Genomic DNA, 72,089 nt, shown 5'->3' with positions numbered 1-72,089 from the left:
AAGATACTTTCAAAAGCTGGGAGGAGGGAGAGAAACAAAGGGTCTGTGTCTGTCGGTATGCTGCTTTTGCCGGGGATAGAACAGGAATGGAGTCTTAGAACTTTTAGTAAGTAATCTAGCTAGGTATGTGTTAGATTATGATTTCTTTAAATGGCTGAGAAAAGAACTGTGCTGAATAGAATGACTATTCCTGTCTGTGTGTCTTTTTTGTAACTTAAGGTTTTGCCTAGAGGGATTCTCTATATTTTGAATCTAATTACCCTGTAAAGTATCTACCATCCTGATTTTACAGAGGTGATTCCTTTACTTCTATTTACTTCTATTTCTATTAAAAGTCTTCTTGTAAGAAAACTGAATGCTTTTTCATTGTTCTCAGATCCAAGGGTTTGGGTCTGTGGTCACCTATGCAAACTGGTGAGGATTTTTACCAAACCTTTCCCAGGAAGTGGGGTGCAAGGGTTGGGAGGATTTGGGGGGGAAAGACGTGTCCAAACTACGTTTCCCAGTAAACCCAGTTAGAGTTTGGTGGTGGCAGTGGATATTCCAAGGGCAAAGGATAAAATTAATTTGTACCATGGGGAAGTTTTAACCTAAGCTGGTAAAAGTAAGCTTAGGAGGTTTTCATGCAGGTCCCCACATCTGTACCCTAGAGTTCAGAGTGGGGGAGGAACCTTGACACATATAAAAACAGCAACATGTGAATTTCTGTATTGGTTGAGACCCAAAGTCCATCTAATTCAGTATTCTGTCTTCAGTGCTGGCCAGCACTGGATGCTTTGAATGATAATGTAAGAACTCCACAGGAGACAGATATAGGTCTTATCCTAATCTTCAGTCATTTGAGATTGGCAGAAACCCTGCAATAAGATAGTTAATATATGCTCCATTTTTATCATTAATGATATTCTTGTTAGCCATATAAATGTTTAATCCCTTTTTGAATCTTGCTAAACTCTTAGTGTCAACAGCTTCCTGTGGTAATGAATTCCACAGTCAAAGTATGTGTGGTATGAAAAAGTATTTCCTTGTATAGGTTTTGAATTTGCTATTTTTTAATTTCATTGAATGTCCTTTTGTTCTTATATTCAGAGACATGGAGAACAGATACTCCTGATCTATCTTCTCTACCATTCACTATTTTTATATAATTATATCCCTCTTATTAGCCTTCTTTCTAAAATAAACAATTCCTCTCAATCTCTCTTCACATTAGAGTTTTTTCCATGCCCTTGAGCATTCTCATCATCCTTTTCTGAACACTCTCTAATTCTGAAATAATTTTTTTGATATGGGGTAACCTGTATGTCACTCAATATACCAGATGAGGGCGCAATATTGATTTATATGAAGAGGTTATAATATTTAGTATATTATTCTCAATCTCATTTCTTATGCCTCTTGTTTTGCTTTTTTGACCACAGCTGCACATTTAGCAGAGATCTTCATTAAGCTGTCCATGATGGCACCCAAGTCCCTTTCCTGAGTTGATACAGTTCATTTAGAACCCTGCGTATATAGCAGGAGTTGAAATGTTTTGCTCTCATGTGCATTATTTGCATTTATCAAAACAGAACTTCATTTGCCATCAGGTTGACCATTCACCTAGCTTGGTTAGGTCTCTCTGATGTTCCTCATGTGCCTCTCTCTCTTATTAAATCTTGTAACTAGTAGATAAAGTCTCAGAAAAGATAAAAACTGTACTTGCATAGGACAGTAAATAATCTTAAGAATATAATCACATTAAATACAATCAGAAGTCTTAAAGATGTCAGAATCATTGACTTCCTTCTTTCTGTCCTCTACAAAGAGATTCAAATGGCACTCATGGGATGAAAGATCACCACAGGAGAAAGACGGGGAGGAAAGACAGGTTCCCAGAACAGTAAGATAGTCTTTAACATGCTATCTGCCACACACAAACAGCAAATATGAACAAGAGAATCATTGCCATTCTTTACCATGAAAGTAAGAGTTCAGTAGCCACTACAAAATGAAGATAGGTTATAAAACAAGACTTAAAGCAACTATGATATTTTAAAGGATTAAATTCACTAAAGAGAGTGAACAGAATTACCCGACTCTTAAGAGAAACATACAGTAAAGCATTTATCAGCAGGTAAACATTTTCAAATCATCCTGTTTCCTATGTCATTAAGTGCTCAGATTCCAGGTCAGCAGAGGTGGATTTACAGTAAATACAGGGTGCCCTGTCATGGGGCCCCCAATGTCAGGGAGCCCCAGGGCTGGGCAGCTGTGGGGGCAGAAGCTTTGTCCTGCCAGCTCCTGGGGCTCCTACTGCAGGCTCCGCAGCACTGGCAGCCAAGCTCCCCCCTTGCCCTCCTCCCCCAGACACCATGTTCCTACCTCCCCCTCTCCCTCCCAGCACTTTCCCCGCCACCAAACAGCTGTTTATCAGCACTCAGGTCGCTCCAGGAGGGAGGGGGAGGAGCGGGGCCACAGCGCACTCGCGGGGAGGAGGTGGAGAAGAGGCAAGTGCGGGGCCTTGGGGAAAGGGGTGGAATTGGGGCAGGGCAGAGCAAAGGCGGGGCCCCGGCATTCCCCACACACATACACCCCCCAGCCACCTGCCATGAGCCACTAAGGTCAGGGGGCTAGGGTGAGACAGGGAGCACCCCCCACAACCCCAGCCCACACCCTCAGCCCTGACTCCTGCACCCCTCTCACACACACCCAGACCCCTGCCCTCCCTGACTCCTGCACCCCCCCACATCCCCACCTCCACCCTGAGCACCAAACGGGAGCTCCTTCACCACCCACCACCCACATTCCCACCTGCACCCCCTCACCAAATGGGAGCTGCCCCAGGTAAACGCTCCAAACCTGACCTCCTGCCCCAACCCCCAGCCCGCTCCTTCACCCTAACTCCCTCCCAGACCCTGCACCCCCAGCCCTGATTCCTGCACCCCCTCACACACTCCCACCTCTGACTCCTGCACCCCTCTCACACACCCCCAACCCCCTGACTCCTGCACCCCCCCACATTCCCACCTGCACCCCTTGCACCAAATAGCAGCTGCCACAGGTAAGCGCTCCACACCCCAACCCCTTGCCCCTGCCCCAGCCCTGAACCCCCTTCCGCACCCTAACTCATAGCCAGACCCTGCACCCCAACCCCCAAGCCTGCTCCTGCACCTTAACTTCCTCCCATACCCTGCACCCCAAGCCCTGAGCCCCCTCCCGCACCCTAAAGCCTGGCCAGACCCCTCACCCCAATGTCTTTTTACATTTTTTTTTATAAAGCATTCTTATCCAAAGCGCTTTACAATAGTTAGCTAATGGTACAAACAATATTTGGAAAGACCATTAAGTGGTCCGCCGAGACCCTCAGCGATTTTCAAGTGCTCTGGGGAAAAATAAGTTAGACTACAAAAACACTCACTTTATTTTCCTTTACTTCCTATTACTGAGAGGAGGATGAAGAAAAAAAGAATGATAAATGAGGGCAAGGGGGGGAGATAAGAGAGAATGTTCTTTTTCGTGGCTAGGTCCCAAAGAGGGCCCCCAAAAATGAAGCTGAGCACAGGGCCCCACTAATTCTGAATCCGCCACTGCAGGTCTGGATCTATACAGGGTGGATTAAAATCTCTTCTGCACGTTAAAAATTTCAACCTAAATGTCTCTTTGAAAAACTAAAAGCTGGCTTTAATTTTGCAGGAAGTAGCATAGGAAATTTAATTCTTAAGTGACAGTTATTTGAATCTAGAAGTGATTTATCCCATTTCCTTAGGGGAACTGGTTATTTAAATACATTTCAATTCTAGAGCTCAGAAGCATAAAACTCACGGCTCCATATGTCTGTTTTAGAGTCTGTTTTCTAAAGTTCAGGGACTCTCCAATAATTAGAATGCTTAATAAAATTGGGGTCCATTCTTTCTCCCCATCCATCAGAAATCTCTTCAGATTTCCATTTTCAGCATCAGCATGTGCAAATTCCCAATTCTCATTTAGTTATCAATTTCATTCACTTTACTTGGAAGTTATTTGTTTTGTTTTAATTAAGGTGGCAAACATGCCCTCAAAACTTAGACAGAAATTCTTCAAGATCATTTGTTTTCTTTCTTTATTTATTCTTTACTGTTTATTCTAGCACAGCTAACAAACAGCAAAGACAACAAAGAGAAGAAAGGTATCTAACCTGGAGTAGAAAGTCAATATCAGATTTTACAGCAAAGTAGGTAAGACAAAACTTCTTAATTATCAATTGCTTCATTAAAATAATAATCTAACAAAGGATATTTGACTAGTTAAAAATATTTGCCTTTACAATTATATAATAATGGTCATTTTGTTATTTGGCACCAGTTTAGGGTTCTTTGTAAAGTAAGATAATAAACTAATTCCCGGAATTATTCCCTTTCAGATAAAGATATAAGCAGAACATAAAATGCAAAGTTGACAGTAAAAAGAAGACCAGAGAACAGCCTGACAGGTAAGTAAAGAGAATAGGAGAGGAATGATAAGAGAAAGAGGACAGGGAGAAAAGGAGGGGATGGGTTGAGGAGGGAGGGATGGGATGGGATGGGCTGAGGAGATTAGAGGGGTCTAGGGTTTTGTGGGAGTATTGAACAAAAGGCTTCCTGATGGGGAATTTAACCAATTTGATGCTTCCAAAAACAGGGACCATATATCTAGAGCCAAATTTATATCTGTGGATGCATATATATATAGGCCGGGAGAGTGCAAGATTAAGGATATCATCATCAGCGATCCCTCAAGGTTGAGGATGATCTCTTTCACAGGTTTTATTTTTCATGGGTCCTTTGGTGACTGAGGTGTCCGGTTCTTGAGCCACAGGCTCATTCGCAGACATTGTAGATGGTGTTAGAAGACAGGGTTGGGCCGTGATTGCTCCGTGACAGTTGTCTTTCCTGGCATTTTTCTGCAATCAGGGCAAGGAGATTTTCCTCAAAAGTGTACATTCCCTCTCTGACAAGTCTTCGCCAGTTATCCCTGTCCTGGGCTATCGTCTCCCAGTGTGTGGTGTTGATGCCACAACTCTTGATGTTTATCTTGAGAGTGTCTTTAAAGCATTTCTTTTGGCCTCCCCATTTCCTTTCTCCTTTGGTGAGTTGGGCATACAGCAGTTGTTTTGGTAAGCGTACATCAGGCATGCGCACACAGTGCCCGTTCCACCTCAGCTGGTGCTGGATAATCAGGGCCCGAACACTGAAGATGTTGGCCTCTATGAGGACACTGACATTAGTGCAATAATCCTCCCACTTTGTGTTGAGGATCTTCCGAAGAAAGTGCTGTTGCTGGTGTTCCAGGTTTTTCAGCTGTTTTCTGTAGGTCACCCAAGTCTCACAGCCGTAGAGGAGAGCTGGGATTACCACCGCTTTATAAACTAAAAGTCTAGTATGTGTTCTGATGTTGTGATTGTTGAATACCTGGCGAGACAGTCTGCCAAAGTGAAGTCTGTGCTGAAACTCGACGTTTATGTCTGCCCTCTGTGAGAGATGGCTGCCAAGATAGGCAAAGTATTCTACATTTTACAGTTCTTCTTTGTCTATGTAGATCTTCCTTGCTGGGTCTGATGATTGAGCGGGGACTCGCTGTTGGAGAACTTTTGTTTTGCTGTGTTCCGAGTTGGCCTTAAGCTTTTGTAAGCTTCAGAGAAGCAATTAAGGGCTGTTTGAAGATCCTCCTTTGAGTGTGCAACTACATCACAATCATATGTGTACTGGAGTTCAGTTATTGTTGCCGATATTACTTTAGTTCTGGCATGGAGACAAGAAAGGTTGAAGAGGTTGCCATCAATCCGATATTGGATGCCAATGCCCTGTGGTAGATGGTCTTTGTTTACTGTTTTCATGCCTGCTAAGACAATGGAGAAAAGGGTTGGTGCCAGTACACAACCTTGTTTTACGCCAGTTCGGATGAGAAAGGGCTCAGAGGTACAGCCACTGTACAGGATGGAGGCAGTCATCTGGTCATGGAGGAGTCTTACATTGATAAATTTGCTTGGGCAACCAAACTTTGACATGATTTTCCACAGAACCTCAAGGTTGACAGAGTCAAAGGCTTTGGTCAGATCAATAAAGGCCATATACAGCTCCTGGTGTTGTTCTTGACATTTTTCCTGGATCTCCCTCGCTGATAATATCATGTTGGTTGTGCCTCATGATGGTCTGAAGCCACACTACGACTCTGGAAGCACTTCCTCTGCAAGAGGGAGCAGTTGATTCAGTAAGACTCTACCAAGAATCTTCCCAGTGATTGAGAGGAGAACAATGCCTTAATAGTTATCTCAGTCGGCCCTGTCTCCCTTTTTGAAAATGGTCATGATGTTAGTATTACGTAAGTCAGCAGAGATTTCTTTGGTGTCCCAGATTTTGAGAAGTAGCAAGTGAAGCTTATTAGTCAGTATTTCCCCCCCCAACTTTCAGTACTTCAGCTGGTATGCCATCAGGACCTGGTGCTTTATTGTTCTTCATTTGTTTAATTGCTTTGAAAACCTCCTCAGGTGTCGGTGGGTTGGCAAAAGTTTCCCAGATTGGGTGCTAAGGGATGGAGTCGATGGTGTCATCAGTCACAGTCGATTCTCAATTTAGAAGCTTTTGGTAGTGTTTCTTCCAGTTCTCTTTGATGGATTTGTTATCTTTAAGAAGGGTACTACCATCTTCAGATCTCAGAGGTATGAGGCCACATGAGTTTGGTCCGTACAGGGTCTTTGTCTCACAAAAAATCTCTGCATATCATGTCTATCAGCGAATGTTTGGATTTATTTTGCTTTGTCCTCCCATCTTTTGTTTTTGATTTCTCGGATCCCCCTTTGAACTTCAGCTTTGAGCTGATGGAAAGAGCTCTGCTTCGGACTGGATAGTGGTTGGTTTTGGCAGTCGCAGAAAGCTTTTCTCTTATGGTCCAAAAGGGCTGTAATCTCAATGTTGTTGTTATCAAATTAGTCCTGATGGTGGCGGGTAGCAAGGCCAATAAATTCCTTGCAAACCTCATGGATGGTCTGTTTTAGGGCTTACCAGTCTTCTTTGACACTTGTGTTGTCATTTCCAGGTGTGCATATGTCCAGTTTTTCACTGACAAGTGTTTGCAAGTTCTCTTGGTGCACTGAGGATTGAAGTCTTTGGAAGTTGTATTGCCATCTATGTGATCTGGATTGTTTTCTATGTTTTGGTACAATCTTGAGGGACATGACTGACCTCACCAGGTGGTGGTCAGTCCAGCAATCATTGACTCCTCTCATAACACATCTGATTTGGACATCTCTTAGATCCTGTGTTCTTACAATGACATAGTCCAGGAGGTGCCACTGTTCTGAGCACGGGTGTTACCAAGTTATTTTGTCCTTGTTGCTTTGTTTGAAGATTGTGTTTGTCATCACAAGGTCATGCGCTGCACATTTTCTGAGTAGAAGGATGCCATAGGAATTAGTTTTGCCACTACTTCCTTCCCAATGGTGCTACTCCATATGTTAGAACCTCAGCCAACTTGCGTTAAAGTCCCCTAAGGAGATTATCTTATCTGCTTTTGGAATGGATGACAAAATTTTATCAAGGTCAGTGTAGAAGGATTCTTTCTATCCTTCTTCAGCATAAAGAGTTGGTGCATATGCACTGATGATAGTGGCAAATGACTTATTGACCAATTGGATGTGGAGAGTCATAAGGCGCTCGTTGACATCAATGGGGAGCTCAGTCAGGTAGCTGACTAGAAGCCAACACCCTGTATTCACCTGTAACTTGCTGGTTTTCCTTTCCAGAAGAAAGTGTAACCGCCACCCTCTTCCCTCAAGTGGCCTTCATCTACACGTCTTGTTTTGCTGAGAGCAGTGATGTCGATGTTGTACCTCAAGAGTTCTCGGACAACAATTGCTGTTCTGTGTTTGGGTCTTTCATTTTTTGATTTGTCTAGTAGGGTATGGACATTCCAAGTTGCAAGAAACATTTTTGTTTTTCAACTGCATTGGGAGTGATACCTCTGGACATGGTTATCCAATCAGGTATGGTGGGATAGCCTATGTTTGGGGCACCTTTTCTATCCCCTTCCCTGTATAGGAAGGGTACCTAAAAAGACTTGCTTAGTCATGACTGATGATGATGAAAATCCCCCCCATCCCAGTCCAGGAGCACATGATGACCATCTTGCGGTCACCACCTGCATGTGGGTCTGTGACTAGGGACTCCTGGTGATCACTTTACCTATCCCTGCTGCCACTCACCCATTGCCGCAGGACTTTTATGGGTAGGGGTGGGGAAAATGTTCTTCCTGTGAAAGAAGCCTGCGCATGAGTAGCTTAATGTGGGGGAGCTGATGCGCACCAGCAGCCACACAAATCTTGGCAGAAGAGGCACCTATGTTCAGAGGCAAGGAGGTCCAAGACGACTGGGGGTTTCTCCTCCATTGCAGCCTTTATCTGCCTTCACAGCCATTGAGAGGCGATCCTGCTTCATCCACCTGCTCTGCTGTTGAGGGCTTATACTGGGTTGTGTTGTGCTGGATTGCACTTTGTCTGGTACTTGGCCTTCGACCTTACCGCCATGGGTGACCCTACCAGGAGTACAGGACTCCAGATGGCATCGCTCTTAGGGTCTTAACTATATGCAAGCTTCTCCACCATGTCAAGGTCACAGCCCAAGGACATAGGCACTGACTTTCCCCTTTCCCGTGGGTGTTCGAGCCCCCTCTGTCCCCCAGCCCCACCCCCACTCCACCCCTTCCATGATGCCCTGCTCCACCTCTTCCCACCCCTGCTCCAGCCCCATTCCAACCCCTTCCCCAAAGTCCCCACCCCAAATCCGCCCCCTCCCTGCCACTATTCCAACTCCTTCCCCAAATCCCCGCCCCAGCTCCACCTCCTCCCCTGAGCGTGCCATGTTCCAGTTCTTCCCCTCCCTCAACAGCTGTTTGGCGGCAGCCAGGTGGGAAGCGGTGGGAGGTAGATGGAGGAGCGGGGACATGGTGCGTTCATGGTGGGAGGAGGAGGAGGTGGGGCGGGGGGAGGGCAGCTTGGCTGCCAGTGGGTACAGAGCACCCACTAATTTTTCCCTGTGGGTGCTCCAGCATTCAAGAGTTTGTAATATGTTGGGGATGGTCTGCAGTGGTATAGTGATGAATAAAAGTATATTATCTGCATATAAGCATATTTGTGTCTCTTGGGATCCTATTTTTATATCCTGGATCTCTTGGTGCACTCTAATTTGTATTGCCAGTGATTTTAAGGCCAAATCAAATAGGACAGGGCCTAGACCTTCCTAGTAGTATAGTGCAAATTGTAAGGAGGGAGTTGTAGTTATTGGGTACAATACGGGAGCTAGAATTGGAGTACAAAAGTCTAATCCAGAAAATAAAGAGGAACCAAATACAAATTTTGTAGGATGCTGAACAAATACTTCCTATTAAACCTGTCAAAAGATTTTTGTGCATCCAATGACAAAATGTCATCTGGTTTGAGGTGGTTTGATAGTAGGACAATACATTGATAAGTCGACAAGTGTTGTCTGACTCATGTCTCTTGTTTAAAATCCACCTGGTCCAGGTGCACTGTGTTACTTATTACTTTTTCTAATTGCCCAGCTAGGATTTTAATATCAGAATTGATTAACACTATTGGTCCATCACTAGCAACTTCCTGGACATCTTTGTCAGGCTTCAGCTTGACTGAGTTAGGACTTCATTTATTGAAGAGGGCAGAGTGCCTCTATCAAAAGCCTCAGTGTATACTTCAGCTAGTTTGGGTGCCAGGGTGTCTTTGAATGGGCCTAAAATTAAGCTGGAAAGCTGTATAGTCCTGGGTCCCTACCCAATTTCATGTCACTTAGGGCAGCCATAATTTCAGAGGTACGTTATGGGGAATCAAGCCAAATTTGTTGCTTTTCTATTAGCCGGAGGAGTTACAGATTTGGGGTGTATTCCTCAAGTAATTGATCATTGGGGAGGGAGTTCTCTAATTGCAAGCATTGGGAGAATTTAGAGAATTGTTTATTAATACTTTTTTGATAGTATTATCAAAATAGCTGGCTCAGACCAGAGGGAATTGTGGGATATTAGCTTTTAGTGAATTCACTAAACTAGGCAGTAGTAGTTTCCCAGCTTTATTGCCAGATTTCCAGTACTTCTGCTTTAGTATTCAATGAAAATTCAGCCTGCAATGATGTTATTTTATTAATTTCATGTCTGAGATTGGTCACCCCTCGGAATTTATCCAAAGAGGGGGGGATCAACACAGCTGAGATTTGCCTCCTTGAGCCTTTCCATTAAGTTCACTGAGGGAGGTGGTGGAATCTCCTTCCTTAGAAGTTTTTAAGGTCAGGCTTGACAAAGCCCTGGCTGGGATGATTTAGTTGGGGATTGGTCCTGCTTTGAGCAGGGGGTTGGACTAGATGACCTCCTGAGGTCCCTTCCAACCCTGATATTCTATGATTCACTAGCTCAGTTTGCCTGTCTCTATTTTTATGGGAAGAATAGGATATTATCCTGCACCATAAGTATGCCATCAAAGTGTCCCAGAAGGTCACTCTGGATATGGAGGGGTTGTCACTAGTCTCAAAGAAAATTTGTATTTCATTCTCCAAACTTTTTAAACTGTGTGTCGAGATGGAAAGAGGAGTTTAACCTCCATCTTCTTGTAGCCCCTAGTTTTTCAAGAGATGAGAGCTGCAACACCAGATGTGCGTGATCAGAGATCATAATCACTTATATTTTTTTTAATTAAGAACAGAACTCACCAAGCTACCCAATGCCAAAAAATAATTGATTCATGAGTATGTGGAATGTGAGGATGAGGAAAAGGTATAGACTCTGCTGTAGCCTCCATGTATTTTACACCCAGTTCCTCCATCTGGACAATAATGGTCTGCCTAGAGAACTGAGAATGCTGGAGTCTGCTCCGTCTGTCCAAAAGCAGGTCTACCAAAGTCCCCCCTCCCCCATAAGCAAATTTTCTAGGGAGAGGTCAATTAATTTTGAAAATAATTGATTGAAAAACCAGGGATCATCTTTCTTGAGGGTGTAGAGGTTAACAAGAATGCATTAACATTGGAGATATGAACTTAATTAAGAGTCTTTATCAGTTGATAGGATTGGTGTGTTCAGCTTTTTATTGAACAGGATTGACAGCCACCTAGATTAGCCAAGTAATTACAAAAAATGCCATCACCTATCCAAATTTAAGCTTTTGAGTCTCAGACTCAATGAGGTTGGTTTCCTGGAGGAATATTATATCAGCTTTCACCTTTCTTAAGGGAGACATTTTTCCTTTTCATAGGGCTACTAATTCCTTTCATGTTCTAAGAAACACATGGAAGTAGGTTAGTTCACAGGGGGAAGCATCCCAATATGAATCTTATGCTGTGCCCATTGAGACCCAGGGACACAGGTAGGGTGAGGAGTCCAGAGTGAATGGTTTCTCGAGGCATTCAAAAGAGAGGAGGAATAAAAGACGATAGAGTGGCAACAGGTTAAGTGCTAAGTGGGTAGAAAGAGCTGAGAGGAGGTAGGATAGGGGAGAAAACAAAGGTGTGAGAGAGCAATATCCTTGAGTCACAGTGGGAGGAAAAAAAACTAGGAGATGAGACGGCAGCCTGAATGAACATATCCATTTAACTTGAGACACATTAAATGGATTAAATATATAAAATTAACGTGACACATATTAACCTGTCTGGATGGGACATCAAGCAGGTGACACCGTCAAGTATTTGGGCACCATCACAGACAGTGCTGAAGGATGCTCGAAAGATGTGGACACTCATATAGCAGCAGCCACTGCCATTTTTCAGCACTTCAGCAGCCTCTGTGGGTACATCATGTCATCAGCGTTGCTACAAAGCTGCGGATATATAAAACCAGTTCCACGAACCCTGCATGAGAGTGAAACGTGGGCACCGAAGAAGGCTTAAGAACACCGGATTGACATTTTCGTTGTCTCAGTCAACTGCTCCATATCAAGTGACAGGATAAAATCAGAAACTAGGCTATTTGGAGCCAAAGCCAGCAGCGGCCTCCATCAGCACTGGTACAGCTTCAACAGCTTTCATGGTATGTGTGACAGGTTTCAATTGGTCCACCGAGCCCCTAGGGGGCAATGGAGAGCTATGGTCCCATAGGCAGGCCTTAGTCACACCTTTCGGGCGCTGGGGAATTAGCAGAAAAGGTGCGCCGGCCCGAGTCTGCAGCGCACCCCTCCGGCGGGGGGGGGGGGGGACGCGCCGGCCCGAGTCTGCAGCGCACCCCTCCGGCGGGGGGGGGGGGGGCGGCCCGAGTCTGCAGCGCGTGATTCTGCTACCCAAGGCGGGTTGGCCAGAGTAGGGGAACGCAGGCCCATCCAACTCCACTGCGTTCCAGGCCCAGGGCCCTGACAGTAGCGGGAGGCGAAGGTCCCACCACTCGGTCAGCGGGGGGCCATCCACACCCCGCTGACCAAATACACCCACCGCACGGTGCAGTTCTGCCCCTGGGCTACTTCCTACCCGGTCTCACAAGCAGGCCTCTCTGGTCCCTCCAGCTCGTCCGGGTATTCAGCTGCTGGCAGCTCCAGCTCCTGCTCTGTGTCAGGCTTACGCTGGCCTGGGTTACAGCCGGACCCCTCCAGGTCCCCCGGGTACTCAGCGGCTGGCAGTCCTGGTCGCCACAGGCCTTCCTCCCGGTCAGGTTCCTCCTGGCCCAGGGCCTCCCCTAGGTCGGCAGCAGGGTCTGGAGGGAGTAGCCAGCAGCCTGTGTCTGTCTCCCTCCCTGGTGCTTCTCTCACTGGGCAAAGGGCCCCGCCCTTTGTACTTCCTGTCCCACCCCTCCCCTTCCAGGGATTGACGTAAGGTTGGTCTGGCCCCACCCACTCAGGCTGAGAGGGTGGCTCTTTACACTCTGGTTCGGAGGGAAGCCACCCTGGCTCCCTACAGTATGGATATATTTTTATAAGAATAGAAAACCAATGAATTCCAAAGCATGTATAACAAGGAATGCCACTACGTGGATAGCACTCACATAGGCCCCCAAAAGCTTTAGTGGCCTGACACAATTGCCAGTGATGGACATAAACTGAATATACAGTCAGACTACTTTAAGCACTTTAAGATTTGTAAGGATGCCACATCCCTTTGGGATTTCCCATGATGATGATGACCACAAGATTGAGGGTGCCTCTATGCTAGAGATTTATATCATTGCAGCTCACAACAGTGTGATTGCTCTGAGTGGTGTGTGTGTAATTTAGGGTACTGGGTGGAGCTGAGAACAGCTGGGCCCCTGCATGCAGCAGACTGGGATGAGTGACAAAGCCAGTGCTCTGAGCTTTCAAAGCTGTCACTGAAAGGAATTCTGGGATAGTTCTGCAGGGACGGGAAGCATTGATGCAGCTTCTATACCAGCACTTGTAGTTTATTCTAGCAGTGCACCATGAGAGACCAACATGGTGGTGGACAACATGGTGGTTAGCCTTGCTCAAGGCAGTGGCAATCCAAATGATAGAATTGAAGTTTGGAAACTTTTTTTTTTTTTACATGGAATTGTAGAGCATTTCAAGTGATCAAAGGGGTCTAAACGGTGGGTAGCACAGCAAATTTCTCTGCTATATATAAGGCCAGTATCCCACACACGGTAGGAAAAATTACCTAAGGAGAAGCAGCAGACACAGAGATGCAGTCAGGCTGGATCTTGAACAAGGAGCTGTTTTTCTGAAATTCTGAAAGTGCCTATATAACATATCTGTCAGTTTTTACTGAAAGATGTGGTTTGCTTTTGCCATCTAATGGCTTTGTTCATAGTATACGTATGTGTTCATAAATTAGAATAGGAATATACTATCCTTTGTTTATGTCCTACTTATTTATTCTCAATGGGGAAACAATCCACTTTGGGGCCAGGTCCTCAGATTGCATGAATCAACCATTGTTCCATAGAAATCAACAGAACCAATTTACAACAATTGAAGATCTGCCTATGAGACTCTAAAACTTTCTCCTTGGAAACCATGACATATTCGTTTCCTGAGCAGGGAGTGGTCATAGAATCATAGAATATCAGGGTTGGAAGGGACCTCAGGAGGTCATCTAGTCCAACCCCCTGCTCAAAGCAGGACCAATCCCCAATTAAATCATCCCAGCCAGGGCTTTGTCAAGCCTGACCTTAAAAACTTCTAAGGAAGGAGATTCTACCACCTCCCTAGGTAACGCATTCCAGTGTTTCACCACCCTCCTAGTGAAAAAGTTTTTCCTAATATCCAACCTAAACCTCCCCCACTGCAACTTGAGACCATTACTCCTTGTCCTGTCCTCTTCTACCACTGAGAATAGTCTAGAACCATCCTCTCTGGAACCACCTCTCAGGTAGTTGAAAGCAGCTATCAAATCCCCCCTCATTCTTCTCTTCTGCAGACTAAACAATCCCAGTTCCCTCAGCCTCTCCTCATAAGTCATGTGTTCCAGACCCCTAATCATTTTTGTTGCCCTTCGCTGGACTCTCTCCAATTTATCCACATCCTTCTTGTAGTGTGGGGCCCAAAACTGGACACAGTACTCCAGATGAGGCCTCACCAATGTCGAATAGAGGGGAACGATCACGTCCCTCGATCTGCTCGCTATGCCCCTACTTATACATCCCCAAATGCCATTGGCCTTCTTGGCAACAAGGGCACACTGCTGACTCATATCCAGCTTCTCGTCCACTGTCACCCCTAGGTCCTTTTCCGCAGAACTGCTGCCTAGCCATTCGGTCCCTAGTCTATAGCTGTGCATTGGGTTCTTCCGTCCTAAGTGCAGGACCCTGCACTTATCCTTATGGAACCTCATCAGATTTCTTTTGGACCAATCCTCCAATTTGTCTAGGTCCCTCTGTATCCTATCCCTGCCCTCCAGCGTATCTACCACTCCTCCCAGTTTAGTATCATCCGCAAATTTGGTCAATGAAGAGGTCTTCAAAATATAATTGAAACTTAGTTGCCTCTAACTAGTTCATGCTTTGAACAACATTTGACTACAAATTCTAAGAGTTAAAAAATAAAAATATCCATAACAATAATATTTATAGCATATATTAAAAACAAAAGCTGGGAGTCAACATATTGTCAGGGTGTGTAAAGTGGGCTGTCTCACCTACTGGTTGGAACCAGGAGTAGCATGAGGGTCATAGTCACTGACTTTGACCCTTGGTGGGGACCTTGCAAGTGTCAAAACTGGGGTCAGGGTGAGGAAGCAGGAACCAGGCATGGTAACAGAAGCAGGGACAAGGAATAGGAGCAAGGCAAGTAAGCAAGGACTTGATCTCAGAAGTCTGGACAGCAACAGGCCCAGACAAGGGATGGGACAGGAACAGGAATCTTTATACTTGATGGTGTCCAATCAGCAGTCTGCGATTGTCATTTGACCCTGCTGAGTCAGCAGATGTAGCTTCTGGTGTGGGGGGAGGAGGGTATTAGCAATAGTTTCTTCATCAGCACTTGCAGCTTAGTGATGTAGAGGATAAGGCTCCTGCTTAGCAATCCAATAGACCTGGGTTTGAGACTTGCGGACCTGACACCACCCTCTGCTGTCTAGAGTGATTCCTGGATGTTACAGGGCAAGGCCTCTCAGGATGATTCCTGTGGAAGGCCTGTACTTTTTCAGGGGCGTGCACATGATGAGCTGGCTCCCAAGATTGTTCTTTGGTCCCATAGCCCTCCCAGTCAATCAGATAGTAGAGTCCCACTGCACATTTGGGAATGCAGGATCTTGTGGATGAGGTACCCCTCATGGTCTTGAACTTGAACCAAGGGTGGAGGAGGCTCATGCCATCCAGGCAATGGATTGTCAAGGAAAGTCTTCACAAGAGAGACACGGAATACTAGGTGGATCTTCCAGGATCAAGGAACCTGTAATTCAAATGCCAATGGCTTGATCTGCTGAATAATTGTGAAAGTTCCTGTATAATGATGATCTAATTTGTGTGCAGGTTAGCCAGTCTGTAGGTGTTTTATGCACAGCCACAGTTTCTGGCCTACCTTTAAAGGTGGGGCTTCTTGGCCGTGTTGCCAAAGGTGGCATTTGTAGTATGTCTTTGATACTTCCAGGTGCTCCTTTCGGTTGCCATGATCTGTACTAGATTGGATGCAGTGGGAACCATTGGGAATGAGTAAACAGAAGGGTGGAAGCAAGGATGCAAACCATAGTTGGAGTAGATGGGGCTGGATTGGGTAGAGGCCTGTTTCAATGTGGAAATTCAGCAAGTGGGAGTAATGCAGCCCACTTGTTTTGACAGTGGTTTAGGAAGCAGTGTAGATATTGTTTGGGTACCTGATTGATCCACCCCGATTGACTGTCTGTCTGAGGGTAGCATGCAGTGCATGTATGGGGCTGGACATCATCTTCCTACCTGCATACAAACTAGGAGCACAGTCTGTGTTAAGATGGTCGGGGAGGCCATGGAGGTGGAAGATATGTATAACCAGAAGACACACAGTAGTTTCCACAGTAAGGAGACATGAGTATGGTACAAAATAGGCCCTTTTGGTAAGCTGGCTCATGATAGTTAGTATGGTGTTGTGGCTTTCAGCTTTGGATAGTTCCACTATAGAAATCAAGGTTATGCATGATCAGGGCTGGGAGGTGTTTTTGGATGGCATCAGTAGGCTGAAAGGCCCACTCAGGGGTAGTTTTATTTGAGCACAGGTGTCACAGGATCAGATGTAGGACCAAACATCAGCCTGCATTTGTGGCCACCAGAATGAGTGGGCTACAATGCAAAGTCTATGATAGCCCAAAGTGACCTGCCCAAGGAGCATCATGATCTGTGTGCAGCACTTTCAACCTTGGGAAACTACCAGGGACACATAGGCAGCCATTGATATAGACAAGATTGCTGACCCAGGAATAATAGTGGCAAAGTGGTATTGGAGAGAGCCTCCTTAGATGATATTATGAGTTTAAAGAAAGGATCATTAAGAAGGGTTGCTCAAAGCATTGTAAGGATTCAGCGTCTTGGCAGAATATAGGTATTCTAGATTTTTATGGTTGGTTAAGATTAGGATGGGGAGTTTGGCCCCCCCGAGGTAGTGTTGCCAAGTCTTCAATCCAGCCTTGATGGCAGGTAACTCCTTGTCTGCTATTTCATAATTATGTTTGGCTGGGATTTGTTTTCATGAAGAATAGGCCCTCAGATGCATCTCATGCTGAATCCCTGTTTCGTAGGACAGTACTGCCCTACATCAGAGACATCAGCCTCAAGGACAAAGGATTGGTCAGAATCAGAGTGGACCTGCATTGGGGAAGACAAGAAAGCTATCTTCAGATGTTCAAAGGCCTGCTGGGCCTCCAGGGGCCAGTGAAACTTTGCAGGTTTGTGGAGGATGGAAGTTATAGAGGCTGTGACCCTCAAGACATTTGGGTGGAAAAAAAAAACTCCTGTAAAAGTTGGCAAACCCCATGAACCTTCAGATGTCTAAGATGCTCTGGGACTCAGCCCAATCCTGAATTGCATATACCTTCTGAGGGTCCATCTGTATTCGTCTACTGACAGCATGAACCCCAAAAATGTAATGGATGATTGGTCATCCTTTTCCAGTTTTCATATAACCTGTGCTGGCACAATCATGTGAGAACTTCACAGATATGGTGGTCATGGTCTGTTTGCCTACTGTAAAAAATTAAGATATCATCTAGATGTGCCACCACAATCTGGTCTAGGATACGTTGAAATATGTCATTGAACAGGAGCTTAAAACTGGTGGGAACAGGGGTGAGTCAAAGGGCATTACCAAATATTCAAAGTGTCACTACCTTGTTCAAAAGGCAGTCTTCCACCTGCCGCCCACCCTGATTCAAACTGGATTATATGCTTCGCTAAGGTCCAGTTTAGTAAACACCTGCACTGATCATACTCAGTCCAGGAGCTCTGGAATTAATTGCATACAGTTATTTAGTTCAATGACTTGTAGTCTACACAGAGTCTCAGATAATTATCTCTCTTCTTCACAAAAAGTACTGAGTCACCTATGGGGGAGGTAGAGCAGGAGATAAAATCTTTAGCTCTGTTTTCCAGGAGGTACTACCTTGATGCTGCTAATTCTGATTTAGACATTGAATATATATGCCTGAATGGAACTTTGGCTTTGGGCTGAAGGGGCCACCTTAAACATGATGCAGGGATAGAGAGTCTGTGTACTGGTCTTCAAAGACATTGTGGTAGTCTTGGTATTTCACAGTAAGATGAATCCATCATGCAGGGATGGTGTTTCTAGGTCCAACATGACTGCCACAGGAAGGCAATGACATGTTGCAACCATAACATAAGTAGGGCCCTACCAAATTCATGGTCCATTTTGGTCAATTTCATGGTCATAGGATTTTAAAAACTGTTAATTTCATGGTTTCGGCTATTTAAATATGAATTTTCACAGTGTTGTAATTATAGGGGTCCTGACCCAAAAAGGAGTTGTGGGGGGATTGCAAGGTGTGTGGGGGGGGAGGGTTGCAGTACTACCACCTTTATAGCTGTGCTGCTGCTGGCGGCAGCGCTGCCTTCAGAGCTGGTCATCTGGAAACCAGCAGCTGGCGGCTAGGAGCCCACCTCCGAAGGCAGAGCTGCCACCAGCAGCAGCGCAGAAGTAAGGATGGCCTGGTATGGCATTGCCACCCTTACTTCTGTGCTGCTGCCTGCAGAGCTGGACCTTCCGTCAGCAGCTGCCAGTCTCTGGCCACCCTGCTCTGAAAGCGGCAGAGAAGTAAGCGTGGCAATTCCACGTCCCCCAAGATAACCTTGTGACCCCCCTGCAACTCCCTTTTGGGTCAGGACCCCCAATTTGAGAAACGCTGGTCTCCCCTGTGAAATCTGTACACTATAGGGTAAAAGCATACAAAAGACCAGATTTCACGGGGTGAGACCAGATTTCATATTCTGTGATGTTTTTTTCATGGCCATGAATTTGGTAGGGCCCTACATAAGAGTATCATGATGAATGATCCAGGGTCCTCCTAAAATCAGGGTGAAATGTAGGGAAGAAATAAGATTAAATCATAGGACTTCCCCGTGTGCACTAATCACCACTTCCAGTAGTGCAGTCTCCCGTGTAACCAGGCCCAGGGCCAATGGAGACACAGATAATGTTTCTATCAGATCCAGGGGTAACCTTGGGTTGTACTGGGAGACTAAGGACCCAGGCTGCAGAAATTATGGATTTTTTTTTAAATTGTCCCTGGCTTCCAGCTCAATCACGTCCCATTGTATGGGAAATGTCTGCTCGACCTGCAGGAGCTGCAACTGCAGAGTAATCTGTGGAAGTGAAGATAAATGAGGAACCTCTGGGTTACAATAAATGTCAGGGTTTCTCTCTGGTGGTACCTAGGCTCTGGCCTCTGACTGGGGGTGGGGTTAGTCTCTTCCATATTATCAGCTTAGCAGGGGTTTTGACAGGACACCTGGATACCACAAGCCCTGCTCCTCCACAACAGAGGCAGAGGTTCTCCCATCTTTTGCATTCTCGTTCACCTGGGGACAGGCAGGGCTGTCCCGTGTTAGCTGGTATGGACTTGATCGAGGCCGAGCTTGTTTAGCCTGAGGGCTCAACCTTAACTATGTGGGGGAGGTTGACAGGCTCCTCCTTCATTCCAGGTGCTGTTCATGCAGTCTGGTGTCCAATCGGATGCACAGGTCTATGAAGGCCTCTAAAGTAGCATGGGGCAGCCCTGGGGGAGGTTCACATGTCCCAACTCATTTTTTAGTTCTTCACAATGGCTGAGCCAAATCTGATGGAGGAATGCAGCATCATTCCAGGCAGTATCTGTGGCCAAACATCTGAACTAGGTGACTCAGGAAGGGGAGGAGCTTTCATAAGGCAGTCTCTGCCATGCAGGCTTTTCAAGGGCCATTGAAAATACTGGCAAATGGTTTTAAAAATGAGTTGCAGATGGTCATTACCAACTGATTCTGTTCTAGAAAGGGAGAGGCCCATCCCAGAATCTCCCCAGCGAGCACGCTCACTACTAGTCACACCTTAACTTGATCTGTAACATCCTCCTGGGACTGAAGCATAAACAGGAGTCTGCACTGGCTGACGAACCCACAAAAGTTACTGTGGGTACCCTCATAACTCTGGCAAAGGGACGCTGGGGCTGGTCGCCCAAACTGGTGTCATAACAGAAGCAGAGTGGTTACCCACAATGCCTCCAAGTGCTGTAGCTTGCTCCTGAAAGGAATGATTTCCTGTCTGCAGCTGTTGTACTTGGTCCCATAGTTTCTGGTTTTCTACCTGGAGAGCAGCAATCTGCTCCTGAGGACTCGTCGGGCCCTGTGGCAATGGGGGGGCAAAAGCCCTGGCAGTGTCCATATTCAGTCTGTGGGCTCAAACAAAGAGTCCCAGAGAAGATCAAGACTGATCACCGTCTGAGCTTGTAATGTGGGTTGTCTGATCTAGTGGTTGGAGCCAGTAATAGAGTTGGGATCATGGTCACACCAAGGGTCAAGGCAGAGTCACCAACTGGAGTCAGGGCAAGGAAGCAGGAACCAAGAATAAAGCATGGTAACAGGAGCAGGGACAAGGCATGGTAGGTAGCAGGAACAGGGATGAGCTGTGATAGGCAATAAGAATAAGAGCAGGAATCTGGCAAAGAGGCAGGGACTTGGTCTCGGATCAGCAACAAGCCGAGCAACTTGTTTCTCAGACCAGAGATAGGAGTAGGACATTTTATATCCAGTGGTGTCCAATCAGCAGTTTGCGGTTAGTCATCTGACCCTGCTAAGCCAGTGTGGGTAGCTTCTGGTGGTGGGATATTAGCAGCAGATCGGTCATCAATTTACCTAATCCATGTAAACTACCCATCATTACTGTAGCATGAAATAAGAAACGGGAGGAATAAACTTTCTGCTTCCTTTTAGAATGTTGGCAATAACTTTGCTTTTTTCATTTAATGGGCACCTTTTTGAACTATACTACATAAAATGTAGTTGAAAATCTAAAGGGCAAAATTAATATTTTTTTCAAAAGACTTTTCCAGCTAGTTATCAATAGATCTTCTGTAAAAGGTACATTGATTAATTCTTAGATCATTCTCCATATTTACCAGAAGAGATGTAACCTTTACATCTAATAAATTCCTGCTTACAGCCAGGACAGCAATTTAGTGTTGCTAACATTGGAGTAGATTTTAAAAAGACAAATAATTAGAGTTAGTGATATTGAAAGCTAACTGCATGAGTCCTGTTTACTTGAAAGAAAGTGTGTGTCTCCACAGCATGGGCTGAAAGTGTAAATGGCAGACTGCCAAGGCAGGTTTCTGCACAGTGACAGTCAGCATCCCAATCTAGAAAAATGCCTCTATTTAAGCAAATTTGACAACTGCTAAATCAAGCTGTCCTTCAGTAAGAAATACATGTGCCATTACAGGGCCATAAACACGCTCATGTTATTAGAAAAAATTTGCCTGGTTCATAATTTCAAAGAGAAGCATGAAATATTTATATGCTGTACACAATGTACAGGCTGTATGGCAACAGTCTGGAAAACTACTTCTTTTAAAGTTGCTGTGAAACACAGACTACTTCAAATGTGTTCCAGATGTTTTTGTCCAATATTAAGGTTTCCATATTGGAATGATTTTTAGGAAAGGATAGGATCTCTGCTGTCTAGAAACTATACTTGAGAGAATGATCTGTATAGGTGGAAGAAAGGAGTACAGATCTAAAGCCCCACTTGTGCAATGAGCTTTGTCGGGAGAGAAAAGAATGGGACACAAAGATTGATAACATTTGTCTCTACTTATTTTTGATTCAACTACTGTGCTAGTTTCATTATCATTTCTTCATTTACCCCATTTCCTAAAAGGCAGCCTGGGAAAATAGATCATTAAAATGTGACCTGAAGATGGTCTAGTGTGTCAATCACAGAATCATAAAAATGTAGGGCTGGGAGGGATCTAAAGAGGTCATCTAGTCAGTCTCCTGAGCTGAGGCAGGACAACATATAGCTAGACCATCCCTGACAGATATTTGTCTAACCTGTTCTTAAAAGCCTCCAGTGATGGGGATTTCACTGCCTCCCTTGAAGCCTATTCCAGGGCTTAACCATCCTTACAGTTAGACAATTTACCCTGACATCTAACCTAAATCTCCCTTGCTGAAGATTAAACCCATTACTTCTTGTCCAACATTCACTGGACACGGACAACAACTTATCACCATCTTCTTTATAACAGCCCTGAACATGTCTGAAGACTTATCTGGTCCTCCCTCAGTCCTCAAGACTAAACATGCCCGGTTTAGTTTTATTTCTCTCATTACTCCTAAGACCCTACTGTAATTTTCCATGTCCTCCCACCACAACATCTAGCATATTTTCTATACACCTGTAAGGTGAATCATGTCCCCCCCATACATTTCCATTCTTTATGCAATATGAAGATCACTTGTGACCATTTTCCATTATTTCTAAGCAAAGCTTCATATTTAGTATCTAATTCAATTTAGCCAGTTATGCTTGTCTATCTACTTATTCCTTTCTTATGGTTTTGATTACACTTTCATAACATGTTTTACAAGTAGCAGAAACAATCACATTTCTTATCTGCTAGTTGCTAGCAATATAGAGTTAAGACTACCTTATGCAGTTGGAAAAATAGGTTATGAAAATGGATTGTGCTTGACATACATTTTCATTTCTTGCAGGGCACTTCCTATCTATATACGCTCAAAGCCAAATATACCTTTTAGTTCCCTTGGCATAACCGTGAGGAATGCTGGGAGCACTGGACCTACATGACAACACCCCAATCCAATGGGTTAGTGGAAAACAAAGTCAAAACAAAGTGCCTATTGAAAAAGGTGTGGACTCAGACTCTGATCCATATTTAGCATTGCTACATTACAGAAAGACTCCAATGAAGTATGGAATCTCACCTGCTGACATTTTGTTCAATGTAAAACTGAAAACAGGAATGCCTGCACTATTAAAAACTGATGTCAAAGTCACTAGGAACTTGATGTATGAAGTGCTGGATAAGACAAAACAAAATAGAATCACTACGACTTGGGGTCCTGGGAGCTGCCACCACTTCATGAAAATGGTGCCATGTGTCTCTATGATGGGAAACAATGGTCATAAACAGCTGTGGTCTCACAAGAGATTGCCAACCCAGACAGATACATACTAAGGAGGAGTAAGTGACACCTTTGTCAATTCCAAGAAGGACAGAAGATAATTGGAAATAAATCTGCCATTTTGCCCAAGAGGGTCTCAGACAGGTAAAACCACCGCAGGATGACACAATGGAGCCCCAAGACCAGAGGCCACTCAGTATCTGCCACCTTAGGCAACACTTCAGTGCACCACCCCCCACATCCTATATATTTGACCTGGCCATTCTTCCATCATAAAAAGAGGGGACTGGGCCAAATTTGAGCAAGAGGTGTTGAGACGGCATGCAGGATTGCAACTCCACTCAAATTTGGCCTGTCCAACCCTTCGTCATGATGGAGGGGTAGTTGGGCTAAATCTGCAGCCCTAGGCAGCTGCCCATAAATCTGCTACCCCAGGTAAGCTGCCTAGCTTGCCTATAACTAGAGCAACCTCTGCCCAGAAAATGGAACTAGAACAAGTGGACTTGCTGCCTTCGGATAGCAGTAAGACTGATGTTCGAAGGGAACCCCCCAGGTCCAAGTGACAGTGTAGGGCAGACTAATGCAACATTGTTAGTAAGTTTAATTATTAGGTTGGTTGTAAGTGTAACCAACAAGGATATTACCTAGATTCATGGGGCTCTGTCTGCTGGCATCTCAGGGAGAGGCACACTGTTCCTGGTAGGGAGGGGGAGCCAAGGCGGACTCAGTCTGCCCGGCAACCAATAGGGAGTGAGATGCCCTTCCCAGGGAGCTCAGGAAAGGGGAGAAGCCATTTTTGAGTCAGTCTGAAGCCAGCCAGGGCAAGGGCAGGACTGGGTGTGTGGGACCTGGTGAGTCCCAGGCCTGCATGCAGGGTTCCCCCTGAGAACTGGCCTCTAGTAACCTAAAAGCAAGATCCCCTAGCTGGGCTTTTCCCTCTCCACTCATGACTCCCGATTTGTAGAGTTTTGCTGGGAAACTTCCCCAACCAGGCTGAGTTAGCCCTTCAGCTCCCTAGGTAAGACCGGTCACCACATGGTTAGATCTGTTCTGGCTGCTAGTCCAGGACTGCTGCCTGCTGTGAGTGTCTGGATGCTGGGCTGAGAGATTACAGTTTGGATTTTAGTAGAGTTATGTAATCTGCACCTTGAGCCCTGCACCCCTTTATGGTGAGGGGAAATCCTGAAACCTAAGCAGCCTGACTCCTGCCTGAAGAGGATCCCTGCCAGCAGAGATCAGCCTCTCTGCAGTGACTGAGGAGTCCAGAGTCATCTCTGAACATGAGGATCACTCATGGAGTTTGTAAGAGCACCATCTTTTAGTCAGTCAGGGAAATTGTTTTGGGGATCCCCTACTCCCTGAACTGTCCCCTCAAGCCAGGGAGTAAGGGTTTGGGAATTTTATAACCTGCTGCATATTAGACCTGTGGAGGGACTTACCACCTTCTCCCACTTGTAAGTCCTTTGGGCTGTACTGAACCCAATCAGCCAGGCTGCTAAACTACTGCAGAGAAGATATTGTGGTCATAGGTCATCAGGGGCCCCAACAAAGTACGCCTATCAACAGGACACTAATCTTACATTTGCTACATCAGGTCACATGACTGGGGAGAGTCATGGGTATTATCAGCTTGGGCACCAGTGACCCTAAAAATAGTGATTTACCCTGTTACGTTATATTTGTCTCCTGTTTAATAGCATTATTGTGTTGAATATATTGTATGTGTTTGTGTTATTTCTTGGAAGTCTCCAACTATCTGGCAAGTAACTGGGGATTACCCTGTGGTTCGAATTTTCCTCCCAAGCTGCCCTGGTGACCCTGCCAGGAAGGAGCGAGGGGTGTGGAGACACCGCTAAATAAATTCCTACGAAAAATGAAGAAGATACACCCTGCTGAGTGGGTGGCGAGATCCAGAAGAACCCAGACCTGTCCATCAAAACAAGCAAGCAGGCTGGCATTAAAGAAGGTAACTGCGTAGAAAAGGGGTGCTACATAAGCATTTGTAATTGTGAGCTATAACAAGTTATTGTTATGTTTTGGCTTAGAAGGAAAGATATGATATTGAAGACTGTGCATTTAAGGGCTGAGCTTACCAAATAGAGTCCGAGTGGAGAGCTGTGAAGTTCTTGTTGTTTTGCATAGCCAGCTGGAACTGGACGCAGAATAAAGCAGACATCTTGCAAGCACCTTATGCACTAAGTGATCACTGACACTGCAACAATAATACAAATGATTAAAAACAACTAATTCAGACTCGGACAAACACGGGCCCCCTTCTTCGTATAACTATAGCGCAGACTGATTATGCTGCTTTGCCCCTACCCCAATGGACTTTCTACCATTAGGGGGCCTATGTTCCACCAGTGAAAATGAATCTGGTCCAGAGAATGCCTTTTGCATATCCTGGTCCTAAACTTCATGCCAACTACATATGAAAAATTATTTGTCCAATTTTTGGAAAACATACCTATCTTGTGTTTCTGATGGTGACTTTCCAAGTTATACAAGTGCAGACCATCAGCACCCTGCAGCTTTCCTACCTGAAGGGTCATGGTAAACAGGGCACCAACTGCCAGTACTTGGGCACTCTAAAATTTGATTTTTGGCAGCAATGTATCATCAAATTACCGTATCATCATTAAGGACTTAGGAAACAAAAGGGGTTGGAATGGGTCTCTGAAGAACATGTAGAGAAAGGAACAGAGGGGTCCTGGTGTAAAAATTCCAAGAATAGAAAAACTCAAGAGGAAGCCTACATTGATGTTTACTTTATTGTATTTTAGTTTGTTATTTAAGTTCATGACAAAAACAAACTCCAGGAAGGGGATAAGTTTGGACCATATCCGGTGGTGTAAACACGGAAGTAGGGAACTCCTCCTGCATACTATGACAAGGAGTACAGACCCTGCAGGTTTGGTCATAGAAGGCTCTGCCCAGCCACGCCTCCTGGGCATGCCCTGAGTGGAGGTGGAGCTTAAAGGGATGCAGCAAAGCTCAGTAAGTGGGGTCAATGAAACGGAGCAGACTTGCACTGGTAGCTCCTGCAGGAGGAATTCAGTAGAAGCCCCACACCACCCTGAAGCAGACCTCAACCCAGAGCTGCTAGCCACTGCAGAAAGAACAGCAGAGTCTCCCTTCTGAGGCGATGCATTGCAAGCCATTGGCCTAACCTTCACAGTGCCTCAGGAGAAGCTGGGACATGGTAGGAGGTAACCCCAGAAAGCAGGGTGAGTGATACCTTGAACCACAGCAAACACCAGATCTGCTTGCCCTGGGACCCTGGGGTTGGAACTGGAGGAGTGGAAAGGCCCAAGTTCCTCTACTGCCAACTAGGTGTTATCACTCACCCTTGGACTTGATCCACTAGGTGCTGCCGCCAACCCCCAGACTTGATCCACTAGGTGGTATGTCTAGCCAGTGCTCTGACCACTATGGGATGTGGTCTAGGGAAATAGTGTCCCATCACACACACAAATAATAAGGGGATTTATATTGCAAACTATGTAATACTTGTGCATTGTTCCTCTTTACTATGTCTCATTCTAGTCAGCACTGCCTGTCTCAATTTCATGATCTTCACAGACACTAAAAAAGTTTATATTATAAACATTTCCTATATTCATTACATTAAAGTAAGTAATTCAACAGAACAGAGCTCTCTATAGCAACGAATCAGCTAAAATACTTCTATCTAAAATAGAAAATCAATGTGAGAAATGAGTGAACAAATAAAGCAGAGATGGATTAAGTTGATCATTTGGCTTTAAAAGGTTTTCTTGTGAAACAAAACGGCAATTTTTTTGTGAAACAAAATGGCAATTTCATAGAATCATAGAGTTAGAAGGGACCGCAAGGGTTATCTAGTCTAACCCCCTGTCAAGATGCAGGATTTGTTGTGTCTAAGCCATCTGTCTTGGATGGCTATTGCCTCCTTTTGAAAACCTAGTGAAGGAGCTTCCACAATCTCCCTTCCACAATTTCAGCCATTTCTGGGGAAATATCTCCTTAATCTGCCAGATCTATTTTCACTGGGCCTTGAAAATCTTACAAAAATCAGTCTTCAAAACAGATTTTTATTAAATGAAAAGAATTCTCACTTTGGCTACTATTTTACTTCCTCTCTTGCCTTCTACTTGGTAATCTACTGGAAATCCTCCATTGCCCATATATTCCCAGCAGCCACACTACAGCACATAGCTCCTTTAGATTTATTGTGGGAGATACAAGTCTCAGAGTTTTTGGTTTGGTGCCTTTATGCTCATAGTTCATGAAACATTAAGTACATTTTACAAATGACATTGCAGGCTTTTCCCTAATTTTATTACATATTTCAGTCATTGCATTATTTTATATGATTTACTGAAAAGGCTGCATATTTTACTAATCAGCCAGTATACATTCTTGATTGAGTTGCCTATTTTAATACTGGAGGACTTATACATTTTACTGATTGAGCTGCACACTTTGCTCATCCAATTGAATATTTTATTGATCTAGCTGCACATTCTGCTAACAAACTCTGGCTTCTTGAGTATTGGTTTGCTCTTGACTAAAGATGCTCCAGAAATTATCCCTCCCCCCTTGTATTCAAGGGACCATCAATTTTTATTTATTAAACTTGTGACATTCTCCCTTTTAGAACTGGAAACTGGTTGCTCATCCTTCAGCTGGGCAATAGATTTTTCAAGCCAAAGCCAAAGCTGCTCTTTAAAAGTAGTCTGACTTGAATTTGTGCAAATTGTGCAATTTGTGCAAATTGTTCTCATTCTCTAAGCTTCTACATGCCTTCTTCTCCAATGGAGACTAATGAGGTCCTTGATATGGTTTAGCCCCCAGAAGCAAAGGACCAAGATCTCCTAAGCAGTACTGCAAGCTGTTTTGACATTTTCAAAACAGTTCTATCTATTCAAAATGACTTTTCATTTCAGGGCCAGATTCAGAAAAGTACATAGGTGCCTAACTGCAACTTTAGATGCCTAAAGCCAGAATCAGGCCATACTGGGATTCACAAAATCCCTGCTCAGCTGCCACTGAATAAGTGCTTTAACTCACCCTCCACCTATATCTTTGCAGTAAAATGTCTCTAGGTGCCTGTGGTTCTGACCCTAACCACATGCACTGCTGCCTCACGCTAGGCATCCAGATGCCAAAGCCCCAGAATGATGCATGAACCATGGGAAGACAGGCATTCCTCTGCCTAAGTCACTTGCAGGGTCCAATGCAATAAGTGTGCTCTGAGCTGACCTACGAAATTGGGCCCCTATAGGTGAATACACACAAAACAGCTGGAGGAAGAGTGTCCTCATAATGTTTGGCCCATTGATTAGGGTACTCACCTGGGATGTGGAGACCCGTGGTTCATGATCCACCTCCAGCTGAAAGGGAGAAGAGATTTGAATAAAGCTTTGCTACCTCTTAGGTACATGCCTTAGCCACTGGCCTTATAGAATATTTTGAGGTGGGCTCCCTCAGTCTCTTTTGTTGAAGCCTTTCCACTGTGAATAAATAATGAAAGAGGTATGAGGGAGGTCAGCCTCCTCCTCCTCTTGCAAACTAGCATAGGCATCTAATACCAAGAGAGAGTTTGTAGCTGAGAATCCCAAGCAGAGAGTGGTACCTTCCTGAAGCCCGGACTTAGGCACAGAACTAAATGACAGGAGGCAGGCGTAGGACGTACCCTTCACTGGGGCATCTTCCATTGGCTATTTTAGATAGGGAGCTGCTATTTAGTAGACTGGCTTTTGTGAATTCATTGTGAGGCACCTATCTCTTCTCATTGTGTAAGGAACTCAAGCTTTTTGTATCCCAGTGATTTTCTAGGTGCCTAAAAATTTAGCATGACGATGCTCAGCATCACGTTCGCTAAGTTCCTTTGTGAATCTAGCCCTCAAAATCTTAGTTTATACAAAAAAAAAGGATAAGATTTAAAGAGGTCAAAATCAAATGTTCCAAATTATCATAGATTTTAAGGCCAGAAGGGACCATCACAATCATCTAGTCTGAACTCCTGCACATTGCAGGCCACAGAGACTCACCCACACACACCTTTAACAGACTCATAACCTCTGGCTGAGTTACTGAAGTTTTCAAATCTTGATTTAAAGACTTGAAATTTTAGTGTATAATGTTCTGGTTCTCCTCCATATGGGCAATACTTCCCAACTTGTCACCCACAAATTGTATTAGCACACTCCCACTTCTTGTGTCAAGGTCACTAATGAAAATGTTAAATAACATTGGTCCCAAGACTGATCGTTGAGAAATTCCACCAGTAATCTCCCTCCAGCCTGACAGTTCACGATTCAGCATGACCCACTGTAATTTCCTCTTTAACCAGTTCCTTATTCACCTTTCGATTTTTGTATTAATCCCCATATTCTCCAATTTAACAATAATTTTCTATGTGGAACTGTATCAAATTCTTTACTGAAATCAAGGCAAATCAGAACTACTGCATTTCCTTTGTCTATAAAATTGTTTCTCTTCTCAAAGAAAGAGATTGTGTTGGTGTGGAACAACCTACCTTTTGTAAAACAGTGTCGTATTTTATCCCAATTACCGATAACCTCTATGTCAATAAATGCTCGGGTATGTTTACACTTACTGGGGATCAACACTAAGGCGATCAATGCACCGGGGTTCAATTTAGTGGGTCTAGTGAAGATCGCAGATTGCTCTTCCATCGACTCCAGTTCTCCACCAGAATGAGAAGCATAAGGTAGGTTTACAAGAGAGCAGGGGTGAAAGTAAAATGCAGCTCTTACTGGTATGGGGCCACTCTGCCTCCCCCCACCCCCGAAGGGGGCAGGGCCTTCAGTGGAAGGGGCAGGGCTGGAGGGTCAGTGTCCCCCGGCCAGTCCATCGGCCCTCCCTGGCCTGTGCTGCCCAGGGCTCCAGCTGCGATTTAAAGGGCCTGGGGCTCTGGCCGGTGCTGCTGCAGTAACGGCAGCAGCGGCCAGAGCCCCGGGCCCTTTTAAATTGTGGCCCCGGGGCAGCTACTTCTTCCCCCCTTCCCCATTGTCGGCAGCCAGGGGGCAAAAGGGGCAGAGACATTAAAGTGTTGACCCTTTTGCACCCCCCATCAGCATGACCTGCTGGTAGGAACCCGGCGGGGCCGCCAATGGGGGGCACAAAAGGGGCCTCAATGTTAAAGCACTGCTGCAGCAGCACTTTAAAGACAGAGGTATGGGCCAGTCCTGGCGGCTACCTTTTACCGGTACACTGTACCGGCCCGTACCCCCTTACTTTCACCCCTGCAGGAGAGTTTCTCCCATCAACCCCGCACGGTGTTGACACTGCAGTAAGTCAATGTAAACTATGCTGACTCCAGCTACGTTATTCACATAGCTGGGGTTGTATAATTTAGGTCGACTTAAACCTGCAGTGTAGACCTGCCTTCTTTCAAAATTTATTCTAGAACCTTGCATACAATTGAGGTCAAATTAACATAGTTTGTAATTTTCCATGTCATATTTTCTCCCCCTTTCTTAGATATAGGTACTATATTTGCAATTCTCCAGTAATTGGGTTTGACCCCAAGTTTACAGATTCATTAAAAATCCTTGCTGCTAGGCTTTCAATTTCATGTGCCAATTCCTTTAATATTCTTGGATGGAGATTATCCAGACCCCCTCCCCTCGATTTGGTCTCATTCAGCTGTTTGAGTTGAGCTTAGACCTTGGATGTGGTTTATTTAAGCTAGAGAAGGGCAGGCTAAAGAAATGTGCCTTGCATTTGGAGCAGAAGCTGGTGAGGTTTGTGTTGGTCATTAGTTCCTGTGGAATTCATGACAGTCTTGGACTGGCCCCGAAGAAAGTTTTATCTAAGACACACAGACGAGCTTTACCCTTTATTGTGGAGAGTTCCTCCCCCACAGTGATCATCCTGGAGCTGTAGATGGTATAATAGCCTGGACCCAGGCCATGGAGCACCTTGGAAATAAGTACCAGGACCTTGAACTTGATTCAACATTCTGTGGGAAGTCAATGTAGCATGTGCAGGACAGGTTTGATGTGCTTACATAGCCTGTGTTGCTGAGGAGACATGCTGCAGCATTATACACTAGTTGGAGTTTCTTAAGCACTGAAGGCTTCTTGCCAAGCTATATCACATTGTATATGATATTTGTGGTTAAAGGAACTGAGAAGAAGCAGCTTCATTCCCATTTATTTTCCCCAAACCATCTAAAGATGCTTCAGTTAATAGCTTGCAATAGAATATATTGTCATTTTTAACTTAATATAAGAGTCCGTGAAGCAACGTCAATTTACACTAGCTGAGGATCTATCCTCCAGTTCCTAATGAATAGGCACACATATCTGACCATCAGTGTGCTCTCAAGGTACAGCATATGCATTCCCATTGTAATACAAGCTTCTCCCCAACAACATCCCACAAGAGTACTCATCCAGGACTTGAAGGCTCTAAGGACAAGTGGGTAGTTTCGTCTCCACATCAGTTCAATCTTTGGCTTCTCTTCTGAGACTGTGGCCAGCAACATCAGTACCAGGTATCTGATGGTGTTTTGTTGTGATGTGGCCTCTTCTATTAGGAATTGGATACTTTTGTTTGACTAATCCTTCAGAAAATAATTTAAAGGCCAGTTTCTTATAGCCTTGCACATGTTGAATAGTACCTTCCTTCTCACAGTACTGAAACCAAAAGGACTACATGCTCAGCAAGTTACAGCTCCACCTGAGTAAAATATCAGAATCCAGTCCTAAAGGAAAGCTAACTGAGTTTAATAGCTTAAATGTAACACTGATGTATTTCTTTGTACACCGTGTTTGAAGGAATAGCTTTAGGGTCAGGACTTAAGGACTGCCTCCCTTGGTGTTAAGGAAAAATTAGCATGCACCATAAAAGAATGACCATTTGTTACAGGCACAAATCCTATTACTGAGCTTTGTATCAATTTGCACCTACAACAAAAAATTTTAAAGGAAAATAAAAGGAATCTGGGTAAATCTGGACTTAATTTATAAAAATATTAGTGTAAGGGAGTGGACTCACCCATGTGGCCCCTCCTGCTGGTCTTCATTGGGAATTAGCTCACCAGGCTCCGGAGCGCCCACTGCAGGTCGGTGATCCGCCTTACCGCTGGCTCCGCTCCCTCCTGGACCCAGTGCCCCTTGACTCTTGGATGATTGTCCCCTGGCAGTACACCACTGTCTCTCAGGGTTCCCCCCCAGGAGAACCCCCACCCACTATCCCCACCTTGCCTCAGTGTAAGTCTACTGCCAGTTACCAACTAGCCCAGGGGTCAGCAACCTTTCAGAAGTGGTGTGCCGAGTCTTCATTTATTCACTTTCGTTTAAGATTTCGCACGTCAGTAATACATTTCAACATTTTTTAGAAGGTCTCTCTATAAGTCTATATATTATATAACTAAACTATTGTCATATGTAAAGTAAACAAGGTTTTCAAAATGTTTAAAAATTAAATTAAAATGCTGATCTTACGCTGCTGGCCCGCTCAGCCTGCTGCCAACCTGGGGTTCCGTTCACCTAGGTCGGCAGCAGGATGAGGGGGGCCTGCGGCCGGGACCCCGGCTGGCAAGGGACCGGCAGCCAGAACCCCAGACTGGCAGCAGGCTGAGTGGGGCCAGCGGCCGGGACCCCAGACCGGCAATGGGCTGAGCTGCTCAGCCCGCTGCCGGTCTGGGGTTCTGTCCGCTGGCTCCTGCCAGCCAGGGTCCTGGCTGCCAGCTCCACTCAGCCTGCTGCTGGTCTGGGATCCCGGCCCAGCCCACATAGAGTGGGTACCTGCCTTCCCCCTGGTTCTAGCCCATTCTCTTCCTCTCTCTCTGCACTGAGCTGAGGGTGGGAATGCACTGAGCACAGGGCTGGGGGTCAAGGAGCAGGCTGGGGGTTGGGGTGCAGGGTCTAGTCAGGAGCTAGAATGAGGGAGGGGGCTCAGGGTTGGGGCAGGAGGTTTGGGTGTGGAGTGCTTACATGGGCAGCTCCCATTTGGTGCAAGGGGTGCAGAAGCTCCTGTTTAGTGCTCAGGGTGGGGGTGGAAATGTGGGGGGTGCAAGAGTCAGGGCATGGGGTGTGCAGGAGTCAGGGCAGGGGGTTGGGTGTGTGTGAGCAGGGTGCAGGATTCAGGGCAGAGGGCTGGGGGCATGTGAGGGGGGGGTGGAAGAGTCAGGGCATGGGGTGTGGGCTAGGGTCGTGGGGGTGGTCCCAGCCCCCTGCCCAGAGCGGCTCACGGCAGAGGGCTGAAGGGGATATGCCCTGATTCCAACCCACTTCCCCAAGGCCCCGTCCCCACCTCATTTCCACCTCCTCCCCTGAGGAGCGAGCGCGCTGCGTGTCCACTTCTCCCCCTCCCTCGCAAGGGCCATCAGCTGATCGGTGGCAGGGAGGGAGAGGAGGAGGGGCAGGAATCCAGCACACTGGGGGAGGAGGGAGCCGCGTGCCATTAAAAATCAGCTTGCGTGCCATCTTTGGCACATATGCCATAGGTTGCCAACCCCTGAACTAGCCCCTTGTATCGGGGGCAGACTGCAGTGTAAAAGCCACTCATCACTGGCAAGGAGGGGTTTGGACCTGCTGCCTCGGCCTACCCGTGGCTGCCCCCTTTGTAACCTCAGTACCTGCCTGGCCTTCTACTAGGCTGCAGCCTGGGATTTTCCAGGCTGGAGCTCCCCAGCTCCCTTGGCCTTTCCCCAGCCCTGCTCCAGTCTAGATACTCTCTGCTCCCTGCAGCCAGGTCCCTCTCTCTCCAAAGACTAGAGAGAGAGAGAGAAAGTAAAACAGCTCCTGGCTCACTGCCTACTTACAAGGCCTGCTGAACCCTAATTGGGGCATGGCCCCAGCTGAGTGTACTTCCCTACTCAGCCTGGGCTGCTTGCCCCAGCCACAGCCCTCTCCTGGGCTGTTCTAAGCCCCTCAGGGCAGGAGCAGGTGTCTACCTCGCTACAATTAGCAATAATCAGATAATATGTTTACAACTAGATAATTTCAACATAGCTTAATTTTCAGTCTTACCTTTGACCGAGTCCTCAATGGAGGACAAGAGCTTTTAACATATAGGAAGCAAATTTTTTAAGAAATAAAATTAAATGCTTAAAATTCTGTGCTGTGCATAGGATGAAGGTTTCCTTCCTTTCTATGAATAAAGTCATGACAGTAAGATGGTGTGGTCATCCTGTCATTGGATAGAAACAAAGACAGACTCCAATCCAACAAGCTCCTCTGTATGTGCAACCCCACTGAGGTCCATGGGGCTCTGCCTGCATGGAGCAGGTCTGAAATAGGTTACTGAAAAGTAGGACAATCTGATTAAGAAACAGGACTTCTGGTAACCCTAGGGTAGAAATCTTGACTCTATTGAAGTCAATGGTAAAACTTTCATTGATTTAATTGGGCCAGGCTTTCACCCTAGGACCTTTGGCTACAAAACATAGACCTCTATGAACTAAGCTATAGGAGAAAAAAAAAAAAACAACCATAATTTTTAGTACTACTAGGAGTTTATCCTCTGCTGGCTGGCCACTGAATAGCACTAGTACACTTAGAATCTAGTCACATTATGTGGTAAGAAGAAAAGCATTTACACTAAATTGTGCGTGCTTAAATCATATATAGACTCCACCAAAGCAGAGCCAAAAAGTTCCAAGTAACATCAATGAGCAAGAAGCTGACATTTTCTTCTGCTGATTACACTCTAAAGTAATTTCAATTAAATAAAAGTAAATATAGAAAATTGAATATATTCAATGGAGGGTGAAAATTAATTTAATATGTGACGTTAGTTATTTCATTCTATTAATTTAGTTTTTAGATATTTAAATTAGTTCCGTGTTGTAAGATCACAAATCCTAAACACAGGAAACATCTCTTTCAGCTAGAATATGCTAAAGAAACTCTCTCATTTATTACTTACTGAGGCACCTTCAAGTTACAAATGTTGGGGGGTCCTGTTTTTTTTTTTTTTAAGATTTGTACAGTTGCATTTTTATTCCCCTTTCAGACTAGTTGAATGACATTTTCCAAAATATGTATAACTTCTCTGAAACGGCTAGGGCTAACATAACCAGGACTATAAAGACAGGTTTCAGAGTAACAGCTGTGTTAGTCTGTATTTGCAAAAAGAAAAGGAGTACTTGTGGCACCTTAGAGATTAACAATTTTATTTGAGCATAAGCTTTTGTGAGCTACAGCTCACTTCATCGGATGCATACTGTGGAAAATACAAAAGATGTTTGTTTTTATACACACAAATCATGAAAAAATGGGTGTTCATCACTACAAAAGGTTTTCTCAACACCCATTTTTTCATGATTTGTGTGTATAAAAACAAACATCTTTTGTATTTTCCACAGTATGCATCCGATGAAGTGAGCTGTAGCTCACGAAAGCTTATGCTCAAATAAAGTTGTTAATCTGTAAGGTGCCACAAGTACTCCTTTTCTTTTTAGGACTATAAACTAAAATTGAAAGTACCACAATTAGGAGACATTTAAAAATTACCTTTGTATAAAGCATACATGTTTCACATTCACTATTTACTTTTCAATTATTTTCAGAGAAAGGAAGGGAATGACTGTAATTAAAGATCACACCAAAAAGTGGCATTATCTCTGTCCCAGCAGGTGTTGCAAGTTTCTAAGCAAACCACTTGTATTTTGATGTGAATAATCTGATAGTTTTGTTTTTACTGGTTGGATGGTACATGATTTGTTTCTTAATAACCTTTTCCTTTAATGTTGTTCTTTCTGAAGAAGTTACTTTGGTTGCTTTATAAGCATCAAAAATCGAAAATTACTGAAAAGGGAGGTGGAATTTTATATATTCTTCCCTAAAACAGAAGAAACACATTGTCTTGTATTTATGAGACTATTTTAGTGAAGGAATATTGTATATACACAACACAGGAAGGTAAAATATCCCTGCACTGTAACAGTCTGTAACAGAAGGAAACATCTAAAGTTCAGTGATTTTAATAATACCACAGGGCTTTATTGGCCCATTAAGACATTGGCACGGATTGGAAACATTGAGGAGGTATTATGTCTGAAGCGGGCACAATGTCTCCCATGGCTACAGAAGGAAAGTCACTGGGTGAGTCCAGCTGCTGAACCAAGCTTGAAGAGGGTAGAGTTTTGCCAGTGCCATTATCGCTCCCTACCAATGCCAGCAACAGCACTTATCTTGTGTAGTTCCTGTGCTAAGGGCAGCAAAACCACAGTATCGTGTTCAACTATTGTGCAAAGGCCACAAAGAAGGGAGGGCTCTTTGTATTATCTCCCTCATGCTTTTACTTATAGAGCTAGACAAACTTTCCAACCACGTCACATGTTCAAAGGGTCGTCACTGTTAGTTTTTTTTTCTGTGAAGGAAAACACAGATTCACCCCTACTCAACTCATTTAAGGGTCCTGTTTTGCAGTCCTGCACAGGTTAAACTCCATTGATTGCAACATGAATTTTGACAGCTGTGTCATGATTTTCACCTAGAAATGTATGAATCATCTTTCTTACACATCAGAAAGTTCCACAATCTTGTAGTTTACAGGGAGCATTTCATAAAAGGGCCAAGGATGGCCTCAATAAGAGACCTTATGAAAATGTTATCAAGACATACCTGATGAGGCTATTGGAAAGCTGTAGATTGTATACCAATAATGTAACTCTGATTTGCATATACACATTACCTTGTTTACATAAAATTTCCAGCAATCATATCCTTCAATTCATAGAATCATAGAATATCAGGGTTGGAAGGGACCCCAGAAGGTCATCTAGTCCAACCCCCTGCTCGAAGCAGGACCAATTCCCAGTTAAATCATCCCAGCCAGGGCTTTGTCAAGCCTGACCTTAAAAACCTCTAAGGAAGGAGATTCTACCACCTCCCTAGGTAACGCATTCCAGTGTTTCACCACCCTCTTAGTGAAAAAGTTTTTCCTAATATCCAAACTTGAGACCATTACTCCTCGTTCTGTCATCTGCTACCATTGAGAACAGTCTAGAGCCATCCTCTTTGGAACCCCCTTTCAGGTAGTTGAAAGCAGCTATCAAATCCCCCCTCATTCTTCTCTTCTGCAGACTAAACAATCCCAGCTCCCTCAGCCTCTCTTCATAAGTCATGTGCTCTAGACCCCTAATCATTTTTGTTGCCCTTCGCTGGACTCTCTCCAATTTATCCACATCCTTCTTGTAGTGTGGGGCCCAAAACTGGACACAGTACTCCAGATGAGGCCTCACCAGTGTCGAATAGAGGGGAACGATCACGTCCCTCGATCTGCTCACTATGCCCCTACTTATACATCCCAAAATGCCATTGGCCTTCTTGGCAACAAGGGCACACTGCTGACTCATATCCAGCTTCTCGTCCACTGTCACCCCTAGGTCCTTTTCCGCAGAACTGCTGCCTAGCCATTCGGTCCCTAGTCTGTAGCGGTGCATTGGATTCTTCCATCCTAAGTGCAGGACCCTGCACTTATCCTTATTGAACCTCAGATTTCTTTTGGCCCAATCCTCCAATTTGTCTAGGTCCTTCTGTATCCTATCCCTCCCCTCCAGCGTATCTACCACTCCTCCCACTTTAGTATCATCTGCAAATTTGCTGAGAGTGCAATCCACACCATCCTCCAGATCATTTATGAAGATATTGAACAAAACCGGCCCCAGGACCGACCCCTGGGGCACTCCACTTGACACCGGCTGCCAACTAGACATGGAGCCATTGATCACTACCCATTGAGCCCGACAATCTAGCCAGCTTTCTACCCACCTTATAGTGCATTCATCCAGCCCATACTTCCTTAACTTGCTGACAAGAATACTGTGGGAGACCGTGTCAAAAGCTTTGCTAAAGTCAAGAAACAATACATCCACTGCTTTCCCTTCATCCACAGAACCAGTAATCTCATCATAAAAGGCGATTAGATTAGTCAGGCATGACCTTCCCTTGGTGAATCCATGCTGACTGTTCCTGATCACTTTCCTCTCATGTAAGTGCTTCAGGATTGATTCTTTGAGGACCTGTTCCATGATTTTTCCAGGGACTGAGGTGAGGCTGACTGGCCTGTAGTTCCCAGGATCCTCCTTCTTCCCTTTTTTAAAGATTGGCACTACATATTACAATTACTTGCTCCTTCCTCACAAATCAATATATTTTCTGTTAAATCCATCAGCCCCCACCCCCCCTTTAATTTGTTCCCATTCCTCTCCGAGATTGCTTCTCAAGTTTTCCCCACATCTTCCTCTCTCTCTTTGGTTCCCCAATCACCTCTTCATCTCTTTGCTTGTGACACTCAATTTCCCCATTCCCTCCCATCTGTCTCACTCTATGTTCTTTCCTCCCACAATCTTGAGTTCCCCACATCTTTCCCTTTGAATTTCCCTTGTGTCTTCCTCATGAGCTTTTGTCCAACATGTTCTAGAGCCTCCCGCAGCTGCAGTAACATGGCTTGAGCAACCCCTACATTATTCTGTCCAGTGTCTTTCTAGCCCAGTCTCCATAGCCACTATAGGTTGAGGGGTATATTCTAGGCAAAAACTCTATGGCTAGAGTCATTCAGGATGCTTCTCCCTATTGGATAATGTTGCAGCTGCTTGGGTGCCCAGCAGGGGATGCTAAAAATCAGTAGCTTTCCAGACAAATCAACAGTCTTAAGAGGTCTGCCAAGGCCCTCTTAAAAATATTACTAATGACTCAGAAAGTGCAATACTCATAAACTGTGCTAATGATGCAAATATCAGCTGCTAATGCAACAATATTACCATATCTGTCACCATGAGTTAACTCTGGCAAAGAGTTATGAAAAGTCCCTACTTCTCAGATTCTTTAAAACAAACACACACACACACACCCCCCACACAGGTACCAAGTAAAATGGATATATATAAGCATACACGTGGGCCAAAAAATTTCAAGTTAAGCATTCAAATCCATTTTTAGGCACCTAAAAAGTAGCCTGATTTTTGGCAATACTCAGAGACCACAATTCTTATTGACAGTCAGCTGGAACTCTGGGTACTCAATGCCTTTGAAAATCAGGCCAGAGGCTTTGGTATTTTTAAATGTAAGTATATTTTTTCTCTTGAACAGAATAAATCCCTTTAATACAAAATATACAACACTGAAAATATCTATACAGTGAATCAGTGAGGATTACTGCTTTAATCTATCTGAAAGAGGAGGTGGACAAAACCTGGATTATGCAACTACTGGATAAAGGCAGAACCACTGCAGAGATCACAGTTAAATAGACAACTTGGGATGGGCAAATCAGGAAGGATAAAATAAGAATTGACCCAAAGCTCAGACCAAAACTAGAAATGAACGTTCAAAGACTAGAAAGTCTGGTTACTTTTCCTCCTTCCATCTCTGTACTTCCTGATTCAAATACTTCAGCCATACCTTCCTGCATGGCATCTCAAATCTGACTGAAACCAAGCACCACCACATAGGACATTGTGACAGAGTTGGGACTCACCACCGCTGCGCCTCCTGCTAGCACATCTGGGAATTAGCTCTGTCCATTGCAGAGCGCCCTCTGCCGGTGGCATCCTGTCCGTCTCTCGCCATCTGTTGGCATCCGGATCTGCATTGCTCCCTGCTTGGCGACGTCCGCTTCAGGACACTGCCCTCCGGCAGTGCCCACTGCTCCGGTCTCACCCACTTCCAGGGGTTTGGTGTTATCAGCAGTCCACAATCTGCACCTGCTGTAGTGGCCAGCTGCAGCCTCTGAGTCTAGCCCCTTGTCGCAGGGACCAGCCACAGCCTGGATCAGGCCATGCTCCTCTTCAGCCAGGTGTAGCACAAGGGGAAAGGGGGCGGGGAGACACAGGCCCACCCGCTACTCTGGGTCCCGACCCAGGGACCCTCTAGCAGCAGCCTCTCTGCCCTCCTTCTCTCCCCTTGCCCTGCTATCGTCCCTGGGCCGCTTCCCCTTCAGCCCTATGCACCTGCCTGGCCCTTGGTAGCTAGGCCAGCAGCCTGGGGCTTTCCTTGGCCAGAGCTTCCCAGCTCCTTTTGCCCTGGCCCTGGCCCTGGCCCTGGCCCTGGCCCTGGCCCTGGCCCTGGCCCTGGCCCTGGCCCTGGCCCTGGCCCTGGCCCTGGCGTTGGCGTTGGCGTTGGCGTTGGCGTTGGCGTTGGCGTTGGCGTTGGCGTTGGCGTTGGCGTTGGCGTTGGCGTTGGCGTTACCTTTCAGCTCAGTAGCCAGTCCTCTCCCTTGACCACAAGGGAGAGACTGCCCTGCTCTTTGCTAGGAAGCCTTTATATAGGGTGTAGGCCGGCCTTGATTGGCTACCTCTCCCCTGCCCTGATTGGCTCTCCCCAGGCCTTCTCTGATGGCTGCTGCGGGTCTATGCAGCCTCTCTGGCCTGGTTCAGCCCTGCTTCTTAGGGGGTGGGGCACCGTCCCACCACAAACATCAATTAGAAAGTCTGTTCTCCCCCCACCACCAAAAAAAAAACCACTTTTGTAAATACTTTGTACAATAGCCTGTCACTTCAGAGAAGATAAATCAGTAGGGTGACAATATGACCTGTTTTGGCCAGGACAGTCACTTTTTTTTAAGCTCTGTCCTGGCCGTCCCGACTTTCTTGGCAAAAGTGGGCATTTGTCCCATTTGCTCTTGCCAACTTGATCAGTTGGCAACAGCAAATGGGACAAATGCTCACTTTTGTCAAAAAAGTGGGGTGCAGAAGAACATGCAGGGGCGAGCAGTGATGCTAGACCCGCACAGGGGAGGCAGGATTCGGACGAGCAGCGACACCAGCCTCAGCCTCACACAGGGGCAGGCAGATCTCAGGCAAGCAATGATACCAGCTCCAGCCCCTCTTGAGAAGGGGAGCTTGGGCCAGCCCCATGCGGTGGGGGGGGGTCAAGCTAGCCCCACGTGGTGTCCCATTTTCCCTTTGGGAAATATGGGCCCCCTATAAATCAGGAACAGGTCTGCATTCTGGAGGTAATGGTTGAGATTTCAGCATCACATCTCATGCTGCTTGCAGCAGAGCTATTTCAGCCATCTGAAAAGGAAAGTAAAATAAAAGTGGTCAGCACTATGTCTTACAGTGAAAATTTCCAGCAGGTTTGAGTGGTGGTGGTGGGGGGTCGGGGGAGGGGGATAAATGGCACATATTCCTCCTCATGTTTCTGGATCTTTTGGAGGTTTTTAAAGCAAATTTACCATGGGATACTGCTGATTTTCCATAAAGTTGGGGCTAATGCAAATGTGCTGACTTGGCTCCAATACCTCCTCTCAGATCAAACTGTAATGAGCATGATGGTTACCTGCTCTTCTACCTCTGGAACCTTCACTTGCAAAATACCACAGATCTGTTATCGTCATTATCCTCTTCAACACCTATATGAAGCCCCTAAGTAGTTCAAGAAGCAGCATGGACTCAAATGCCAACAATGTATGACACCCAGCTCTGTGTTCCCTTTACAACAAGTTGAAACAACTCCATCTCTGAACTATCTCATCACTTGGGAGATATCAGCACCTGGATGAACCAGACACAGAAGATGTTTGATGGAAGAAGAGGGCATTTCAAAGAACTCACCATCACTAAATCATCATCTACCACCAAGAACGCCTGCTCAAGTTGACCTGGGATATTGAGATCCTTTTTTACTCTGCATTAGCCCTGGTTACTCAAATAAGTCACAGCTGTGAAAAATGTCCTCTTCTATTTGTTGCTGACTAGAAGACCACAGCCCATCCTATCAGTATCAGACTTGGCCTTGGTGATTCATGAACTTCTGACTTCCCGGATTGATTAATGCAACATGTTACATCTTTCTTTGAACAAAAATTCTGACATTTAAAAAAAGTTCCAATCAGTTCAATATGAAGCAGTCTGCTTATAAGGCAACTTAGAAAGCCTAGAGCAGTGTTTCTCAACGACCAGTCTGTGAACCAGCACTGGTTCCTGATATCTCCATGACACAGTTTAGGAAGGCAGCAAGCCAGCCCCTTGTATCAAAAAGATTGAGAAACACTGGCTTAGAGCACATTTTTCCAGTGCTCCACTCGTTTCAGTTACTTATAGTTGCACCTCAATAAAATTCACATTTTCATTCCTAATTTTCAAAGCCCTCAATGGGATAGTCCCAGGCTACTGCAGATAATGTTTCACTCTCTGTGGTCATAACTTTCCATGAAAGCTATGTTTCTCCAAAACAATGGAAATGTCAAACACCCATGAAAACATGAGACAGAGTCTTCTTGACATCTAGTCCACTGTAATAAACTGGATTTGACAGAATGAGTCTCTGGTATTGATACTTCTCATATTATTACTTGAAAGTACAGGAGTCATCATTTAGCTTAAGTAATTGTGCTTTAGGACATGAAGGATTACATTTCTAGTTCTGCCCTGGTTCCCCAGGGTATTGGGTAGATTGTGGGACAATTTGTCTTGTAACTGTGTCTTGCTGTCAGCAGTAAATGATTTTATTACTCCATATCTATAAAACTTACTCCCAAGAAGGGATCAGAATGACCACAAACCTCACTGCCTTCAAAAGAAAATATAAAGCTCACTTTATGCCCTTGAGTTCATGTATAAAAGAGACTATTAAAAATAGTAATAAACCCACAAGTAAAGGGAAAGAAAGAAAAAAGGATTCAAGTGATTAAAGCTGATATGTTATAAAGTGTTCATAAAGCATGGTGAAGAAGGAGGTATAACTACCTAGACTGACAGACATCATACTAAGTGTCTACCCCAGCCCCACTTACCCTGATCCTCCCACTATCTGTAGAGCCCCAACTCTTGATGTTTCTGTCCTTGTAGAGAGGTTTATTTGAGGGATCAGGAAAGGGGGTGGGAGTACTTAGACTGAAAGCTCTTTAGCACAGGAACCATCTTTTCGTTCTCTGTTTGCACAGCACCTAGCATAACAGGATCCTGGCCAATAACTAGGGTCCTAGTCGCTATGGTGATACAATTAATGAAATAAAATAAAATAATAATAATTAATAAGTGTCACAGATCAGGTGCTCCTTCCCTCCCACGTCTTGTTTCCTAGTTCCAGTGGTTTTTCATTTTCTGTATTTGTGTGTGGAGGGGAGCATAAGGCTCTATGTTATAGAGCCACAGGGTAAATCGTTCTCTCAATTCTGTGCAAATCTGCAAGCAAGACAATAGTAAAGCCTTTCGTTTTTATGGCAGTTCAGTTTGGAGTGGTTCAAACTCAGTTTCCTTGAAACATGGGGCTGTTCCAGGTACAAATAAGAAAGACAAGCATGTTACCCATAATTAGCCATGATCAGAGATACACTCCCTACATACGACAGCTGTCTGGCAAGTACATGTACAATAATATTTTATAAATCTACTTCTGCAAATACTAATGTGTGTCCAGAACCATCCTTGTGAGTATAAAAGTAAATTCTCTATCAATCTATTTTTACATTTTCTGGGCAGCTACTGTACCAATAAATCCAACTTAAAATCACAGCCATGGATTCTTTAATCTTTAGGATCAGTTTTCACAGAAAGATATTCACCAAAATGGGTGAATCCAGCCTATCAGAAGGCATTATCCTCAGATAGAAACCCAATTACTCATCCATTGAAAGAAAATACAGCCTAGAGCATAGGATATCATTTCAGACTCAATTTCCAGTTATCACCTTCAAAATTTTGAGCATTTGAAAAAAAAAAGTTTATGAAAGGTATAGGAAAACCTAGGAATATATTGTAAGGATAAGGACCTGAGTCTTACCTGACATACTATTTTTAAATGAATCCCCCCAAACAAGTGCTGTTTGTTCAGATTAGTAACCAATGGAGTATTACATGCTAATGCAATAACAATAATATACTATGCTAAAGTTGCACTTAAAAAACACATAAAAAAAACAAAATTAAGGTTTCAACAGCAGTGTGTTAATTCTGCCATGTTGCATAACTTGATGTTTTATGGTAGAAATTTAAAATATAAACCATGCCTGCCATTTTTCTCTGTCCATGATGTAAAGATATTTTGGATAATTTTTCTCTCTCTCTTATATATATATTATTGCAATTAGACAATTAAAGTCTCAGTTCTCATGCAATTTGTCCTAGCAGCTGCCAGGCCAAGAAAACAGAATGCATATTGGTATTGTAAAACAGGGCAGGATTTCATTGAGGCCTCAAACAAGCAAATCACTTAAGCATATGCTTAACGTTAAAGTAGTGAACACTCTCCCTGAAGTCAATGGACTAGTCACATGCTTAAAGATAAGCATGTGCTTTAAGTGCTTTGTTGTATCAGGGCCTTTAATGAAAAAATCTTACAAGATGCTCACTGAGCATGCCCTTTACCAACTTACAATGACCGCTGTAAGCTCTTTTGAGCGGGGGTTGTCTAATTTGAGGGTCTGTAGGTGCTACTGTAATATAATTAATAATAATATACTCACAAGTCTCAAAGCTCTCTAAAAGGAGAGTAAATATAATTCTGCCTATTTTACAGATTGGGTATCTGAGGCACAGAATACACAGCAGGTTAGTGGCATAAGTGGAAACAGAACCGAGGACTTATGACCTTGCTCTATGGAACCATGTTAGTCTGTATTAGTCTGTATTCGAATGAAATGTGTTGAGGAATAATTATGGAACAACAGAGATGCTGAGTGTGAGACTGAAATACCAGGGTACAGAATTTATGGAAGGAATAGTGTTGGAAATAATTTTCCTTATAAATTTACTAAGGTTTACCACAACTCAGTTTCCATAGAAGTATTCCTTTATTTAGTGTTTACTGCATGCAAAATACAAATACAAGCACAGGTACACTTATATTCTGTATCCTAGCCACAATGCCATTATAAGCATTGGCCCAATACAACAGAATCAGGTTCAGGAGATATCTTCCCATCATGGTATGACTCAAGAGGGGTAAGGAACACATATGAAAAAACCCAACCCTACAAACCTTGCCTTTTATACACTGTAGTTATTGCACCTTAGCTAAAGCCCTGAAGTTTAGGGCTGAACCTTGTCCTCTGGCCAGATTAAGACAAAACTAATGGCTGGGTCTCTCTCTCTTCAACACTTTTCTTCTTCTCTTATTTGCCATATTTCTCCTAACTATTGGTCCAAGCATTTCTTTATAATAAATTAAACAAATGTATATAGCCAATTATTTACTGCATCGGGCCTATCATTCATGCTAACATCAAAAGTCAATTTAAAACCATAGTTCACCCAGGACCAATGCAGACCTATATTCTTATGAATAGGTAAAAAGAAAGGAGGGTGGCAATATAGATGAACAAGAATACTATATGTATGGAGTCATAAAAATTATTTTAGCTGAGGTAAAGGGAAAAATTATGCTTACACGTTGTGAATATCATATGGCACGGGTGGCCGACTTACGTGAGAAGGAGCCAGAATTTACCTATGTACATTGCCAAAGAGCCACAGTAATACATCAGCAGCCGCCCGTCAGCTCCCCAACACCTGCCAGCAGCTCTGCTGATCAGCGCCTCCCCTTCCTTCCCCATGCCTCCTGCGGCATGCAGGAGGCTCTGGGGGGAGGAGCGAGGGCATGGCAGGCTCATGGAAGGGGGCAGGAAGGAGTGGAGGCCTTTGGGGAAGGAGTGAAGTAGGAGCAAGGCCTGTGGCAGAGTCAGGGGTTGAGCAGTGAGCACCCCCCATCCTGGCACATTGGAAAGTTGGCACCTGTAGCTCCAGCCCCAGAGTCGGTGCCTATGCAAGGAGACGCATATTAACGTCTGAAGAGCCGCATGCGGCTCTGGAGCCACAGATTGGCCACCCCGTCTTATGGACAGAATGAAAAAAGAATCAAGAAAATGTTTCTCAGCCATGAAGAGGGCCTATTAACTGACACGTATTTCTATGGAGAAAGCAGTGCAGACAGTATTAATGGAAACTGTAGGGTCATATTGTGCTATGAATTTTGAAGAATTATTCATTGATATGTCCCTGAAGAAGGAGCCATTCTCAGGGCAGTAGCATAGGATGGCTTTCTTGTGTTCTTTGTTAAGCAACTGCCAGATGGGAGGTTATCTGAGAACTAATGATTGAAAATGGACCAAGTTTGGTTGAAAAAAAAAAAAGTGAAGTCAAAGTTAGGGAGGCGCTAGTATCTAGGGATCACAATATCATTTGATAAGAAATGCTGTTGAGGTTTTTTTTAAAAACAGAATGTAACACAAATACATTCGGCTTCAGAAAAGCGTATCTTGAAGTGTGAAATAAGTAAAATTGATTGCAACTCAATATTAGTTATAGCAAAGAGCCATGAAGTTTACGTGGAGACCTGAATAGTTGCAAAACTAAAGTTTGGGTCTACATTTTAGAGACAGGTCCCAGCTGGGAAACAAATCAGAGAATACCGTGTTAAGTGGAACAGTCCTCCAACATATTGAAAAGAAAAGAACTTAGCATTTACTATGGAAAAAAATAATTGAAAACAGAAATATTACACAGCTACATTTAAGGGAAAGAAAACAAAATACTAGATTAGCAGAAGAATACCATGCAGAACACGAGGAATTATTTATTATCACTCTATATCAGTGTTTCCCAAACTTGGAACGCTGCTTGTTCAGGGAAAGCCCCTGGCGGGCCTGGCCGGTTTGTTTACCTGCCGCGTCCGCAGGTTTGGCCGATTGCGGCTCCCACTGGCTGCGGTTCACTGCTCCAGGCCAATGGGGGCTGCAGGAAGGGCAACCAGCACATCCCTCGGCCCGTGCCACTTCCCGCAGCCCCCATTGGCCTGAAGCGGTGAACTGTAGCCAGTGGGAGCCGTGATCGGCCGAACGTGTGGACGCGGCAGGTAAACAAACCGGCCTGGCCTGCCAGGGGCTTTCCCTGAACAAGTGGCGTCCCAAGTTTGGGAAACACTGCTCTATATAATCCTTGCTGAACACCCATTTAGTAGTATATCATGGTAACAATGGGCTTAATCCAACAAGGTGAATCAATGGGAGTTGAGGATACAAAAGCACCTTGCAGCATTTTGGTGTATAGTACAGGAAACAGATGGAGTAGGCAATTAAAAATATACCATCGTCCCAATTTGCTGAAATGAGACAAAAGATGGATACCAATTCAGGATTCTTGTGCCTGAAGCCAATAAATATATTTTATCACCCATGACTGCAAAAACAAATATCATCAGTAGAAATGTGATTGACCAGAATAGAGAGAACTGGAACAACTGGCTGCCTGTATTAGATTAGCCGCTGAATTCTGAGGAAAGATGGACCAAATCAACACTTTTATGTTTAATTTTTTTAAAAGTAACTAAAAATTCACTCTATTATGTGAGTATAGTAATTCAGCAGCATCCATTAGCTAAAATTTTAATCAATTCTTATTGAAAGGTTTATAAACCTAGCTACTTATGAGTTAAGCTCAGATTTTGCTGATACATTACATAGCTGACCCCTTCCTTTTGAAAGGCCTCTGCAGTTAAATGTGGTTTCTGGCACACCTTCTCTTTGCATTTGGAAGGCAATTCATAAACCTCTGAAATTCTCCAAACCATTACAAACTTACTTCAATAACATTCCATAATTCCCCAACTCCAAACACACACATTCTTAAAAGAGATAATAAAGATAACTCTCTATAAAAAGCTATCTTTCACTATAACTATAAATAATGTCCCAGAAGCTTGCCCCAGAGTTTATTCTGCTATTCTGCCATGCAACAGATTTAGTTTTAGCTACTGGGGAGCTTATTACAATTCACAGAAAAGAGAGTTGTTTTCTTTAAGGTGCAGTTGAGATTTAAAGTAGAGTCCTGTGGAATTTTCAGACTCTTGAGGACAATTCCCTGCTCTACAAGATGAATTCCATTGAGTACCTACACAAAGACAGTCTTTCTGAAGCACATATATTTAATACAAAACCTAAATATTATTAAATGGAATTCTCTTGTGAGGTCGTCATTTCACTACCTCTCCAGCTATCAAAGAATCTACCAGGCTCAATTTCTAATGTACATATTAAGAAAAAAACCACTCTAAAAATAATACACCTTCTATATGCATCATAAAAAGGCAAAAAGGGCAGTTTAAAATTCTAACTATTGAAAGAAGAGTAAGAAAATTATTCATAATCTTATTATAAAAGAACTGTAATACAATCTAATTGAATTTTTCAGAGTTATGAGAAGGATTTACCTCTGATCATGATAAATTGTTCACTGTTATGAAGTGTTGAAAAAGTTGCAGACATTCTGAAAAAGGCAATTAGAAGTCAGAGATTAGTGGATCTGGGTTAGGGATAGGAAAATCCATTCGTGAAAGAATTACCTGTTGTCAATTATACAAGTTACCAATATACAACAATTAGCGTTAAATAGAGCACAAAATCAGTTATTAACAAAATAACACTAAAGTTCTTTAATGTATTCACTTTTAGCTTGACTGATGATACAGTGATTTGTATAAATTCAGCCATAACAAGAACTGATTTAGTGAAAAAATGTCACTATATGGACATTTAAAACTAGACTTCATGCAGCAAACAAAAAATATAGCAAAGAACAATCCTGCCCTTGGAGCAGATGATCTGCTAGGTCCATTCTATTTCTAAATTCTGTAATTAGTGTTAATCTAGTTCTATAACTGTTTATAATACTAGTGTCAGAAGAATCTGAAGAGGTATATTAGTCTACCACCTAGCACCACTGGAAATTAGCAGACTCCATATCAGCTAGCATAAATATTGTCCAGACTAGTTCAGAGCTTAAGCTTCTTAGTAGTCATTGTTTTAAATTCACAAAAATAAAAAAACATAATGGCAACATGTTTTCATAAATTAATAGCATATAAGAGCCCTGGGGGAGAGGAGGGGAGACAACGAAAGATCCCTCGATTGGTACTTTGCCAGACTCATATCTTGGTGTAAGAGTTCTACCAGTACAGGCAAGTCCCAAGGGGATAAAGGAAATAGTTGTCTTTTATATCCAAATCTTTATGGCCCAGATCCACAAAAGGGACTTAGGGGGGACAAAGCCTAACTTTCTGGCACCTAGAAATCACTGTAACAACACTTCATTCCACAAATATAGGCTCCCTATATAATGAATGGAGAGAAAGCAACACCTAAGACTAAGATCCACAAAAGCCAGCATGCTAGTGTGCCCTGAGGTAGGCACTCATGGTCATGAGCATCTCCAGAAAGTGTGACAGGGTCACATTTACCACGCTGTAGCAAATCCCAGTTCACTTTGGTCTTCACTCCCACTCCCACCCCCACCCCTGTCCTATCTACAAAAGAGAAAAGTAATTAAATAGTTAATGTCAACATTTAAAATTGCCATCATTGGGCTTCAAGTTACGCACCAATGAGAGGATATCACACCATTCAGAGCCAGTCTTTTAGGCTGTCTGTGCACTTCGGAAGACGTCAGTGTTCTTTTACATTTGGAAGGTTTTTTTCATGACCCTGAGAACCAAACGTGAAACCTTAGATTGTGCAGAATCTACATATAACATGTAGACCACATAAATACATTGACAAGGACAGATATGGACCATGGGATGGGTATTTGACACCACAGATCTAGAGGGCTAGAGCAAAACACTTGGTAGAGTCAAATCAAAATAAACATGAAATAGTGGTTATGAAAAATCATAGCCAAACATTTCTCTCTCTTCCGAACACTCAACACTGTCCATTTGTACAGTTCCCCTGGGCACTGCCCCTTCCGGTCCACAAGTTACTGCTCCATGTGGATGAAAAAGGCAGACTCTTCAGTCAATCACAGCTTGAGAAGAAAAGGGGATATTTCCCACTGAACAGGCATGCAAATACTACAGTGATGAGTACTATAAAAATGCCTAAAAACAAAAGAAACATCATCCAGGTCCATTGAGGGAAAAGGGGAGCAAGGGAACAACTAGCAGTATCCAAAGTGTAAGTTGTATTTATGGAAAAGTACTTAAGCATTTAAACCATATAGTTGTAGAGAAATTATTCTAACCTATGGAATTTAATAGGGAATGAGATTTTCTATAGATATGGTGTTTTTGTTTTGTTTTTGCTTGTTTCTTTTCTCCCCGTCCTGTAAAATTCTATTGGCAGGATAAATTATTTGTTAAATTGTAAAGGATGGTTTTAAGTACCTACTGAAAAATTAACATTTCCTGTTAAAATATATAAATTTTTCTGTAAAGATGCTCCAGCAGAACAATCTTTGGGCTGCTAATGATGCTGACCCTAAATAGCAAAAGATGAAAAGAAAGCAAGACTTCTGTGTTTTGAATCAAACACACTTTTCTTGTATTTGTGGTTTCCCTAAGATCCAGTTCCTGCAATGGGAGTCAACCTTTATGCCTATGTGGAGTCCATTGCAAGATCAGTGCCTAAGACTACAGATGGCTTGAATAATAAAAAAAAAATCAGATCTGAACATACTTTCAGGGGTGTTTGAAATCTAAACTCACATCTAGCTAAAAAACTTTTCCAAATATTTTTCTAGATCAAATGCATGAGGATGAAGGAATTAAATAATTTGATCTGAGCTCGGTAACATTGGCTGATATATTTTAGTTCTCATTTTTTCCTTTCTGCTCATGCTGTAGAAATTAGAAACAATTCCATGGCTGTTATTTTCTTTTCTTTAGTGTGGGAAAAATGTCAATCACATGGATTTTTTCAGGGTAAATGTCAAGATGTCATTGCTCAGCTGTATTGATTTTGCAGTTTTGCTTATTACTAATGACTTCTCTTACAGTCTGATTCAAAGCCTATTGAAGTCAATGGAAGGATTCACAGTGACTTTCTTGAGCTCTGGTTTGGGCCCCTATTCACCATCATCCTTATGTCTGTGTCAGTGCATAGAAGCAGAATGATCTAGGGGCTGGGAAAAAACAGATAGTTTACATCCTTATTTTTACTCAGTAGTTGATAGCATTGTGAAAATGACATTTGAAAAACATGAAATAAAAATGTTATGTAGCTTTTGGACTTCGAATGTTTTACATTTCAAACTGTCAAGCAGTGAGAAAAGAAACAGAAATAAATGAAGAGGGTAGATAACAATTGTTATTGTCCTGTATTGAAACTGTTGTTCTTTGACATGTGATGCAGACGTGTGTTCCACAAAGGTGTGGGTGCACCAAGAACACTGGAGCTGGAAAATTTTGCCTAGCAAAAGTTGTGGCCATAGCCCCCTGCGTCCCGGCTCCCCCCAGCTCGATGCGGGCGTGCCCCCTCAAACCCTCCTCAGTTCCTTTGCGCACACATCAGGAGCATAGACTCTGATGCAAGGGCAGTGGGTGAAGCTTCCCCATGAGGAGGCTAGCTCCCTGTCCTGCCTCTTCCCCCCGTGGCCCCACCACACTCCACCTCACTCCGTCCTAGGCCCTGAACCCTTCGCACTTGCCCCCCGCCCCAGCCACCGCTTGCCACATCCCTCCTCACCCCCCAAGCTGCTGCTTGACCCCCCACACACACATCTGCCACTTGCCACATCTCTCATCACTCCCCCGGCTCGCCCACCACTTGCCTCCTCCCTCCCCCACTTAGCCTCCCCTGGCCTATTATACCCGCTGCTCATGTGAAATACACCTCTGCATCACATCTCAAAGAACAACAGTTACAATACAGGCAAGTAACTGTTTTTCCTTCAAGTGGATGCAGCTATGTATTCTATGTAGGTGACCACAAACAGTACTTGCCTGAGGTGGGGCTCAGAATCTATTTAAACAAGTAGTGCAGGACTTCCTTCCCAAAGTTTGCATCTGCTCTGGATGTCATGGTAATGGCATAACTGTTCAGAAACATATGTACAGATGACCAAGTGGCAGCCATATAGATGTCCAATATTGAATCATCACTTAAAAATGCTATCAGTGTAGAATGAGATCACATCCTTGGAGAAGGCATAGTCAGAGCTACTTTTTATGCTGTCTTGATACAGGAAGTTATCCACCTAGAGATCATCTGTGGAGAAACTGCTTGTCCTTCATTCAGTCTGTATATGACACAAGCAGATGAGGTGAAACACAAAAACACCTGTCCAGGTAAAAGGCTAGACATCACCTGACATCCCATGTGTGAAGACACTGATCCTCTGGGGTTGAATACAGCTTAGGAAATAACACAGGGATACTATGCCAGGCTGGGGAAGATGCTTAAGGAAATCAAGGCTCAGGTGATCTTCAGTGGGATTCTATCTGTTCCTAGAGAAGGGCAACAAAGGTGTGACAAGATTATGATGCTCAACAGATGGCTCAGGCACTGGTGCTATAAGGAGGGCTTTGGGATTATAGGATGGAGGATGGCACACCTGATCAAGAGCTTTAAGCTGGGAATCTGGGGGAGATGGTTGGGAAATGTCCAGGTAATCTCCACACTGGATTTTAATATTAAGAGGGAAGAAAACGAAGTAAGAAAGGATACAGCCGTGGGTAGGAGAATGGACATAAGGAGGAAGGGTAGTGTACATACCAGTCTAATAGGTGATACTGACAGTAGAATGTCTGTGCCTAATTGGTAAAGCGAGGCCAAACAGCAAAAATTAAGATGTTTGTACACTAATGCGAGGAGCCTAGGTAACAAAATGGAGGAACTAGAGCTACTGGTGCAGGAAGTGAAACCAGATATTATAGGGATAACAGAAACATGGTGGAATAGTAGTCATGACTGGACTACAGGTATTGAAGGGTATGTGCTATTTAGGAAAGACAGAAATAAAGGCAAATGTGGTGGAGTAGCATTGTACATCAATGATGAGGTAGACTGTAAAGAAATAAGAAGTGATGGAATGGATAAGACAGAGTCTGTCTGGGCAAAAATCACATTGGGGAAGAAAGCTATTAGAGCCTCCCCTGGGATAGTGCTTGGGTGTGCAATAGACTGCCGGGATCGGATCTGGATATGGATCTGGATATGGATAGAGACCTCTTTAATGTTTTTAATGAAGTAAATACTAATGGGAATTGTGTGATCATAGGAGACTTTAACTTCCCAGATATAGACTGGAGGACAAGTGCTAGTAATAATAATTGGGCTCAGATTTTCCTGGATGTGATAGCTGATGGATTCCTTCACCAAGTAGTTGCTGAACCAACAAGAGGGGATGCCATTTTAGATTTGGTTTTGGTGAGTAGTGAGGACCTCATAGAAGAAATGGTTGTAGGGGAAAATCTTGGTTAGAGTGATTGTGAGCTAATTCAGTTCAAACTAAATGGAAGGATAAACAAAAATAGATCTGTGACTAGGGTTTTTGATTTCAAAAGAGCAAACTTTAAAAAATTAAGGAAATTACTAAGGGAAGTGGATTGGATTGAAGAACTTGTGGATCTAAAGGCGAAGGAGGCCTTTAAATCCACAAGTCAAAGTTGCAGAAACTATCAGAAGCCTGCCTCCCAAGAAAGGGGAAAAAATTCATGGGTAGGAGTTGTAGACCAAGTTGGATGAGCAAGCACCTTAGAGAGGTGATTAAGAAAAAGCAGAAAGCCTACAAGGAGTGGAAGATGGGAGGGATTAGCAAGGAAAGCTACCTTATTGAGGTCAGAACATGTAGGAATAAAGTAAGAAAGGCCAAAAGCCATGTAGAGTTGGACCTTGCAAAGGGAATTAAAGCCAATAGTAAAAGGTTCTATAGCCATATAAATAAGAAGAAAACAAAGAAAGAAGAAGTGGAACCGCTAAACACTGAGGATGGAGTGGAGGTTAAGGATAATCTAGGCATGGCCCAATATCTAAATAAATACTTTGCCTCAGTCTTTAATGAGGCTAATGAGGAGCTTAGGGATAATGGTAGGATGACAAATGGGAAGGAGGCTATGGAGGTAGATATTACCACATTTGAGGTAGAAGCCAAACTTGAACAGCTTAATGGGACTAAATCGCGGGGCCCAGATAATTTTCATCCAAAATATTAAAGGAACTGGCACATGAAATCGCAAGCCCGTTGGCAAAAATTTTTAATGAATGTGTAAACTCAGGGGTTGTACCGTATGACTGGAGAATTACTAACATAGGTCCTATTTTTAAGAAAGGGAAAAAAAGTGATCTGTGTAACTACAGGCCTGTTAGTTTGACATCTGTAGTATGCAAGGTCTTGAAAAAAAAATTTGAAGGAGAAAGTAGTTAAGGACATTGAGGTCAATGGTAATTGGGACAAAATACAACATGGTTTTACAAAAGGTAGATCATGTCAAACCAACGTGATCTCCTTCTTTGAGAAGGTAACAGATTTTTTAGACAAAGGAAACAAAGTGGATCTAATTTACCTCAGTTTCAGTAAGGCATTTGATACAGTTCCACATGGGCAATTATTAGCTAAATTGGAAAAGGTGGGGATCAATATGTAAATTGAAAGGTGGATAAGAAACTGGTTAAAGGGGAGACTACAACGGATCACACTGAAAGGTGAACTATCAGGCTGGAAGGAGGTTACTAGTGGAGTTCCTCAGGGATCGGTTTTGGGACCAATCTTATTTAATCTTTTTATTAGTGACCTTGGCACAAAAAGCGGGAATGTGCTAATAAAAGTTTGCAGATGACACGAAGCTGGGAGGTATTGCCAATACAGAGAAGGACCGGGATATCATAAAGGAAGATCTGGATGACCTTGTAAACTGGAGTAATAGCAATAGGATGAAATTTAATAGTGAGAAGTGCAAGGTCATGCATTTAGGGATTAATAACAAGAATTTTTGTTACAAACTGAGGACACATCACTTGGAAGTAACAGAGGAGGAGAAGAACCTCGGAGTATTGGTTGATTCCAGGATGATTATGAGCCACCAATGTGATATGGCCATGAAAAAAGCTAATGCGGTCTTGAGATGCATCAGGCGAGGTATTTCCAGTAGAGATAAGTAAGTGTTAGTACCGTTATACAAGGCACTGGTGAGACCTCATCTGGCATACTGTGTGCAGTTCTGGTCTCCCATGTTTAAGAAGGATGAATTCAAACTGGAACAGATACAGAGAAGAGCTACTAGGATGATCTGAGGAATGGAAAACCTGTCTTATGAAAGGAGACTCAAAGAGCTTGGCTTGTTTAGCCTAAACAAAAGAAGGCTGAGGGGAGATATGATTGCTCTCTGTAAATATATCAGAGGGATAAATACCACAGAGGGAGAAGAATTATTTAAGCTCAGTACCAATTTGGACACAAGAACAAATGGATATAAACTGGCAATCAGGAAGTTTAGACTTGAAATTAGATGAAGGTTTCTAACCATCAGAGGAGTGACGTTCTGGAACAGCCTTCCAAGGGAAGCAGTGGGGGCAAAAGACATATCTGGCTTCAAGACTAAGCTTGATAAGTGTATGGAAGGGATGATATGATGGGATAGCCTAATTTTGGCAATTAATTGATCTTCAGCTATTAGCGGTAGTTATGCCCGATGGGATGTTAGATGGGGTGGGATCTGAGTTACTACAGAGAATTCTTACCTGGGTGGCTGGCTGGTGAGTCTTGCCCACATGCTCATGGTTTAGCTGATCACCATATTTGGGGTCGGGAAGGAATTTTCTTCCAGGGCAGATTGGCAGAGGCCCTGGGGGTTTTTCGCCTTCCTCTGCAGCGTGGGGCACAGGTCACTTGCTGGAGGATTCTCTGCACCTCGAAGTCTTTAAACCACGATTTGAGGACTTCAATAGCTCAGACTGAGGTTAGAGGTTTGTTACAGGAGTGGGTGGGTGAGATTCTGTGACCTGCGTTGTGCAGGAGGTCAGACTAGACGATCATAATGGTCCCTTCTGACCATAATGTCTATGATTCTGTGATTCTAGGTAATTAATTACACCACCTGGTTCAAATGAAATTGAGAAGACACTTTAGAAAAAAAACTTGGGATGCGGCCTTGAGGTCACTTTGAAGAATTGCGTGTAAGGAGGCTAAACGATCAAAGCCTGCAACTCATACTCTTCTCGCAGATGTTATTGCCACCAGGAAGGTAGGCTTTTTTTATATAAAGGAGAAAAAGAAGATGCCAAAAGATTGAATGGAGGTCCCAGCAGAGCCGCTAAAACTGTATTAAGGTCCCCCAAAGAAACTGGTTCTTCCACTAGTGGGTGGAGATGAAGGAGTCCTTCCAAGGACCTTGCTACCATGATATTTGAAAATACCTACCTCCCAAGCATCACAATATCATCATGCCACCTTGGCCAACAATAGGAAAGAACGTAGACACCAACTTGCCCTGGCATGTCTCCTGAACCCTACATGTGGAAACTGATATCCATTTGTGGTCATACTCAAATACAAGCAACAATCATTACGTCCCATGGATTGGTGGATAAATGCCAAAATCACCCACCAGGTACACCCTGAATGAGCTGAATGCAAGAGCTGACAATTGAAGATGTAACAAGTACTCCACAATGCCATGGATACCAGCCAGCTTCGATTGAACTTGGTGAGCCAACGACCATATTGAGAAATGCTTCTAAGTAGCCAAATAGGTCATTCTGATAGAAGGCTACCTACCATTAAGTAGAATCTGTTTAACAGCCTCCAAACTTTGCTCTGCCTCATTATTCAACCATGGATCAGGCTGCAGTGAGATGCAAAGAGCTGAGTGCAGAATGCAAAATGTAACCATGATGCTGAGTCAAAAGATTGGGATAAAGAGGAAGGAGTATGGGACCCCAAATCGATAACACAAGAAGGTCAGAGAACCAACATTGCCTCAGCCATGCCAGAGCAATGAAGATGACCTTGGCATGGTCCAATTTCATTTTGAGGATGACCTGCAGGATGAATGGAATTGGAGGAAAAGCATACAAGAGTGCCAATTCCCAACCCAGGTAAAAGGCATCGTTCAGGGAGCACAGATGGAAATCCCCTCAAGAGCAAAATGAACAGTATTTCTTGTTGTATTTCATGTTGTATCTCAAGGTTGATTGTTAGGATCCACCAAACTTCAAAGGTGGACCGCAGGACACCGGTTTTCAGAGACCACTTCTGACTCAGGGAAAAATTCTGGTATGAACCACAAGTTGATTCTGGACTCTAGGTAAGTGATAGGGCACCAGAGTTGCCAGAGTCTGATCACCTCCTGACATAGAACACTTAAGGGTGCTGTTAGGATATAGATATTCAGGCCTGTCTGCAAAGGCCTGTACTTTAAGAATTTAGGTGTATTCTTATCACTTGGCTAGTTCTAGAGGTATAAAAGAGAGAATCAAAATCACTGTCTGCCGGTGTAAGGGTCTTTTCTTACTGTGACAGTCTGAGGCCCTGTGCTTAGGCTAAGGCCTTTGGCTAAGCAGCAGAGGCAGCCATAAGCTAGGAAGCGACCGGTCACATCCTCACATTCCAAACTAGTCACATTGAAAGAAGGTGCTATTGGGCTGTTAGGAATACAATCCTGTCCTGATAATGCCTATCACCTCCAGAGAAAGGGAAGTGCCTAGAAAATGTAAAAGGAAACAGCATCCTGTCTGGCAAGAACTCACTTATCAATAGCTGGGATGTGAAATCCTCACTTCTGTATTGTTTTGTCATTATAGTTCCCACTTTGCTATTGTTTGTCTGTATAATCTCTGTCTGGTTCTGTGATTGTTCCTGTCTGCTGTATAATTAATTTTGCTGGGTGTAAACTAATTAAGGTGGTGGGATATAATTGGTTACATAATCATGTTACAATATGTTAGGATTGGTTAGTTAAATTTCAGGAAAATGATTGGTTAAGGTATAGCTAAGCAGAACTCAAGTTTTACTATATAATCTATAGTCAATGAGGAAGTGAGGGGGTGTGGGTGGGAGGGGGTGGGTGTGGGGGTGGGAGAGATGGGAACAGGGAATGGGGGTGGAGAAATTGGAATCATGTTTTGCTAAAGAGGGCAGATGGGAACAGGGAATAGGGGTAAGGAAATTGCAATCATGTTTTGCTAAGGGCAGGAATGGGAACAGGGACACAGGTGTAAGGCTCTGTGATGTCAGAGCTGGGAAGGAGGACACTAAGGAAGGAAACTGGAATCATGCTTGCTGGAAGTTCACCCCAATAAACATCGAATTGTTTGCACCTTTGGACTTCGGGTATTGTTGCTCTCTGTTCATGCGAGAAGGACCAGGGAAGTAAGTGGGTGAAGGAATAAGCCCCCTAACAGGTGCTCTCTCTTTTCTGTTCACATAATACATCACAGTGGTATTGTTGCTAAGTATATAAACCACTGAGCCCCTGATATGATCTTGGAAAGTGAGACAGGCACTGTAGATGGTCCAAAACTCCAGGATGCTGATATTCAGTGAAGCTTCCTGTTCCAGCCACAGGTCCTGAATTTTCAGCAACCTGAGATGTGCTACCCAGCCTATCAAGGAGATGTCAGTCACAATAGTCCTGGTTGGTGGGGAGCAAGTGAAGGGAACACCCTGGCACACATTATCCTGAACCGTCCACCACTGTAAGGAGTCCAGGATCAGCAGGGAAGTCAGACCAGCCTGTCCAAGGGATAACAGTTTGGATGATGGATCAACTTCAGCCACATTTGGAGAGTGTGAATATGTAATCTGGCAAACCGGACAACCTCCTTGCATGCAGCCATTTGACCCAGCAGCCTCAGGCACATTCAAGCTGTAGTAGAGGTTTGAGACTGCAGTTCCGGACAGAGGTAATAAATCATCGAAAACAGCCAGTTGGTAAAACATAAGAACATAAGAATGGCCATACTGGGTCAAACCAAAAGGTTCATTTAGCCCAGTATCCTGTCTTCCGACAGTGGCCAATACCAGGTGCCCCATCGGGAGTGAACAGACCAGTAATTATCAAGTGATCCATTCCCTGTTGCTCATTCCCAACTTCTCGCAAACAAAAAAGCTCTCTAAAGAAAAAGGCTCTCAAACTTGTAGAATCTGTAAGGGCCCCAATTAATTCAATTTTTGAGTGGGGTCCAACATTGATTTTCCATTGTTGAGGATGAGGCCCAGGCACTTGAGTAAGAGTAGTATGACATGTACATGGGAGGGAACTTCTTCCCTTGACTTGCCTCTCAGTTAACCAATCATACAGGTATGGGAAGATATGGGTTCCCTTCTTCCTGAGGTATGCCATCAATACATCCATACATTTGGCAAAGACCCAGAGAGTAGAGAATAGACCAAAAGGGAGCATGGTGTATTCATAATGTTGGTTCGCCTGGACAAACCAGAGGACTCTCCTGTGGCTTGGGAGAATTGGTGTATGGAAATAAGCATCATGAAGGTTCAGGGCAGCAAACCAGTCATTGTGATTTAACATGGGGAGGATAGTTGTTAGGGTGCCCATTCAGAACCTCATTGCAGCATGGATCAAAAACCTTTAAAAACCTCATGTACCTGATATATTTGTTGAGGATGTGGAGGTCAAGAATAGATCTCAGCCCCCCCCCCTTTGGATTTGGGAACCAGAAAGTACTAGGAATAAAACCTCCAACCCTTTTGCTGCAGTTGAAACTCCTCCACAGTTCTCAAAGCTAGTAGATACTGAACCTGCTCAAGGAGCAGTATCTCATGAGAGGGGTCCCTGAAGAGGGTTGGGGAAGGTGAGTGGGGAGGAGGGGTGGAAAGGAACTGGATGGCACAACCCAATCTGATGATGCTTAGAACCTAGCTGTCCATGGTAATTGAGCCCCAAACATCATAAAAGTAAGCAATCCTGTCCCCAAGCAAGGGGGATAGGAATGTACAGATCATGAATGGATTGCTGCCCCAGACACGTAAATTGAAATGGGCACTCAGTAGTCTCCAGGGTGGGGTTGACTGACTGAAACCAGAACCAGAAGGCCTTTGCCTTTGGGATCTATGACCCCTTCCTGGGGTAGTCGTTCTGCCTTGTTGGAAAGAAGGACTGCCCACTGAAGCACTATGAGTGATTCTGCTGCTGCCACTGCTGACTTTCATAATGGCATCTCTGTGACACCAGAGTACACCCCCCAAAAAATGCAGCATGGATCAAAAACCTTTAAGAGAACCTGCATGGATTAAAAACCTGCAAGGTCTCGTCATTCTTGTCCGAGAATAGTACCCAATCATCAAAGGGCATGTCTTCAATAATCTGTTGAATATTACTGACATGACACCCTCCTCATAGTCACAGTTGAGGCCATAATGCTGGCCAATGTATCTGCTACATCCAACACTGACTTCAGTGAAGTCTTAGCTACCAAAAGCCTTCAGCCACAAAAGCACAAAACTCTTCTCTAGAGGCTTCCAACAACCTGTCCACAAATTTAGACATGGCTGTCCAATTAAAAAAGTCATATTTGGATAACAATTTCTGCTGGTTTGCAATATGCATTTGCATGGAAGAGGAGCTATAAATCTTTTTTCCCCATCAAGTTCATCTTGTTGGACACCTTTCCCTGGGAGTAGATTTATATCTACCCTGCTGATCCCTATAATTCACCACAGTCACAAGAGAATTAGGGACTGGATAAGTACAGAAACTTTCAAAATGCTTCATGGGGATGAACTAGTGCTTCTCTGAATGCTTTGCCACGGGTGGCATCAAAGCTGGACTGTTCCAGAGGGTCGTTGCAGATTCCAGGCCAGCATCATTAATAGGATTGTTACTCACCATGGAGCAGATAGTTAGAGAATGTCAAGCAACTTGTTCATATTCTCCTGTAAAAATTCTACCTGGATGCTGGTAGGGAAACAGACAGTGCTAGGGTTGATGTTGTTGTCCAGACTCAACGGACACCCCAAGGCTGGAACCAGAGACAAAAGTACAGGCTCTCAGTTGTCTTGGTGTGATACCAGTGAGTGGTTTGACAGACCTGATCCATCCTGCATTCCAGAAGTGGTACACTGCTGGTCCATATTCTTTTTAGAGGAGGAGGAAGAGTCCTCATTAGCCCTGGAATAGTCCTGGTCAGTTTTATTGGACACCCACAATGTGAATAGTTGTGAGGGTGAGGGTGAATAGTTCCTCCGTTTCTTGGGGAAGATGGCAGCACTGGAAAATGGCGTGGCCTTATTCACCAAGTCCTAAGGCAACCACTGATCAGACACAACAGGCCTGAGTATCAAAACAGGCCTCATGGACTGCTCAAGAAGCTGCTGCTGCAAGTGTAAGTCTCTGGCCACTTGGGCTCTTTTGGTGAACAACTTACAGCTAGAGCACTGCTCTTTAGCATGCCCCGCACCTATACAGAGCCATCACATCATGTGGGGATCACTATTAGGAATCACAGCACGCACACAATGGGCAGCACTTGAACCCTGGTATCAGACACGACAATAAGTATCCTAACTAGTCCTAACACTATCTAGGATACTACTAACTATATAAAAACTATATACATGAAAGGAAATTCTCAGAAAACTGAGTGAGAGAACGTGAGGTGATAACCACAGAGTTCCAGCCACAGGTAGTGAGAAGGAACCGAGGGAGTAGGGCGGGATGGCATCACCTCATATAACTAGAGTGACCAGATGTCCCGATTTTATAGGGACAGTCCCGATTTTTGGGTCTTTTTCTTATATAGGCTCTTATTATCCCCCACCCCTTGTCCCGATTTTTCTCATTTGCTATCTGGTCACCTTACATATAACCAGAAGAGAGGCTATGGCCACAGGGCCTGAGTGCTGCCCCTGCGAGTAAGGCAAAGCAAAATTCTCCTGCTGTGGTGCACTGGGCATGCACACACCTAAGTGGAATACATGTCTGCATCTACTTAATGAAGAAATAAATTCAGGGTTATGGATCTGACATGCAGAAAGAGTAAGAATGGGGAGGGAGAAAAAAAGGTATCAGACAAACTAGTTGGGAAGATATTTTTAATTTTATATATATAGATTCAGGGCTGGATTAAGGCACATATACAGTAGACCCATGTCTAGGGCCCTGGCTCCGAGACTTGTGTGATGATAAATTTCAGCTCTGATTTCTCGCTCTTGCTGCTGGGAAAAAAAAGCTTCAAAACGTGAATGGAGTGTAACTGATGCAGTGATGTCTGCCTCAGTCTGCAAAAAACCTCCAGCAGAGGGAAGAGCAACAACCACTTGAGCCCTGGAGGAAGCTACCTGGCCACCTACCTACTACCAGAGTAGATTCAGTCCTCTCTTCTGAGGGTGTTACCTTGTGGCTCCTTGACATCAAGGGGGGCAACAGTGCCTGTTCACTTTGTGCTGAAGTTGTGGTGCATTAGGGGGAACGGATCAGGGTGTGCTATAGACCCCAGATTACTTTAATCCAGCCCAACAGGTAGATAGATAGATAAACATTTGTTCATAAATTAAGATGTTAAATCCTTTTTGCGGTGCTACTAGTTTTAACAGACCACTTGAGACTTGCTTCTATAGTTTATATCATACCAGTGCAACCCATCAATGAAATGAGCACACACTGTTGTTTTTTACATTAATGTCTAGTATTCTACTGTTTTGCTCTTGCTTTGTTTTTCTCTGTGCATGAAATGTCCTGTCATTATTCAAAGAGAAACCACCTCCCTGAGAATATTCTCAAGTTATGTGTGATGGTGGACTCTGTGCATTCCCTCTATACACTGGGTCTCCAGAGAGTTGGGTAGCTTCCCACCACCTGCTCATTCTACTAGTAGCTAAAACCCAACATGTTGTCTCTAAACTATTTGGGATTCCAGATTTTATATGTTTAATTTATTCGTATGGTGAAACCAAGTCACTCTGACCATATCAAGTAATTACTATGGCGTATTATTAATAATACTTACCTATTATATAGCACTTTACATTTGTAGATCTCAAGCCACTTTACAGTTGGGGGGGAAACTGAGGTACCGAAGGGTGGAATAACTTACTGCAGTCTCAGAAGATGGGTAAAGGAGCCTGACTTTCAGTCCCGTGCCCTGTCCACAAGATGATGCTGCCTCCACATTAAGATCATTCACTTTTTTGCCTCTGCTCTCCCTCCTTTCTTATCCCATCACTTTGAAATCAATGAAAGATCAGAAAACAGCAGGTACACTCAGCGGCGCAGCAGGTGCATGTTTATGAAGCATAACTGATACATCCAGCAGCAGCCAGCTGATTAAAGTTACTCTCAGAATGTCTGTCACTAAGGATGGCTGAACAGGTTTTAATCAAATCGAACTACTGTAGTCCCACTCTTCAGCCTTTTCCCTGAACCTTTTAAATATTTCAGATTGCTTTTGTGCTTTTCCCCACAACAGGATATCTCTCATTCTCTCTAGCAACTTCTGCAACTTCCCAGAAATCCCTCTGCCTGCCAACAGACCACATAGCTTTGCAATTCTGATCTCCCTCCAACAGATAGTCTCCTTTCCCATCCTCTGATGATCTATGACACGTTTCATGGGATCTCTGATATTTGTGAGGCTCAAGCCTCTGGTGAAGTCTCGAATGCTACTTTTTCTATCAGAGGCAAAGAATGCACTCTGAGATGGGAAAGCCCCAGAGTTGACAAAATCAGAACAGAGAAACTGATCATAGCAGAGAGTCTGTATTGTTTCTGAACTTCATATTGACTGATCATGGCTATGACAAGTTGAGGTTCTCAGCAGAGCAGTGTTTGTGAGCAGGAGCAGAAGGCCAGAGGAGACTTTCGAGATACAGGAAAAGGACTGAGCTTGTTGGGGTGAGTTGCTTGCAAGAAAAGAAGAGGCGGTAGCTTGCAAGGTTGCCAAAGTCAAGTCAGGGACTGGGACTGTTAGAAACCACTTTTTGAGTGTTTATCCAGACCAAACCTGTTGATGGTTCACCCCTCACTGCCTGCACCCAGGCCACTTTAGGACTGGAAGGTAGGAGTCCTGGTTATGGAGATCATGGTCTCTCAGTTAGCTAGAATCAGTTCCACACAGGGCTTTGGAAATCAGGACAGTGACTTTGAACTGGACTGTTCAGATACCACAGTTGGTTTTTTTTTTAATATTTAGAATAAGTAAATGAGGTAAATACTGCCACATTTTATACATAGACCATTGTATGAATCAGATGTGATTTAAATGTGAAGTCCTGACCACTTGTCATTAAAGATTCCTTGGTGGTTTTGTTTGTTTTGGCAAGAGTAAGAGTATTTAGTCCCACTGTCTTGGCTGAACTCCAGTTTGGACAATTAGTTACATTTTCCCATCTAAATACTCTCAGAAGTTTCATCTGGAAGTTTCTCTTCTCATCCTTCCTAAGCTGTAACCTACAGTTGCTTTCTACTGTTAAACACTTGGGACTAGGATAACAAAGTGTTTTAGGTGCCTAAGTCCAAAATGTAGTGCCTCAAAAACCCCACATAACCATGGAGGCCTCTAAAGTCCTACATGCACCTGCATTTCTGGCAGTAAGCATGTGCAAAGCTACCTAAGTCCCGACACTTGAACTGCTTGGTGCCTATCTCCCCTGCTGAATTCTCAAATTAGGTATTCCCTTGCCCATCTCACCTGCAGAATTTGATGTTAGAGTTTTAGCTTCTGTTATTTAATGGAGACAAATCTCTGGTCAGTCACTAATCTGTTGGGGATCAAAAGGTTGGTGAAGAAAATTGAATTCAACATCAAAACAGATCTTCTGTGAAATTTAATTTTCCCCTCTAGGGGTTCCTTTGAAGCTCTGTGAATCTCCCTCCTCCCCTTTCTTTCTCTCATTCTAAGTCCCACACTGTGATGTGTGACCTTCTGGATGTGCAAGACTTGATGTCCAGAGCTCAACACTGAAAGTCAAATGAGTCCTTTCTGTTCAACTACAAAAATACTTCCCAAGGCTGCAAAATTTAAAACATGTTTTTTTGCTGAACTTGGAGCTTTAATTTTTTGCTACTGAAATGGGTGAAGGACCTGGTGTCACTAGGCCAGAACCAGACAAAGGTGCGGCACTTGGAGCTATAGCTGCGGCTCTGAAGAATGCTATTCTTAGAGCATCATTGATCATGAAAATTATTGAAAAGCTGAATCCAAAAAACCCAAAACAACAACAACAACAACAACAAACCAATTGAGCACCTGAACCTGCAGCTGTTTCACACAGTATTCTCAGTGAGAATTCAGTATACTTGTTGGTTTAAGATTCAGGCCTTGAAATTATCTGTCACAGCAAGGCAAGTGATCTAGTTAATCTTTCTAGATACTCCTTTATGTAAACCAGAGCTTTGTTTCCTTTGGAAAAAAATGGTCCACATTAAAATGGTGAATAAGAGCCATACAAGAACCAGTGTGCTCAGATAAACATTGTATATAGTAAAAGTAACTCTTAAACTACCTGTATTGCTTGCCCAAGAGATAATATAACCTTATTGTCTTCATGCTTTGCTCTCCTAGCTCCCCCTCTCCCAACACACTCCATGCCAGGGTTCTTTTCTGTTGTTGATTTCTGTGGGACTACTTACAGTAGTAAGCACTGATGATAAGTATCTGCAAGATCTAGCTCTCAGCTCTGATGAGAACAGAAGAAAATGACAAATACAGGGAGAGACTGAAGGTGAAGAAGGAGAAGAAAGACAATAAGAGCATACACACTCTCAGAAGAATAGTGCATTGGTTACAAGTCAGATGTACAATGCTTAATGGATCTATCACCTCTTAATTATAGCTTTTCCACACTATTTTAATTATATGTCATTTTTTTCAAAGTAAGTAGAGCTCTCCACACTCAGATCATTCAGTTTGTTACATCATGTAGCAATTTCAGGACCTAATGCTTCAGTTTTTGTAGTGAAGCCAGTTGGACTACTCATGGTAGTAAATGTCAAGCCTGCTAGTATTCATAGGATCAGCTTGTTAGGCTATTGGGATTGAAGTTAATGGCACTATTTGTATACTTGAAGTTAAGCATATGCATAGATGCTTGCCAGACAAGGGCGTTGGACTGTAAACTCTTAGGTCTTTATAGTCAACTTTATAGCATTGTAAAGGGACAAAAGGTGCACCTGGGGTAAATAATCGTAACGATTTTTTATGTTCCTCTTCCCTCCTTTTTTCCTCTCTTTTTTTTCTTTTTCTGCTAACATTCTCTCAAATTTTGCTGATGAAAATGTTCCTTTCATGTAATTTAGAAATGTCCCTTTTCTAAAAATGTATGCTGACACAAATATACTATCAGTATATATTTCCATACAATCTACATCCATAAGATTTCCTAAATATCTCTGCCAGATCACCAATACTCACTCCTTTTCCTGAGATGAACTTGCCAATTGTTCTGAACTCTGTCAAACACTGGACTATTGAAATAATAATAAAATAGTAATAATTATAATCTGATACAGACCCCAACTGACTTACTGTTTATCAGTAGAATTCTTCTTTTGGTTACATTCACATTAATATTTAACAATTTGAAAACACTAGGGACAGTCCTTTATAAGTCAGAGAGAGAACAAATGCTCACTCATACACATACTCTCTTGTTCTCTCCGCTTACACTGTTCTTCTCCTCCCCTCTTCCATGTTCAGTAAGGGATAAATCAGTTCTTTTATAACAAAATGGTTTCTGATTATTGAATTTATTTTATGTTCTAAAACATTTGTTAGATGAAAAGACTTGAAATTGTTTCTTTGAATTTTGGCGTTTTATTTTTAGATGGTGGATGGCTCTCTTTGGTAATCCTAAATGCTTTTTAGACATGCACTTTAACTGGCTTTTAGCACTTCATGGGTTCAGTAACCTAAGTAAAATGAGTGATCAAGTAACATGATGATTTCCAGTTCACTTTGTCTCACCTTCTATGCCAGATGTAGAACTTGTTATAAATCTTACTAGTGACAGTATTCTTATGTTTACAATTCCAAGTTTTCTAAATATTTATATATGTCCCAATTCCACCCAGATAAACTCCTACCATTCAGTTTCATACTAACAGATTCTTTTCCCCTTCCTGTCCCACTCTACCACATCTCATTACTTCTTTTTTCCAGATGCAAAGAGCCTTAAGTGATGAGCAGTAAGCGAAGGCCTGCACAGTAACATATATTCCATTAAAAAATGATATTATTGCAAGAGAATTAGAGCATGCCAAAATGAAGTTTGCATGTGAAACCTTTATTCTGTCCCCATTTTTAGATATTTGTGTACTGTGTGCACACAGTCTATAGAAGAAAGTAAAGGAGTACTTGTGGCACCTTAGAGACTAACCAATTTATTTGAGCATAAGCTTTCGTGAGCTACAGCTCACTTCATCGGATGCATCTGTAGCTCACGAAAGCTTATGCTCAAATAAATTGGTTAATCTCTAAGGTGCCACAAGTACTCCTTTTCTTTTTGCGAATACAGACTAACACGGCTGTTACTCTGAAAACAGTCTATAGACATACTGTAGATAACGCCTGTGTCTGTGTGCTGATGGCTACTTTGCTCATCCAGTCATGGTTTTTACCTTTAAATTATAAACCCCTTCAGGAAAAGGATTCTCTCTTTTCTGTGATCATATGGTGCCTGCTACAATGGAGCCTTAATCCCCATCTATTACGTCCTTCCAAATCAACTCACATGGCACTCTGTCAACCAATCTTATCCAGCCACCTGCCATAAACTGAGTTGCTCTAGCCAATCTCCTCTAGTCATCTGACATTCAGTGATCTTTCCCTTATATCTGCCTTTTGCTCATGCCGTTTCTCCAAAGCTCTGGTGGATGAGTCTGTATCTCACTTTCACATGGTCTCTCTGTTTCACTCACAGAGATGGGAGCTGAATCAGCCACAGTTGTGCTGATTCATACGCATAATGCAAAGCAGAGTCCACAAGGAAGGTCCTGAAGGCTGAGCTCCCTCTGCTCACTGAACTAATTGAAAAGATGAAGAATGAGTTCAGAGAAGGATAAAATGCAGCAGATTAATCCAAGCCTGAAGTAGCACCAAATGGCTTTGGATCATCCTGAACAGAACAGAGCATTTAAGCTGCTAGGAATGAAATGAGGTGCTGAGGTTAACGGGCTAAAGTTTACAAGATTAAAGGCTTTCTGCCTGATACAAAATCAAAATGAAAAGTCTTTTTTACAGTACATCCTAGGAGCTAAACTGGACCAGGCATATAACAAGACAGGCTTCTAAGTTCCACCTCCTCATGTCCAATATATTATGGAGGACTACTGTGCTCAAAGAATTAGGAAGATCAGTCAGAATGCCTTGCTCAGCATTTTGGACAAGGAGGGTGTGCTCAGCATGATGTAAATGAAGGATGATCAAAAACACATCTAGTCAATAACACATAAAAGCTATCTACCTCATGAATATACTGGGTTCATAAAATGTGTGAAAAATATATGCAGTTAAGCCAATATTTTCAAACTAGGAGCCTAAAGCTAGCATCCTGATTACAGCATCCTACAAAACATTGAGGTTTCAGAAATTTTCCCATTACGCATTGGGACACAGAGACATTTCAAACTTTTTCACAAAAAACAAGAGAGAGAGATGGTGCAAACACACACAGTAACCTTAATGCTGGCTTTTCCTAACTTTTGAGTGCTTGATTTTGCAACCTTATAATGTTCTCTTAAGGTAGTTTAAAAAAAACAAAACAAAAATTCCATCCTATTGACACCCACATAATGGGTCATCAGAGTAGGAAGCTTTAAACCCTCCACACAGACCTATGCAAACAGATTAACTGATAGAAGTTGGTTGCCATCCTCTTTGTGGCTTAGCACTAGAAGGTGATTAGACAATTTGATAGAGGGATTCACTGATATTTGCTAAGAGCAGAGGAATGGTGAGACTCAGGAATTTGCGGGTCCATTCCAGGCTGGAAGGGAGTGTGTTCTAGCATGCATAGACTGTTCTGTCCGTTCCCTGCAAACCTCACCATTGTCCCTTCCAGCCTGCCCCTGTCCAAGTGCTGTATCTGTCCTATCCCTGGCTCTTTGTCCCCTCTCATTCTCCTCACCTACCCTGTCTCAGTCTTCACTCCTCAGGATTCTCATTCTAGTCCCACTCTCCTTGCCCAGCCAATCCTAGTCTCCTCCTACACATTCCCTATCCCAGTCCCCTCTAGCTATTCACAGTTCCCCCATCCCCGTTCAACCCTTGCTCCCAATCTCCTTTCCTTGACAGTCCCATTCTACCTCCTTGCCTGGCTCCCTGTCTGATCAGTTTCTCTCCCCAACGCACTGGCCTCAAGTCAGGCCCACAAACACATTCCCCATCCCCACCAGTTCACAGTCTCAATCTCCCTCCCCAGGTTCCTCATGTAATCTCAGTGTTCCTCCGACCCACTCCCTTCCTTCTTGTCACTGACTGGCCAAAGAGACTGTGCCAGTGCCCCCCTGCACCTTGGTTCTTTGTCAAATCTCTCTTGCCCCACCACACTTTGAACCCCACTAGCCCACAGGTTTCAAGTCCCAGCCACTCCACCTGACGACTCATGCAATCTCAACCATTCCCCGACCCACTGATTCCAGTCCTCTGCCATTTCCCTCTCAAACTCTGAATCTTCTTGCCCAGCCAGTCCCAGTTTCCCCACCATGCCCATTCCCAGTCCAGGTACCCTCTTCCCCCTACCACCAACCTTGGGTCCCAGTCTCTCCAACTCCCAAGCTTCTGTTCCAACCTACTCTCCCCTCCCACTCCAGTGCTTGTCCAGCGCATTAAAATTAGTCAGCTTCCTTCTCCACATTGCCTGGGTCCAGCAGAGTGGGCATAGACAGCACAGGAGAGGCAGTCTCTTGGTTCTCAGTTCTGACTCCCATCAGTCCAGAGCTGCAATTTGAATGGCACATCCCTCACATGAAGATCATCTCCTTGCCACATTTCATGTCCCTGTTCCAATACACTGGGGCAAAAGCACTTCTCAGAAAAAAAGTGAGCAGAAATTTTTATCCTAGGCAAAACAACGTATTTTTCCTCTTATCTTGTTCTTAGAAATTGTTGAACAGCATTGGCTGACATTTTCAACCAATCAGCCTGGGGCATGTAAAATTTCAGCCCAGGTGGCCATCGTTTGGTAAAGTTATACGCAACTAAACACAGGGTTTTAATGGGGAATGTCTGGCAACCTAAGTAATAGACAATGCTACCAGCCCCAATTATTAGAATAAGCAAGAATGATTCCATTTTATGAGTCAGAGATATTTTTACAGCTATATTATCCCTGTGTGTGACTGAGTCATGCTAGGTTTATAATGGAGGCTACAGTATACAGCATGTACCTTCTTTTATTATGGGAGACAAGTTAATATTGACTTTTGTGACTACCGTGATAAAAAAGGGTTCAAGTGCCACCTTTTAGTTTCCTAGCTCTATGGAGTGCAAGAGAAAGTTAACATGGGATAGGAGGTTTCCAGTTGGTTAGGCACCCACATATCATCTCCTCAAGGCCCAGCGTATTATGCACCATATTAGATCCAGTGTCTGGGTTCAGCCCTCTAGATGTATGCAGTAAAATTGCACAGAATTTTACAGCAAAATGGGAATTATGGCAACAATGTTAACCAATACAAAATAATTTGACAAGCTTAAATATTATTTTTAAATAATTTTAAAAATACTCCACGAATAAATAAATAACTCCTGAGATGTACTATTATTTATCTGCATTGTTGCTTAGTAACTCCACTGGAGGGGCTGGATGTTGCCATGGAAACTCCTAAGGCCCACAGCAGTTGAAATGAGAGTTTTGGATGGTAGCTGGACTCACCTCCAAGCCTCCTCTAGCTCCCTCAACTGCTTAATCTCCCTTTATTACAGTTAGCTAGAGAGTCTTTCAGTGGTTCTAGCACTGTACGGGAGCTAAATCCAGCCTGAATGGCATACCGTCTGTGCAGAGACACCACCTCCACTTCCTCTGAGAGAAGCTGATGTCTGGGAATGCATGTGTTCCGGGGACAGATCTTCACTTCTGCTGTCCTTAGCGCAGACCCTGTATTTCAGAAGACCCTCCCTCTTCCTTCAGTCCTTTCAAAAGGCAGCAGCATGGGAGCAGGCACAGAACACCCACTGAACTCCCTTTTGTGGGGAAGATTCAGATCAACTTTCAGAAGGCAAACCTGTAATTATGCAGCAGCTTGTACAAAAAGCTAAATCATATGGCCATTTGCATATGGTCACATAACTGCATTATAATGTATATGGTACCCTGCAACCCCCTTCTCATGTTACCATGCATGACAAGAGACCTCATCTATCATAAATGATTTAAGAAAAGAGCCAGTAAAGTATGATTGTGCAAAAAGTGCACTTTCTTAAAATTTCATCTGAGCAAAACACATTTAAAAGTAGTACCAGCATTCTAACTTTTAGCAGCGAGAAAGCAAGGAAAGTTGACATTAAGGTGGACCTTTCATCCAGTAAATTGAAGATACATAGGAATATTTAAGTTTTTATTGGCTTGCGTACATTCTATACAATGCAGTGAGACATATACTATAAAACCAGTGATAGGATGCCCTCAATTACCATATCAGTTAGTGGTTCTGCTCTATCTCAGAATAGTAACAAGTCACACAAGTGTTAATTCTCAGTAAAGTTGAAGGTAATTTTTAAAGAAAAGGAAAACTGTTGTGTAGCTTTTAAAAATGCTGGAATACAGTTATCATATTAATAAGCTCTACATATAAGTATATGCCATGTGATGGACAGCTTGTCTTTAGAACAAAGAAAGAAAGTCCACATGGCAAGAGAATATAAAAAGCTGCTGCAGCTCCTCCATTTTGTCTTCAATCCTGCTTCTTACCTCTGGGGGGACTTTGCTACACTGAAGCTTTGAACCAAGGACTGAAAGACCCATCCCAGCTGTGGATGTACTCCAGAGACTTGATATGAACCTGCAGTTTATTCTATCACTGCTGCAACCCTGAACCAAGAACTTTGCCATTTCTGTATGTAATTGATTCCATTTAACCAATTCTTGCTCTCATCTATATCTTTTTCCTTTTATGAATAAACCTTTAGATTTTAGATTCTAAAGGATTGGCAACAGGATGATTTGTGGGTAAGATCTGATTTGTACATTGACCTGGTCTGGGGCTTGGTGCTTTGGGATCGAGAGAGCCTTTTTTCTTTTACTGGGATATTGGTTTTCATAACCATTTGTCCTCATAACATGATGCACTGGTGGTGATACTGGGAGACTGGAGTGTCTAAAGGAATTGTTTGTGTGACTTGTGGTTAGCCAGTGGGGTAAAACCGAAGTCTTCTCTGTTTGGCTGGTTTGGTTTGCCTTGGTGTGCATAGAAACCCCAGCCTTGGGCTGTAACTGTCCTGCTTTAAGCAATTTGTCCTGAATTGGCACTCTCTGTTGGGTCCCAACA

The sequence above is a fragment of the Natator depressus genome, chromosome 1 (assembly GCF_965152275.1).
Source record: "Natator depressus isolate rNatDep1 chromosome 1, rNatDep2.hap1, whole genome shotgun sequence".
NCBI lineage: Eukaryota > Metazoa > Chordata > Testudines > Cheloniidae > Natator > Natator depressus.
Note: the sequence above shows the minus strand (reverse complement) of the source record.